The following is a 71,604-nucleotide window of genomic DNA, read 5'->3' on the forward strand; positions in this document are numbered from 1 at the left end:
ATTATGAACATTACAAATATGAAAAAAAAAATGGAAAAAACACCTAGTTTTAGGCCTCTACTGCCTTTTAAAGTTTTAAATATTCTAGTTTGTTTTCCTAAAAATTAGTCGACATATTTTTTTTATTATAATTATTTTTACGGGCATTTGTAAATAAAAACACAAAAATAATGATTTCAGTAGTTTATTAAATCGAAAAAAAAACATACATTTTATGAGTTTCAGCACAAATGGAACTGACTTTTGTGATTAAATTGAGGCTGATTGTGATTAAATTATCCTCAAAGTTATCATTATCAACATATTGTAATTTCCTTTTAAATCCTCTCTGTCGCGTAGAATTTATAACAATACTGCTTGCAGAAACTTGTCTTAAATACTCTTCATTTTGTCTTTCCTGTCTTTTCTGAATTTTTAAAGTCGCATCCAAATCAATTTTTCCAATAATCATTTTTCTTTGTTGCCGTGGGTCTGATAAAAAAATTCTTCCAGGAACTGGTACTTTTCGTATTTTCACACAAGTACAGAAATCATATTATGTACGACATTTGCACGCTGCAACGTCGAATAACTTATTTGAAGTTGCCATGAAAGTTTGCAATTTAAGGTCATAATTATTATTCTTTTTACTTGTAGGAAACCTTTTTAATGTTATGTACTTACTTTTCAAAATAACATTTTATTAGCTGTATGATGCGGTCTTTACTCACCGTAGGAATCGAAGCCTGAACCCAAAATTGCTCGATTTCGAAGGCAACACTGGTAAATATCTCAGAATTAGAAGGATCTTTCCCATTATTTTTCAGCTTCAAATCACTTTTTTTTACATAAAATCCGTTTTATGACGGCTTTTGTGATAGGTAATTGCTTACTGTTGAATTGAAAATGACAAAACGATCCGAAGAAAGGGCACGTAGTATTACTTCTTCTGATACTTAAACTCATGATTTCACTCTTTTGCACCGTCAGATACAGTAAAAGATTGATGGAAAAAGTATATTTTAAGCACACATTCACTTTCTCAACGTATCAAATAACAACAATTATGACATTCATCAAAAATTATTAAGTTCTACCCTAAAATAATTAATAAAAAAACTATGTTAAATACGCGGGTACTTCGAAAAAACAAAGTACGGTAGAGGCCTAAAAAAATAAATATAGATTTTTTGTAATATTTTTACCGGAACAAGTACTTATATACGCAAGTTTTTATAACTATTGTGTTTATGGTAAGAAAAAAAATATTTTTCGGGACACTCTAATGGACATGTAACGTAAACAAATGAATTTTAAACATGGGGGCCTCTTTTGGGGGGTAAATGAGAAAGTAAAAAATAAAGTTTTTCAAACTATATGGAGATATACATATCAAACGAAAGGGATAATTTTGAGAATTTCTAATATATTTCTTTTATAATTTTAAAATACATAGGTCAGAACTTATTTAAGAAAAAACCAAAAAAATACCATCCCCCCCTTTATATCCGAAACTACTGTACCTAAAATTTCGAAAAACATACACAAAATATTTCTTTACCTACAGATGACAGGAAAACCTATTAGATGCAGTCAAGCGTGAGTCAGACTTCATGTATGTACGGAACCCTTGTAACGCGAGTCCGACTCGCACTTGGCCGGTTTATACAAAATTTGGGTGTCAGTTTTGTAACGGCCCATACAACATGTAGGTATGTAAAAAGGCGTCAAAAAACCAATTTTTTTAGACACTTTTTTCCATTTTTGGATCGATAGTCCTCGTGAGTAGAAATAAAAGTTGATGGTTTTTCGAAAGAAAGTAAATGGTAGGTACACTTTTTAAGTGAAAATGCCCCTATAAGGTATTTGTAATATAAACCTTGTTTAAATTTTAAATAATAAATAAGACCCAAGAATTAGCCGATGTCTAAACCGCTCCCCTGCAGTCAGATGCAGCAAGAATGCTCGGAATACAAAATGGCCGTTCGCTCGAGCGGCTGAACCATTGTTCTCATTTATAATCCTATTCTGAGATTATCTTGCTTGCTATGAGTATATAAAGATTCAGTAAAACAGAGATTAAATAACAAAATAATAAGGCTTGCATACAGCGAGGAAATGCCGCCATGCAGCATCCTTGGCACAATGCCTCAAGGGCCTATTTTAAATTTAAGCTAGTTATTAATTTCTTTTAGCAATACCACTGTATATATCTTGCTTGTAAATAAATATTATTACCAAAAAAAATAAGGCTTGCTATGAGTTGTACAAACAGCAACACCCCTATATTTAATTACACAAACGGGTCTACCGCGATATAATTTCATTGTTTTACCTTAAATTCCGACGTTTCAGCTGAGTTGCACCAGCTGTGGTCACGGAAAGACAATGAAATTATATCGCGGTAGACCCGTTTGTGTAATTAAATATGTGTACTTACAAAACGCGAGAGTCTAAAGTGTTATACAGCAACACTGCTAACTATACATCGGTGGACCTTATTACAAAAGGCTTAACGTCCACCGATGTACAGTTAACAGTATGAGTGATGGTACCATAAGTGTGGCTTCGACATCTTTCCCTCCTTTTGCCGAGATGGTATCCCTACTGTCCTACTAATGGGTCAAACAGATCACTGTGTTATGTCTTTCCTGTAGACATACACAAGAGTTAAGGGCTATAAAGGTTAATTTTCTTATTTAACCCTTATCCACGTGAAAAGGTCCTCCTTTTATTTAAAGAACTATGATAAAATCATTACTTACATGCCCACAAGCTGTTAACTATTGCCCACAGGAGAGAAAACTAGTGTGTTATCGCGAACAGTACATTTTTCTCTCCTGTGGGCAATAGTTAACAGCTTGTGGGCATGTAAGCAATGATTTTATCATAGTTCTCTAAATAAAAGGAGGACCTTTTCACGTGGATAAGGGTTAAATAAGAAAATTAACCCTTATAGCCCTTAACTCTTGTGTATGTCTACAGGAAAGACATAACACAGTGATCTGTTTGACCCTAATCCCTACTAATATCATAAATGCGAAAGTGTGTCTATCTGTCTGTCGGTTTCCTCTTCACGCACAAAGTTTGTAAAAAAAAATATTATCCCATGGCTTTGATACACAAGCCATGGGAGAATAGTTTTTTTTTTTAATGTGATAGTCAGCAAACGAGCAGACGAGACGATGAGAAGCGGTCATCGTCGCCCATGGAGATAAGCAACATCATAGGAGCCACTTAAGCGTTGCCGACCCTTGAGAACCCTAAATAAGTACCCCCTAGAAACCTGAAGTTTTCAGGTTTCAGTTAAATAGTTATAGTTTTGACAATTTGTAAACGATATATAATTCGTGTAAGTAAGAAAAAAATTCGTCAATGCATTGTCGGCCACTCTGATACGGTTCAATGCGTGTGTACAATGCAATTTTATTGTACCGTAGACAAGGTAAATGGTATTTAGCTAAGTTCAAAATTAAATATTAAATATTTTTTGGGTAAAATTTCAATTTTGGTACAAACTTTTATCGCTGACTCTACCTTTTAGGGTTCCGTACCTCAAAAGGAAAAAGACGGAACCCTTATAGGATCACTCGTGCGTCTGTCTGTCCGTCTGTCACAGCCTATTTTCTCGGAAACTACTGGACCAATTTAGTTAAAATTTGGTACACATATGTAAATTAGTGACCCAAAGATGGAAGTATTTTTTTAATAATTTTAAAATACATAGGTTCGAAGTTATTTAAGAAAATAGCCAAATACTGTGTGGTGTCTGTACACCCCTTTATAGCTAACCTGTAATTCTAAATCCAAATACATCTATGTGTTTTTTAAATAACTTGCATTTTTCAATTTTCAATTTGAACTGGCTTTCTTTTAATTTGTCTAACACTTTGCAAAGAGTATTCATTACATCTGAGATACTTTTTCCTACTATATAAATATTATCAATAAATACTACTATATTAGGGATATTTGCTAATTTAGTATGCATTATGCGCTGGAAAGATCCAGGTCCTGTGCTGACTCCATACGGTAGATACTTATATTTGTAAGTACCCATTTCTGTTACAAAAGTTGTTAATTCCTGTGACTTTTCATCTAAAGGAGCTTGTAAGTATGCTTCCTTCAAATCAAGTTCGCAGAAGTATTCATCTTCTTTTAATTTTTTTTATATAAAGATTTAAAACATTTATTTACATACAATATATATACAGTGGTACTACTAAACGAAATTAATAACTAGCTTAAATCTAAAATAGGCCCTTGAGGCATTGTACCAAGGATGCTGGCGGCATTTCCTCGCTGTATCGCAATGCTGATACGTTGTGCGAGGTAGCCGCCAGCTCTTCGGTCACCAGTTACGTCAACCAGACGCTTCGCGATTTCTGCGAACAACTTATGCGCGCTGGGACCCCATGGACCTAGAGTTTCAACACCAAATGGTACAAAATGGTACTCTCTACCGAGGCTCTTATATTTGTTACGTTTTAGAATTTCGGCGCTTTCCGCCGCTCCGCCCGCTTTTACAGTAGTCCGTTGGAGGTGGGACGGTGCCAGTGTGTCTACGCAGGTAGCATCCCACACCAACATCCGTCCCAAGCTCCAAGGAACTAAGGACACTCCATCAGGCCTCTTGCCATCATCTCTGATAATGCCAGTCGGCTCAAGAAGAGCAGGCACATTGATGGTGGCAAGAGACCGACGGACTATGTCATTAAGCGACGCATGTCTCGAAAAACGGCCTGCACTTTTTTGACAAGATAATCCGTGGTGTCCCAGTCGGTCCACGTCCGTGCCACAAGAGCATATGTGTGGCGTACACACCGAAACCCCGAGTCGCAAACCAGTCGCCAGTCTAAGGGAGGCCGGATCCAAGAAAGTACCAGTATTGGGCGAAGGATGGGCATGTAGCCAGTAACCGGCTTCCCGGGCTCCGACCGCCAAAAGCCTCGCGCGGTCTGGACCTGTACAGTTGTTTAGGAGAGTATTGTAAGTTAAATCACAGTAAACATTATCCCAACTCCTTTGTGAATTTGGGTTGTCTGGAAATTGTTTGCCTGGGCAAGCAATTTTAAAAGCATTTTTGGCGTCCTCAAAGCCCGCAATCTCACAGTTTGTGGGCAAAGCCCTTAAGATATTTCATATGAGACCAGACGTGCTATGAGTGGACGCCAAAAAGGCTGGGGAAGCCACACTGGAAATTTTGCGAATTCCTAAACCTCCAAACCGAATGGGGAGGGACGCTTGAGACCAGGAAGGCTCACTTAGCTGAATGTTTAGAATCGTCTCTAAACTAATTTTGATGAAATCATCTATGGGCGACAATAAATTTTGATGTTTCCAGAAAGGACAACAGCGGAGCACATACGTAAATTTAGGGACAAAAAGGCAGAATTTAAGAATCACAAGAGCATAATGAGGGCTAATTTCGAGTAAGCGATCCGTGTGACTTTTGAATTTAGTTATGGAGTTAGAAATATAATCGGGAAAAGATTCTTCGAATATAGGAGAACCCAGGAGGCAAAGAGAATACTTGTCTACTGATTTGATATTGGGAGTCAGATCGTCAAATTTGGGTTGTAAGTTGGTCAAAGTACAAGAAGATTTTTGAATAAAGAGTTCGCATTTGCTGAAATTCAGTTCTAAACCAATATTTTCGAAACTACTCTTAATAAAAGACAAATCAGAGAGTACAGTATTCACGTCACCTCCTAGGGTTCCGTCATCTAAGTACCACACATTGAATTTTGATTTTAAATTTTTGATAATTGGATTTATAGCCAAACTAAAAATTGCTGGCCCGAGAGGGTCACCCTGCTGACAGCCAACCTCGGAAGATAATTCATGTGACTTGTACATTAATTTAGATGAGTCTGAATAGCAAAAGAAAAGGTAATTGTATAGTTCCGGAATTTTGTCCTTAACTTCTGTCAGCAAGGTGTCTCTACTAACCGAATTAAAAGCATTTTTAACGTCAATTTTGACAACAATTTCGCAATCATCGAGTGAAAGGTAGGTCCTTAGGGCATGGACGGCTGCCTCGCACCCACCTTTCGTGCCGAAACCTAGCTGTATTGGTTCAAAAAGGGATTGTAATTTTGATCTAATGTGTCTAACCGCAATTTTTGAAGCCAGACGTCGTAAAGTTGACCCCACCGCAATGGGTCTCACCCCTCCGCCCTTTTTGGTTAGGGCGATCAGGTTTGCCCCGTATAGAATCGGGACGATATTAGTGTTAATTTTGCCTGAAAACATAAAATTTATTAATTTAGTAAGGGAACAGACAAGCTGCTCACCTGCGTCGCCCACGGAATGAGAAATAAGATCTTTCAAATGTTGGGGCGAGATCCCATCCAGGCCGGCCGCCGAACCGGCTTTGAAAGAAAATATGGCGTCAATAACGTCTTTGCCTTCGATTTGGAGGCAGGCCTGGTCAGCTGTAGGTGGGGCAAACGAGTATGGTACTGAAGGAGCCGGGGGATGTTTAGATCGTAAGGCCGAGAGGGTATCGGGAGTATCTGGCGATAGCACGTCGTTTGTGAAAAGAAGACGAGCGGCACCTTTAAGATCGCCGTCGCTAATTTTGCTTTCAATTAATTTAGTTCTATTGAAAGTGGATGAGCTACATCCAGAAGGTCGAGAAATGTGTGGAGTTGTATTCGAAACGCAATTGTTTTTGATTTTTTGTGTTAAAGAAATTGTCTTATCCTTCTTGGCATGAAGGGTTTTGAATGAGAAAAGGAAAAGATTATGCCAATCATCAATTTGATTATTTTCCACACATTTTGTAAGTAGGCCTGAAAGGTGTTTAGCGACTGTGATCCTGGCGCCGCGCGGAACTCTTTTAATATGTCTAACATATCATCAAGGTGTGGCAGTGGAAAATGGTCAACTTCTAAATGAGGATTTAATGTGACTTTGTAATCACCACAAAGTCGTACTGAGCCATCAGGTTTAATGACTGGAACTACAGGTGTTGCCCACTCGCTGTGTTCCACTGGTGCTATACGATTATTTTTGAGTAATCTCTCTATTTCTAGTTTTACCTTTTCCTTCAGAGCGAAGGGCACTCTTCTAGCTGGAAGGCACTTAGGTTGAGCCCCTTGCTTTAATTTTAATGTAATTGAGTCACCATTGCTGTTGCCCCAATCTGCTGCGAATACTTCTGCGTACTTCTCTTTTACAAAACATTCTGCCTCTGAAACAGTAGTACAGTTATAATTAATGTTGTGATATAACATCAAATCTGCAATTAATCTATTTCTTTTTGATTATCGTAATATGCCTCATAGTACTACGGGGGTTACTCCTGCTAAACTACTTTATCAAAGGGAACTCAGGTCTAGGTTTTCATTGCTTAGGCCACAGTCTATTGCTGAAAAGTCATTGGAGATGTTAGAAAAACAAGCAAGGCTGGCATCGGGTAGTAGATTAGTTAAATTTACAGTAGGGGAGAAGGTAATGTTGAGAGATTATATGAAAGATCATAAACCTTGGATTCAAGGAGTAATTGTAGAAGAATCCATTCCGGACACCACTTACATCATTGATGTTGATGGTGTCATGTGGAAAAGGCATGTAAACCAAATGATTAAGTGTAGTGATAGTTTGTTAGAATAAGTAGGTACCTATCTAAGTTTTGGGTTATGATATTTACTCTGTAGTTTTAAGTACCTAAGTTAACAATTACTTGTGATTTTGTTAATTTTTGAACTGTTTGAGTTCTGGTGGGGAGAGTGTGGTGTCTGTACACCCCTTTATGTTTACTGTCTCTATGGCAGCTTGTCTATGCTATGAATGGCGTCCGTGTTCATGGAGTTATAGTGTCTCATCAATAAATAAACTCTATTAAGAGACATTTCTAACAACCCCAAACACAATGAGTTTGCGTTGTTTTATCACAGAGTTCCCAACTCCACCTCCTTTCATCATCATCAGATGAGCGTTTCTTTTATTTTTTGCCATTTTTAGGGTTCCGTACCTCAAAAGGAAAAAACGGAACCCTTATAGGATCACTCGTGCGTCTGTCTGTCTGTCTGTCTGTCTGTCTGTCTGTCCGTCTGTCACAGCCGATTTTCTCCGGAACTACTGGACCAATCAAGTTGAAATTTGGTACACATATGTAAGTTTGTGACCCGAATACGGACATGTAACGTAAACACATGAATTTTAAACATGGGGGCCACTTTTGGGGGGTAAATGAAAAAATGAAAAAAAAAAAATTTTTCAAACTATATCATGTTACATATCAAATGAAAGAGCTTATTGTAAGGATTTCAAATATTTTTTTTATAATTTTCGAATCAACAGTTTAGAAGTTATTCAAGAAAATAGGCAAAAAATTACCATTCCCCCCCCTTATCTCCGAAACTACTAGGTCTAAAATTTTGAAAAAAATACATAAAATAGGTCTATACCTATAGATGACAGGAAAACCTATTAGAAATGTACAGTCAAGCGTGAGTCGGACTTAATTACAGTTTTTAATACGACCCCTACGGAGTTTTTAAAGAGATTTCACTCACGTTTCACATAAAAAATACATTGTTAACAGTGCCGGATTACTTAGAGTAGTAGTTTTCTTAGAGTAATTGGTGATAATTTTCTGATAAGATAATCATTTTAAATATTTAACGGTCTTACCTACTTACGAGTAATTGTAAGGTCAAATTAAAAATAATGTTTAAAAAAAATGTTAAATTGAGAGCTAGCTTTTTGTACTCGTCGACTTTAATGGTTGAATTAATAAAGACTTTGTAACCAATAAGCAAAACAAGCACGTGCTTAGGGCACCACGTTCAGGAGGGGCACCAAAATGCCAGGTTGAAAAAGGTGAACAAATTTTAAAATTAGGGACAGACACATCGTTTTTACCACACGATTTTTTTTAGCTGTCCAAAAGCTAATTTGCAAAAATAATGGCGCGTAATTCTTTGGGAAACAATCGGTAGCAGTAGAAGAGTCGTGATTACATGCATAGATTCGATTTCAACCCACTCTTTTGCGGTTCGGCGTTAGGTCTTATGCTAGGCCTTCTGCCTTAATTACACTTGGGCGTGGATCCAAATCCAAGCTTTCCTCTTTCGCAGCTAGGCCTACTGCCTTTCTCACACTTCGCCAATTCAATTCCAAGCTCTGCTTTCTTGCATATTTTATGCATGAAAACAACCTCGAATATCGAAGCCTAAGATATATCGAGCAATATGCGAAGCTAGGCTGATAGAAAACTGTCCCATCCCTTCTCTGTATGAAATCCTGGATTCGCGCCTGGTTGGGACTAAAAGTAAAATTGCGTTTGTATATCGAAAAATTTTCGCGCTCGCTTCACTCGCGTTTTCAATAACTTTATAAGGTATGATAAAGGTGACATTCGGGTGGCGACTGCAGCAACATTACTCTGTTGCAACGTTACTGCTGCAGTACTGTCAACTTCCGTGATAAAATGATGTGACTGATTTCCATACTAAAAGTAAAAATTTACAACTGTACTTTTATATTGCGTTTTTATATCGAAATTTTTTCCGCGCTCGCTTCGCTCGCGTTTCTATTACTTTCTAAGCTATGATAAAGGTGACATTCGGGTGGCGACTGCAACAGCATTAGGTACTCTGTTGCAACATTACTGCTGCGGCACTGTCAATTTTCGTGATAAAATGATGTGACTGATTTCCATTCTCAGCTGTAACGCGGCAATGAACTTCTCTCAATTTACCAAAAAATCAATGTAATCTTGATGACCCGAGGGAGAGGGGGCACCTAGAAATCCTTAGGGCATCAACATATCTTAATCCGGCACTGATTGTTAAAAATTGTGTAATATACGGAACCCTTGGAACGCGAGTCCGACTCGCACTTGGCCGGTTTTTATATATTGTGACCTTCTTTGCCACTTTTGTGTTATTTCTAGTCAGGATCGCGACTAGAAAGGAGGAAAAAAGTGTCCTAAAATTTCCATACATTTTTCAAACTTTCCGTTTTGTTACCGCCATACAAAGTATATGAGGAAATGGTAACATAATAGGAAAAAACTCAGGGGCATTTTTTTATCCCATTAGGATCGAAAGAGCTCGTGATTCTGAGTAGAAATAACACAAAAGTGGCAAAAAAGGTCACAATATATAAAAATGGCAAAAAAAAAGAAACGCTCAGACCAGCTGCTGACATCATAATACATATTGCATTCTCATCTAAAGTGTATGCAATTACCTCAATCGGAAATTGGGAAGTGGGTCAACTAAACTCAAACAAGCTTCCAAGATTTGACCCACACTAACATACTTAGGTACTAACAGGGCAAGTCACATAAAGACTTGTAATAAAAACTTGTAAAATGAATACTTTACAATTTACATTAATATCATAGAAATCAGACTAAAGGGGCCCACTGATTCCCAGTCCGCCGGACGATATCGGCCTGTCAGTTAAGTTTTTTTAACTGTAATTTTATTATTTTTTTATTTGTAGTATTTTAATTTAATTTAACATTTATATTGTAATGGCGATGTATGATTATTATTGTGATTCGTAATGTTATGTATATTTATCAATGTATGGATCATAGTTATCTGAAATAAATAAAATTTAGGTTAAGATTTTTGTGATTTTGTAATTTTAAGTTAGTTATAAATTTAGTTGGGATTTATTATGTATTATATCATTGTTCTGTATTTATTAATAATATTGTATTGTATCTAATTTAATTAAATAAAGTATCATTAGAAGTATTGAATTCAGAATTTTTTTTACATGGATGTCAATTAATATTGATTAAAGTATGCGACTTTCAGTCTCTGAAATAAATGTATTTTGTTTTTTTTTTTAAGCAAAATTTGACAGCTCCGAACAACTGACAGGCTGATATCGTCCGGCGAACGGGTAATCTGCGGGCCCCTTAAATAAATTAAATAATCCGGTTACATTACATGGATGATAATGTAATTCTCGAGGCGTAAGCCGCGACCGCGGCAGACGCTGCTCATTTTAATATCCACATTGTCTTCTTGATTTTCTAATGGATATCCTTTAACTTGCTATTTCTGTGCATAAAGTAGGTGCATTATTCTTAAACCAAATTTCATATTAGATATTTACGATATTACGATACAAGTGCAATTTACCTATTCGCACGTGTATCGTACAACGTTTTACAGTACATATGGCCCTTTAAATTTCCGACGTAGTTACGTATAATGTGCTTATTACGTAACTACGAGTACGTCGCACAGGGTGTCGTGGAGCACTGTATGACTGTACTTTATTTATTTATTTATATTATGTATGACAATTGACACCGTAAAGTGCGTAAAATTGTGTACCCGTTAATTTACAATCCAACGTAGTAGTTGGCAGTAGCTCAGGTTAGGTTATTGTATTTAATTACATAAACGGGTCTACCGCGATATAATTACACTGTTTTTACCTTAAATTCCGACGTTTCAGCTGAGTTGCACCAGCATTAAAAATGTGTACAAAACGGGAGAGTTTAAAGTGTTATAGGTTAGGTTAGTTTGTAATCTTCCTACCGTTAGTTTATAATTTAACTAGCGAGATTGTAAACTGACGAGTGTTTACATATGTTTACGATAACATACATAATTATAGGTACCTAATATAAATTACGTCGTTGATGTCTTTTGTACCGATAATCCTTATAAATCTAATATTACAAAGAAGTTACCGTTCTTAAAGTTTTACAAACATTTACTTCACTTAATTAAAATGTTACTAATGTACCTATTAGGGAGAGGACTTCTGATGCTCGCGCGGGTTCGTACCTGGTGCAAAGGCTGGCCATCGCTAACCAACGTGGTAACGCGGCAAGTGTGATGGGCACCTTTGCACCCGGTACAACTCGCGGAGGTCTTTTAGATTAAAATATTTTAATATTTAGATATATTTAAGTTATTTTTGTATGATTTTTTATATACAAAAACTAAGTATATTAGGTATATACTCACCTAGGTGAGTAACATTTCATATTTTGCAATCCATTTTCAATTTTCATGGTAAACCTAGTTCGGTAAAAATCCTCATTTTTTGGGATCATTAATTTAATTGTAATGTATAGATGGTCAAGCAAATCTTGTCAGTAGAAAAAGGCACGAAATTCAAATGTTCTATAAGACGATATCCCTTCGCGCCTACATTTTTCAAATTTGCCGCCTTTTTCTACTGACAAGATCTGCTTGACCAACTTTAAATGATAATATTTTAAATTTATTTCAATGTGACATGATTTAATTTTAATGTATTTTGGTTGTACGTTTTTGATTTATTGAGATCATTAATTTAATTGTAATTTAAATGATATTTTAAATTTATTTATTTTAAAATTATTAATTTTAATGTAATTTAGTTATAAGTTTATGTGTGATACTGATAACTATGGATTTTTATTGTACGAAATAAACTATTTCCATACCATACCAAGGTTCAACAGTTTAAGTGTGAAAATGTAAGAGACAGACAGAGTTAAATATTATTAAGTCGAAGAAGTAGGTGAGTCGTTGGTCCGTGAAGAGGATCCTCCAAAATGGGATCGAAACCTGTCGGGCTATTCATCGTAATAATACGTGAGTGACCCGTTTAAAATATTTTTAATAATATTATAAACATATTATACTTGTCGGGGCGTGACTCCAGAAGTACGTATTGCAGCGTGACAGTTCATAGTTTTAGACGCCTGTATACAATTGATTAGCAATGTTTGGCTACTAGCAATGTTTGCTGTTTGGAAGTTGTAACGAAATTCATAACGTGGTGAGTAACGCCATCTATTGGCGTGTTGTTGAACTAAGATGACAGGTAGAAGGCTTTGGAACGTCAAGAGGTTTCTCTTAATCATTACTATCTCGCACTATAATGAACCACATGGAGGCAAATAACCTTTTGACGGACTCTCAGTATGCATAATATATAGAAAAGGAAGATCAACTACCTCAGCAGCATTGCAGCTTACAAATGAAGTCATACGAACACTAGACAAGAGACAAAAAGTAGCCGCAATATTTTTAGATCTGTCAAAGGCCTTCGACAGTATTGATCATGAATTGTTATCACTAAAATTAAAAATGTATGGCATAAATGGATCTGACTTGCAACTCATAGAGTCATTCTTAAATAACAGAGAACAGACCGTGGAAATTGAAATAGAGGGAAAGAAAATAAAATCAAAACCAAGAACTGTTCCAAATGCAGGAGTACCTCAAGGGTCAGCGCTAGGCAATACCCTATTTTTGCTGTTCATGAATGATCTTGCAGAACTAGACATAGATGGTAAGTTTATAATATATGCAGATGACACTACTATAGTCGTAAAAGGTAACACCAATGAAATGATTATAGGAAAAATAAAATTAATAATGGATATTCTACATACGTGGTTTAACGATAATGGCCTTACTTTAAACTCGGACAAGACCCATGTTATGTTCTTTAACGGAAAGACTCCTATCAGTGATGAAGTAAAAATAGATCTCTCAAATGGTTCCTGCTTAAAAAGTTCGACTATGGTTAAAATGTTAGGCTTTACCATTGATCCTGCTATGACATGGAAGACTCATATAGATAATGTATGTGCTAAAATGGCAACTGGCGTTTACGCCCTTAAACAACTTCGCACAATTATTTCACGTAAGTGTCTCATTCAATCATATTACGCTTATGTACACTCTATTATGACATATGGTATAATACTGTGGGGAAACTCATCGGACCATGAGAGAGTACTGAAAATGCAAAAGCAGGCTATAAGAGTGATCATGAATGCTGGATACAAAGACACATGCCGAGAGTTTTTCAAAACCCTGAAAATCATGACATCAGTGGCCCAATACATATATGAAACTATTATGTTTGTCAGGGAGAATATACACACGTTCAGAAAGAAAGGAGAATCGGAGCGCCCAAATCGTTATCCAAATGACCTCTGTATGAGCCCCCATAAAATCGCAATGGCAAAAAAAATGCCAGTAGTTATTGGTCGTAATTTATATAATAAATTACCCGAACATATCAAAAAGGAATCAAGATTGACAGTGTTTCGTGCTCAAGTGAAAGACCTATTATTAAAAAATACTCTGTATAACTTAAATGAATTTAATGAAATGTGAATGTTACAAATTATGACATGCATGCATCTTAGTTTAATATTTCCTGACTAGTCGCACTTGTTAGTAGTATAGATATTGTGTACACGGTGTATATCTTTAATGTACCTATTACCATGTGTGATGAATAAACTATTATCTATCTATCTATCTTGGGTGAACGTAGGCACGAGTTGGCATTTTTGTCGTTATGTTGGTAGACTGGTCAAGCAGGTTGACCAACTTGACGTTGAGGCGGGAGCACTGGAGCAGCGAGGCTCCGCCGCTGGTGTTGCCTTCTTGGTCGGACCGCGCTAGAGATCGGACGTACTCGTTAGCCAACCTCGTGCCTAACTCGCCACGTTCCTGAAGGCTTATACCTGAAGGATTATTCTGAAAGCTTATAGAATTCAACGTTCTTTTTATCATTTAGTACTGAAATATAGTAGGCGCTAGTATGGTTAACGAGTTCGAATGCTTATTTCATGCACTAGTAGCATACTAATTTAGCTGTGAAGTAATACATTGAGGTACTATGCCCACTGTCGTCGCCCGTGCGTCCGTCATATTCGAATCTTACGGGAGCATTGTTGTTAAAAGAGTTAAGTATAATTAAATATTTTCGCATTTATAACTGCAACATTGAGGGTTCCGAGTAGGCTGGTGGCATTACCGCGCTGTATAAATAAATCGATCTTACAACGTTTTACAGTACATGGCCTTTTCAATTTTCGACATAGGCACGTAAAGTACTAATTACCGCACTAGTGCGTAAAATAGCACTTTTCGTGCGTATGTCAAAAGTTTAAAGGGCCATATGTACTGTAAAACGTTGTACGATACACGTGCGAATAGGTAATTCGCAACTCGTGTCGATTTAAAACACTCCCTTCGGTCGTGTTTTAATTTATCGCCAATCGTTTCTAATTTCCTCTTTTCCGCACTTGTATCGTAAATAACTATTTTAATACCAGAGGGGGCCGATTTTTGAATTTCGATCGCTCGATTTCGTCACTCGAAAATCTGTGGGAAACGGCGAAATGCTAATTTTTAAAATACGAGCGATAGAAATTGGGAATCTAGTGGTATTGACCACTCGTTTTCAATTCTATTAGTAGAATCTAAATTAGTGTCCGACCGAAACATGTTTTTTTGCCGAAACCGAAACCGAAACCGAATGTTCGGCTTGGCTCTAATTTCGGCCGAAACCGAAACCGAAACCGAACCTTTTGTAGACTTGTTAAAATCGTTGAAAAAATGTCATAAAACCGCTTTTACACACATATTATGGGGCTGTCAACACCCAATGTCCTTGAAATTGATGTTACTTAAGCAGTTTTTTAAGAAAATTACTAGAGTTAGACCAAGATAATTCTGCAACGATTTTGATAACACACGCAGTGGAAGTGTTATTTTAAACGTCAAAACTTCTGTGAAATTGTGACGTATAGATAACATTTGCACTAGTTGCACTGCATATGCTATCAAAATAATTGTAGAACTTTCTTGGTCTAACTCTATTCATTCACCAGTCAAGCCAACATGTAGATACAGGGTCAACCAAAAACGCGAGCGCAGCGAGCGCGAATTTTTTGTTGACAATATCGCAAGGCCGGATTCTTCACCTGGAACCTTCAAGATCTTCACCTGGGCCTAAACGTCCGAAGTGCCCCAGTGAGGCGAACTTTCATGCGAAGTCAAAGCCGTGCTTCAGGCTGCAGGATAAGTAGTTGAGCACAGACTCCAACCAATGTCAAATTCCGGGATTACGCGAGGAAGATGATGAGTTTTCTTATCATTCTTTTCCCCAGACCCAGTAACATACGACAGTGCTATCTCATTTACTCCAATACAATTGTATCTGAGTAGATGAGTGTCTAATTAGACAGTGTGCGCGTTATAGGTATTAACAGCCTCTTAAGACTGCATCGACCGTCTATATAGTGGCGCCCTCATTAGTGGAATTGTGTTTTATAATAAACCAATTCATTACTGTACCTATACATGAATCAGTATATGTAGGTACATATTAATATTGTTGTCCTACTTATTCCCCAACTTTTGGTCTTTGTCACATAGTTTAGTTTCATAGTACGAAGTACCATTTCGTAAGTTTCGGCCCGGCCGAAAGGTTCGGCCGTTTTTTGGCCGAAACCGAAACTACAGCCGAAACATGATTTTTTGGCCGAACCTGGCCGAAACCGAAACCGAACCTTCGGTCGGACACTAATCTAAATGCCTAGTAGTGGAGATATTATTGAACGAAATACACGAAATCGAGCGGTGGAAATTCAAAAATTTGTTGTTAATATTTAAAAAAATAGTATCTGGTAGATCAAGTAGAGATTTATTTATTTATATAAAAAATTATATAGGTAATAATAATAACGTGTGTTATTTTTTTATTTTATTTTTTATTTATCAGATCAGCTTGATAAGATGGTAAGTAAAAGATACTACCTACTACTGCCATCTACCGTCGAGTAGCGGTTAGTAACATTTTGGCATAATTTATAATAATATACTACGCTATGTATAAAATTATTACTGACTAGCACCTCCTTCATTTTATGTGTTGATTAATAAAAAACATTACGTAATAAAATACATTTTGGCAATTTAATTAAGTAAACGATTCTTTTGATAATCATTTTGAATATTTTGATTACTGGTGCTGCCATCTATTGCAGGGTGTGTTACACGTGGTTGCACTATCTAGCCTTTCTTTGTGGCTGAGTGAGCTCTCACTTGTAACTTGGAAGTGCCAATGTCTATGAAGTTCAACGGCATGTGTACAGATGGCGTGGTAATAAAAAAAGTGCGAGTCGGACTCGCGTTTCAAGGGTTCCGTACATTAAGTCCGACTCACGCTTGACTGCACATTTTTAATAGGTTTTCCTGTCAACTATAGGTAAAGAACAATTTTTTGCAAAATTTTAGACCCAGTAGATAAAGGGGAGCGGGGAATGGTTTTTTTTTTGCTATTTTCTTAAATAACTTCTAACCTATGTATTTTAAAATTATAAAAAACAGACGCACGAGTGATCCTATAAGGGTTCCGTTTTTTCCTTTTGAGGTACGGAACCCTAATACAAAAATCTCGTTTATAGAATATCCCTATTACCACAATGTTCTGCCGCCAGAGTGCAGCACTAGTGCACCCAGTAAACCATAGAGTAACTTATACATACTAGGCCTTAAACAGTTTTTTGACAAGTTTTCACTAGGTACCTATGCCATTTATGCATCAAAGCGGTTTGTTTATAGGTGGCCTACCGCGAAACGCGAAAATCGAAAGTTCGTTATTCGCCTCTCTATCGATCGAATAAGAGAGGCAGAAACCGAATTGTATACGGCCAATAGGTCCTAAGCCATTGTAATATTGGCCTCCTATAACTATCGTAAAAAACCGGTAGTCTATAGGTATCTCTTGCGCGAAATATTTAATTTTAATTTAATTTATTTATTTAAAGACAACAATGGCCCAAAATGGTTAGTAACAATTATGATTAAAAACTACAAGTGTTAGTGGAACAAAATTATAAATCGACAAACACACAGACAGCAATAACAATAATATTCATTTATATAGTAGCGGTTAAAACACGCTCAAAATGCCGCATTATAGGTGAGTCGTATCGGCCCGCTACAGTAGCCAGCATGGGGTTGGAGCTGGCCCATATTCTGCAGAGCAACGAGGCAGTTCTCTTGCGTATTATGGCATAGTAGTCATCCGTGCGAGCTTGTGCGAACATGCCCGATGCGCTGCAGAAACGGGACAGTCCCAACAACATCCTGAAGCCATTATTATATTGGACGCGCAGGGAAGTGATAGTCTTCTGCGTATAACTGGTCCAGTGGCTGCACGTGTAGAAAATCTGGCAATAGGCTTTAAATAACTATACTACCCTTCGGGTAGGTACGTTTCAAGTTTTAAAGTCTGGATCTGATTTGATCAAGATTTGAGGATTTCCCTCAATTCCATATGTAACCCATCATCAGAACTGGACATTGACACAAATGTTACAATAAAATGTAGAATTTTTAGAGATTATAGCAATTTTATCCGAAATTGTAGCAAATCGTAGTATCAACTATATAAATTTACTACAATGTCTACAATCTATGCTATCTTCTTCTTCTTCCTCGGTCCCTCATTGCTGAGGATCGCGAGTCGCGATTCGCGACCATGTATGCTACGTGTCCACAGTGTGCGATCATAGGCAATATGGGTCACGCACTGCATGTTGCCGCCAACCACCCTCTTCACGACATCAGACTCAGGGTGCTCGTGGGTGCTTTTCCTCGCGCTCGCTTGCCCTCTATTTGGCCCAAGATAATCTGCCTTTCTAGGTCGTGCTTTTTAGACCGCATGATGTGACCAAAGAAGCTGAGTGTGCGTTCTTGACATATTGTAGACAGCCGTGTAGTGATTTTACATCTATAGTTTATTTATTTAAACTTTATTGCACAATAAATGAAGAGTACAAATGGCGGACTTAATGCCTGAAGGCATTCTCTACCAGTCAACCATGGGCTAAACCGAAAGATCTAGTTGGTGCAGGCTCAGAATACTGTTACAGTAAATTGGAAAGAAATTAAAAAAACACTAAACTATAATATATGACATTATATATGCATCATAAGTAATATTATACATAAATAAATAAATATACATACGTAAATATATACACATATATAAATATATATATACATATATATACCCACTGTAAACATCATGAGGACGACTTATGAACCTGGTCAGACAGATGCTTGCGCAACATGCGCTTGAAAGAGAATTTGGTTTGGGCCTGTCTAATAGAGAGAGGAAGATCGTTCCACAGCCGGATTGCCTGGATGGTGAAGGAATTCGACATGAAACCTGTACGATGACGGGGCACAATAAGCTGAAGGCTACGGGAGGTTCGGAGATCTGTGCCGGGGCGCGGAGTCACAAATTTGAATTTGGAACGAAGGTAATCAGGGGTTGAAGGATCGAATAGAATTGAAAACAAAGTACAGAGAATACGCAAGGAACGACGTTCACGAATAGGGAGCCAGTTCAGTTTTTTGCGATAAGCGGAGATATGGTCGTATTTTCGTAGTCCAAAGACAAACCGGATGCAGTTGTTGAGTAACCGATCGAACTTGGTTAGGTAAGCTTGGGTGGGATTGCTATAACACACATCAGCATAATCCAGGATGGGTAGAACGAGGTCTTGGACTAGAAGAGTCTTGGTGCAGGTCGGGAGAAAATATTTAAACCGATAGAGTGCTCTAAGAGTATTAGTCACTCTACGACAAACGCCAGACACCTGAGGATCCCAAGTCAGTCCGCTATCGATGGTCAACCCCAAGTTTTTCACTTGCGGCACAAAAGGTATATCGTATAGTATATGTATACTTATAAAAATGAATCCCTATTTCCCTTGGTCACTGCATCACGCGTGAACGGCGGACTAATTACGCTGATTCTTATTGTGTTGTGTTTGTTATTGTCAGAAGAGTGTTATCCTGACAATATAAAACACAAAAATTAAAAAAGTGTAAATAATAGATAGATATTTCGCCGGGTCATCTAGTTTAGGATAAAATTGCTAATGATTAACAAACAGTTCGATACCCTATTATCATAAACGTAATCACCGCGACATGATAGAATGTAAACAAGTTGAAGTTGTTACAAAAATTCACTCACGCCTTAAACGTACTTTACCCTACATTACTAGCATTCTAAGTGCCTTGCTATTTACTTCTTACACTCAAAATGTAAAGAAACATACGTAAATTACTCACACTTAAGTCCTTTGGGCATTAGGTTCAATAAATAGTATACTACTTTTGCTCTGAGACTGTTTTCATCCAAAATGACTTAAGTTGACTAGTGCGAAAATAATACTATGTTTACATTCTTAGCTATATCTTTAAAACTACTGAACCGATTTTGATTTTTCTTTCGTTGTTAGAAAGCCAATTAAATAAGGATTAATTTCGTATATTTTTGTTGTAATATGTTTATGGGTTGTTCTTAGAAATAAGAAAATCCCAAAGTAATGCGGAAGAATTTTAAATTTATAAAGAAGGATAAGCCGTTTTGTAGCGAAAAGGATGTCGTGATCTCGTTTAAAAATGGTATACCACTTTTCAAGTATTTTTACAGTAGTTTTAAAAGGTATTATGTTATGGAAATATTTGGTTATTTTGTACATTTTGGATGTAAAGTTTCGTTTTCGAAAGCGGGATACGGCTTTCGTTGCGAAAGGCATGTTTCTCGGTGAAATGTTTTTTGCAATCGCGAATGTGTTTCGAAATGTGAGAAGTTTGGTTTAGTTGGTAATTGGCTCCTTACGGGGTTAAAGAATTTTTCTAAATTTTTCAAATAATTAAGTACCTACTATTTTTAACAGACTCATCGCCCTTTTGTCTATTGCCCCATAAATTTCAAACTGAGTTTTCAAAACGTCCCGCTTGGCGCGCTGTTCATAAATCCCATCACTACACATTATAAAACAAAGTCCCCCGCCGCATCTGTCTGTTTGTGTATTTGTATGTTTGTTCGCCATAAACTCAAAAACTACTGAACGGATTTTCATGCGGTTTTCACCTATCAATAGAGTGATTCTTGAGGAAGGTTTACGTGTATAATTTGTTAACCCGTGCGAAGCCGGGGCGAGCCGCTAGTACAAAATCAGACTTAACGCAAACGCGTACTTCCGTCACACTAACTAATAAAATTTACACTTATACGTTTTACTTATACGTCGTTAATGGCCCCACCATAGTTGTCCAACAACATTGTTATTTATAGAAGATAATATTAAGATAAGTTGTTGAAATGTGTATGATAAATTGATAACAGTTACATGACTGATAATGATAAGCATTGATAAATATAAACTAGTAAGGAATGAGTGGTAACTCCATACATCAGTTTTCTTACCAAAACGCGATTTGTTTCGTAGTCGACATCTATGGTCAAGTTAGTGGAATTATCAGTACAGCTACTTGACACCAGATGTCACAAGTGTGGCTACTGACGAAAAATGTACTGCTAAAACAATTTACAACTAATATTATAAGCAGGAGTTTAAAATAGAGTTCCAGTTAATCCGGTTATAATATTAGCCGAAAATTGTTGAGATTTTTCGTCCGCCGCGACATCTATTATCGGGTTATCCGCAGATGGTCTAGAACGCAAAATGACTAGTGTGTTGTTTTGCCTAAATCGCAATTAGTCTACATCGCAAACGGTCTAAAACGCAAAATGCCCACTTTTTATATCACCACATTTTACATAGGTAGGTTAGGTTAGGTTAGGTTGTTAGGAGCCCTCTCGCGCATAAGAGGAGGCCTGTGCCCAGCAGTGGGACGTATATAGGCTGAATTATTATTATTATTATTAGGTTAGGTTCGTTAGGTATCTTCAAATGGTCGAAGGCCAAACAGCAAAGAATAGGAGCCCCGCGGAAGCGGGGCTCCGTCGACATCGCTATAAAGTTAAGATAAAACGGAAAAAATAATTCGGGCATTTTGCGTTTTAGACTGTTTGCGATGTAGACTAATTCCGATTTAGGCAAAACAATACACTAGTCATTTTGAGTTCTAGACCATCTGCGGATAACCCCTATTATCAACTAGCAGTACAGCAGCAGACTACGAAATAACTCGCGTGTTGGTAAGAAAACTGATGTATGGAGTTACCACTCTTTCTTTACTTATATTTCTCTATGCTGATAAGTGTCATAAACAGAGTAATATATTATTTTAGATTATCTAGACCCCCTACGAAGTAAATATGTTTTGTACTGATTGATTCGAGGTGAAAGAAATGGTGTACAGTTACCATCAGATATATCGGAGTAGGGTTGCCAGTAGAGATGCACCGGATATTCGGTTGCTATCCGGTATCCGGCCTATCCGGCCATTATTTTAATATCCGGCCGGATACTGGATAGTGACCCACTATTCGACCGGATACCGGATAGTAACATTGCTTTATTTCGGAGTAAACAAAATTGGATTTAAGAAGCAGTCACGGTCATAATCGTACTCGTTTATAAGACAATTTAAACATTCCACTGACTTGCACGCGCATTCATTTATAATAACCTAGAAATGAGTCCGCGCGAATGTTCTAGTAGGAAACAGGTCAAATTAAAATTAAAAATAAATTAAATATCAAAACCTGCACAATGCGCACCTGAAATACCGAAATGTAGGTATAGTTCCGCCGGCCGAATATTCCGCGGCCGGATACCGGATATTCGGCCAATAGGCAGGCCGGATATCCGGTATCCGGTATCCGGCCAAACAACTATCCGTTGCATCTCTAGTTGCCAGATCCAAATTTGGGATTTCCTGACAAAATTCCTGATTAGCGAATATTTTTTCTGACGCTCATATCGATGACGGGCGGGGGGGGGGGGGGGGGGGGCTAACCGTAAGCGATATGTATTATGCTTGATACATTGTTTAAATCTGAATAATGTACCTTTTTAGGTACATAATAGAAAAGTCTGTTATTTCACTAAAATTCCTGACATTTTCGTATTCCGGCCGCATTCCTGAGTTCCTGACAAACGGCGAAAATTCCTGACATCTGGTAACCTTATATCGGAGCGGCCAAGGTGCTAACAACTATCTGAACACGCCTCTATTGTCAAGCCGTTAGAGTGCATGGTCAGATATTTATGAGCACCTTGGCCGCTCCGATATATTTGATGGCGACTGTAACTATGTCGAAGGATTCAGGGGATTGACATAAAATAGAATTTCGCCTGGCTCATTAGCAACCTACGCACGAGTACAAACTTATCAATTCGTATTATATTAGAAATATACGACGTACTATACTTAATTTTTTAGCGTTACAAAAAATGTTAACAATCTTGACGTTCACGCATGCTATCAAAATCGTTGCAGACTTATCTTGGTCTAACTTTAACTCGTTTGTCCATATATTAAGGAAATTTAAATTGTTCGTCAAAAAATACTTTAATTTCGTCTGTCTGTCCGACCATTCGCCCCCCCTTTATTTCCGAAACACTTGGGTTAAAAATTTTGAAAAAAGAAACACAAAATAGTTCTTTACCTATATATGACAGGAAAACCTATTAGAAATGTGCAGTCAAGTGTGAGTCGGACTTAATTACTTAGTTTTTGATGCGACCCCTACGGGTTTTTTAAAGACATTTCATTCACGTTCCACATAAAAAAATACATCGTTAAAAATAAGTAATGTACGGAACCCTTGACACGCGAGTCCGACTTGCACTTGACCTTATTTAGGGTTCCGTACCCAAAGGGTAAAACGGGACCCTATTACTAAGACTCCGCTGTCCGTCCGTCCGTCCGTCCGTCCGTCTGTCCGTCCGTCTGTCACCAGGCTGTATCTCACGAACCGTGATAGCTAGACAGTTGAAATTTTCTCAGATGATGTATTTCTGTTGCCGCTATAACAACAAATACTAAAAACAGAATAAAATAAAGATTTAAGTGGGGCTCCCATACAACAAACTTGATTTTTGACCGAAGTTAAGCAACGTCGGGCTGGGTCATCAGTACTTGGATGGGTGACCGTTTTTTTTTGCCGTTTTTTTTTATTATGGTACGAGTCCGACTCGCACTTGCCCGGTTTTTTTTTAAATAACAATTACTAAAAATGTAATATTTGACGTTTTTTAAGTACCTAATCTTGACATCCGCATCCGCGGATGTCAAAAAATCTGCATCCGCAACATCCCTGGTACCTACTTGGTTTCCTTCATAAGAGAGCGTCAGGTTTACTTAAAACTTGTTTTACCTATTCAGGGGTAAACAACCTTAAGGGGTAAAATTTGTCATTGAGTTATGCCCCTACAGCTTAAGTCAATATTATAATAATATCTGGAAGACCGAGCTTTGCTCGGAAAACATATAAAATCTCAAAAATGCGCGGTTTTCCCAGAGGTAAGACGGATAGCTATATGGATTGATCGCCCCCGAAAACCTCCTCATCAAATTTCATCAAAATCGTTAGAGCCGTTTCCGAGATCCCCGAAATATATATATAAATATGTAAATAAAGAAACAAGAATTGCTCGTTTAAAGGTAGGTATTAGATAAATAGTTAGTTAATAACTACCTATATATATATGTAGCTCTACACTCTACACCCACTGGATAAAATTGTATTGATTCTCACATTGTCTAACATCAACATACACATACAACTTATGGCTTATGAATAATAATAATAAAAAACCTTCCATCGACGTATTTTTAATGCTGTGACTCCTTTGATGGTTTAATAGAGTTAGACCACTTTGATAGAGATAGCACACGCAGTGCAAGTGTTATTTTAAACGTAAAACTTCTATGAAATAATGACGCATAAATAACACTTGCATTGCATTGTGTATGCTATCAAAATCGTTGCAGACTTTTCTTGGTCTAACTCTATCAGTTAAATTTACATGCATTTTTTTGCAGCTATATACTATATACCTATAGGAATCGTTTCACTTTCATACGTCACCCTCTAACACAGCGTCGAGAGTTTACAGGCAAATTAAGGCCACTGCTAATCATAGGTATATAATTTTGTTTTTAAACTAAGCCTGAGAATTGATGCCTATTTTTAACAAAATGACTGCCAACTGATTTTCCAACCCAGAGAGAAAACTAGGGATTATGGGACTTATTGGGATTAGTCCGGTTTCGTCAGTTTTTCTTCAGTTTAAACAAACGATTGATTTGTGAATGTTTAAAAATAAATAGGCTTTATTTATTATTATAATATAAATGTTTGTCACCCCTGGCCTAGCTAAACGACTCCTAGATTACCTCGATTGGGGGCGCCGCTGCATGACTCTAAATATCAGAGAAACAAGCTTACACTAAATTGATCTTAACTGGACCTTATCACGTTGCAATAAGATTGACAATCGGTGAGCTGATTTAGGATTATGTTAGTTTACGTTTTTATCGTCAGTAAAAAAACACTGATGGTAGTAAAACGTATAATAAAGTTAGGAGTGGGAAATTTAACTATATTATTTTTGAGAGATTATTTTTATTTTACATATAATAATCGCAGGGCAGCTTGTGGCGAGCTGTTGGGGAGTAAGGACCCCACGGACCCGAGTGCTCCCGAGTGTCAGTCAGGGTCTCCGTCTCCGGCGTGTCTTCGTCGGTCAGAGTGGACCCCAAGGGGACCCGCAGGACTCTCAGCTCTGGCTTGCCTTCATTGGCCGTCTAGAGAGGAGCCGTTAGAGCTGTTATGCTCCAGGGGTGGAAGTGAAAGATGCATAAGACGCGAGTTGGCACAGTGGCTGGTAACAGTTTCAGGGGCCCAAGTTGGTGGCAAGTCACCGCCTGCCTCGATAACGTGTAGAAACGTTGTTTGGCAAGTGTCCGGACCTCTCAGCAATAGCCCAATCTTTAAACCAGCCAAACTTTAACACCATAATCGGTACTCTTCTCCACTGTATTTACAATAGCTCCTATGCCAGCTGGGACCGATTTACGGGTATCTATTTGTACCCGTGAATGGGTTCTAGCTGGTTTATTACATAACATCAAACTTGACTTAAAGGGCCTCTGTGCTGTTGGCTTCGGTCCCACACATGCCTCCCAAAGGTCCGGGACCCCATGGTCCCGAGATATAGAAAGACATACAAATAAATACTACTCCGGTAATGATTTGGCGAAGATTTTCTTTCTAACGTTTCTTGACGTTCAAATCTAAAGTCTTTTGTAGGAATTCTTGTCTTTTCTATGTAGAAGTAGGTAAGAATACTTTGAACACTTACAACAAATTTAAAGATTCTTATTATAATATATATTATATTTTTATGAATCCCTATTTCCCTTGATCACGGCATGGACCAATTTCGCTGCTTCTTTTTGTGTTGTGTTAGTTATTTTCAGGAGAAGGTTCTCACAAAAGAAAAAAATTAAAGTTGCAAAAACATAGATAGATATAGGTAGGTGAAACGAAGTTCGCCGGGTCATCTAGTTATATATAACAGAGTCTGTTTGGAAAGAGCAGAGTCGTGGAATGTATTGGGCCCTATACATTCCATGGCTCTTCTCTTTCCGTACAGACTCTATATTCGTATTACCTATTCTTACATTTTGTATGACCGTCACAAAACTGACTCCCAGTATGAAAAACTGGGGACACCATTTTCTTACTTTTAATCAGTGCAGTGATTCTGAGTCGAAATAACCCAAAATGTATTAGTTTTTCGCAAAAACGCATACGACTTGTGTTTTTACAAACACCGGACTGCGTAAATTGTAACCAGTGATGTCCGGACATTTGTTTGTATACATATATCAAATGGAAATGTTCATTATCAACACATTAAACTATCGCTTACGTCTCATTACTTCTCGTAAACAAACTTACGTAAGGACTGAATTAGAATAGTATTGAATAAACGATGATAAGCTATCACGTTTACAATACAAAATATGTTTACCGTTCGATCGAAAAATATTTATTAGATAAATACATGTATACAGCGAAGCAGTTGGGGCCACCTTTCCACTGCATCGGTGGTTGGTCTGTGGCTATTCGATGTAAAACAAAGCCGCCTACGCAATTGAACCATTTTATGCCAAAAATGCAGTACATCATTTTGGAATAGAGCTGGAACCTACTCTTAAAACTGCTGGATCGATTTTTGTCACACATAGCTAAGAACCACCGCAAGGAAACTCGCTTTCACGTAAAAAAAACTGCATCGAAATCGGTCCATCCGTTTGAGAGCTGCGATGCCACAGACAGATATTCAGACAGACAGACATAGGCGTCAAACATCCCCTCTTTTTGCGTCGGGGGTTAAAAATGAAGAACTGTCATACGGACCATCACTATCAGCCTAAGCTGTCGGTCGCCTTCTCTGCGGCCCCGAAACCTGGCCCCGCTCAAACGGTATCACCAGGCTAGGGGTCGCGGGGTTGGATAACGGCCGGCGGCGAAAAAGCTGGCCCACACTGGACACACAGCCGTCCCCAAAAAGACGTGCGATCGACCGCCCCACAAGGTGGGGCGCGACCAGAGACAGCCTCCGCAGCCGGAAGGCGGAAGAGGCCACTCGCACCCCTTCAAAAAGGGTGTCGAAGGACAACACATCCGGACCATCATCATCTGCTGAATCGAGTGTGCGGCAGTGGCGACAGCATGTTGAGGTATATGGCCGAGCGTCTTGACTGCCCGCTAGTACCTAAACTATCGGGTTTATGTCTCAAGGGTGGTCATGAGGGACAAGTAGCTCTAAAAGTAGTTTTAAGTTACTTCTTTGTTTTTATTTTAATTTTTACATTTTAGCATTGTTTTTCTTTGTGTACCTTTAGACAAAGGCTCGGAACCGGTTTTTTCTTCATACAGAAAATACCGTATTACGTTCTTTTTCGTTTTTTGGTTTATTATTTAATTAATGGGACAATCTAATAATACGTTGTTAACTAAATACATGATTCTGTCCTACGTAAAGAGCATAAAATAATTTAAAATATTGGGCTATTTTGGGTTTTACAAAAAGCCGGTTCCGAGCCACATATCTATGGATTATGTTAGTCTTGGTCCTGAAATAAACATTTTCATCACACTTGCTCGGAAAAGATGTATTTACACGTAGGGCTTGCGGGCGGGAAATTGAATTTTTCGCCCTAGGGCGGAAAAAATCTTTTCCGAGCAAGTGTGATGAAAAACACTTATTTACACGTAGGGCTTGCGGGCGGGAAATTGAAATTTTCGCCCTAGGGCGGAAAAGTGTTTTATACAGAAGTTTGTTTTTATTAATTCTCCTTTTTTTCCTTACAAGTGTGATGAAAAACATTGTGTGTGCCACGGGCGGTAAAGAAATTCCGAACTCGTGAACATTTTAAGCCCTCGCTTCGCGTCGGGCTTAAAATTGACACTCGTTCGTAATTTCTTATTTCCCGCCCTTAATACACAATGTACTATTTGTTTTTATTTGAAGTGAGAGGTACCTATTTATCGATCTCCCCACTCCCCACACTATCTATTAACCACCAGTGTAAATGGCTCGCAACTATGTTGTTTCCTATAATATAAAACGAGTCGTATCCGCTATGACAGTTTAGACCTGACCTACGGCATTTAATGGTTATTCCATACACAACTAGTAGTAGCAGTAATCGTATGTGTTCTATTTGTAAACCTACCTCAAAACCTTTTATATTACGAAAAACTAGAAAATTTTGATTCATGCACATGTTGCGGAACCTTTCCAAAAATTTCACAGGAAACAATGAAAACTTCCATTTTGGAAATGGATAATTTCGATTCCCATACAAAAATATGAGAGGTTTCCAAATTTTTTACCATGTAGAAGGAAGAGAGGCAATAGAGAGTACTCTCTCCAGGCGGGTGTTATGCCTGGGGACCGAAGTCCATCCACTGAGAATTGGTCGGAAGTTATATATATAGCAACTGACATTTAAAACTCCGTAAGCGCGATGTAGGTCTCTTACTAATTGCGTTCTAGCTCCCTAACGCCATCCGTTAGATTATTATGGCACGACATTGGCAATGACAGCTAGAGGAGACGCCACAACCATATGGAAATTTCGCAAATTTGGAAACTTTTCGGCGGCACATCCCCATTTTACGGTACCTGTTATATACAGCAGCAAGAGCTATCTAAAAAGCTGAAGAGATGTTCAACTTCAAATTGATCTGAACGATGAATATTTTATATAAGTATACCTATATGTGACGTCCCACGGGTAAAGGTACCTTATGGCGGTTGGCGCTTATGCTATTATTAACGCCGCTCCAATATTATTGCGGCGCCATGAGACGTAAGCGCCAGCCGCCATAAGGTATCTTTTACCGTGGAACGTATCTTTATAGTTAACTATGGATAGGTTTTACTCAAACATACTACTGTATGCTGTTATTCAAACAGGAAATAGATGCCAATATTATATGCAGGTATCCGTCTGCAAGAAAAGACATATCAGAATAAAGGATGACTCACGCTAGGCCGGGCCGGAGCTTCCGGCGCATCACTTGATGAAAATGACGTGTCAGATGCCTCGGCCCGGACACGGCCCGGTCTAGCGTGAGTCATCCTTTACTTCTGCCGGAAGAACTACACACACATATAAGGATATTCCATCTACTGTTAGAGTTTTCACATTATCCGATCCGATATCGGATGTATCGATAATTGGGTTTATCGATATAGGAACTCCCTATTTGTCATTAAATTTTGTCCCCTAGAATCCAGAACCCTTAATAGTGTAAATTTTATTCAATTTGGACCATTTAGGACTATTGAGAGTTCATTAGTAGAACGGTCGGTTAGCTTAAATAATTCAATTAAGTATTACTACTTACAGGCCTATTCGAGTTTTAATTATTAGATCAATTTCCGATATGATACTGATCTGTAAACATGAAATATATGTACCTAAATAATATTCCGTTGAGTTACGGTAATTCCACACCTTTTTGTAGGTAACTCAGGGGAAGATGTTTTAGGACATATCGTGAAACTGCGCTTAGAGTCTGTTCGGAAAGAGAAGTGTCGTGGAATATATTGGGCCCCATACATTCCACGACTCTTCTCTTTCCGCACAGACTCTACCTATATTGTACGGAATAGAGAACTCTATCTGTTAAAAATCTAAATCGACGAAAAGAAGAAAACGACAACAGAAAAAAATCGGTCCATAGGTCCTCGTGAAATCAGAGTCAAATTTAAAAAAAGATTCCTATATATTGAGAACCTAATCCTAAGAAATCCTGGATTCACTTTAAAAAAACTCTACATAAATTCTACCGGCTTTAGAGTTAGACCAAGATAAGTCTGCAACGATTTTGATAGCACACGCAGTGCAAGTGATATTTATTCGTTATAATTTCATAGAAGTTTGACGTTTAAAAAACACTTGCACTGCGTTTGCTATCAAAATCAGTGCAGACTTTCCATGGTCTAACTTTAATTTGTACAAGTGTATCAGCCCCTTTTTTGTCCCCTGGCTAACGGGATACAATAACAACAAAAAATACCTCATCTCAATACCTTACCTAAACATGAAACAACATTTTACGTATGTTTAATATAAAAATCGGTGCAGTCTGTTCTTGGTCTAACTCTATTAAATCCAGTTACGCTACGTACGAGTACACACTTGTTTAACTATGATATAAGTCAACAAACATCACACCAAACCCACAGCCCGTGCCCAGCCGGTTCGAGATAAAAAAAAATCAAAACGTCAGTGAGAGCGCGAAAACATTCACTTGATATCCGAACGCGCGCGAAGACAGACATTTTTTGACCCAAGTTTTTATCTTCTTATAGTGCCCGTGCTGTTTTCGTGAAAAGTGGATTTTTAAATTTGAATTAAAAAAAGTGAGTGAATTTAAGTATCATTAAATTAAATAGTTTAAGAATGTATTGAATGATTATTCTAGTACAGAAAAAGTAAATTTGTTTCGATAGCGTGACAAACGTACGCGTTTGCGTTAAATATCATTTTGTATGGGATTTTGGACAGCGCGCCAAGCGGGACCGTTAAGAAGCTCAAAACCCCATACAAAATGACACTTAACGCAAACGCGTACGTCACGTCACGTACAGATTTGGAAGCTGAGCGGTTTTCAAACAACTAGAAAGTTTTGAGGAACTTGTGAGAAATATCACAATCAAATTAAAGTATGCAGTTTAAATTGGATAAATATAAAGGAAACTTTAAAAATGTATCAAGGTGGAAAATTTATGAATTTCAAAACCTTTACACTGGCACAGTGCGTAAGACTATAGCGTATTCCGATTGCAATAACAGGTTATGAATTTGATCTGGATTTGTCATAGATGGATAGTTTGTGAAGAAATGTCACTTTTTAGATCATATCCATAATAAATCCAGATCAACTTCATAACCTGTTTTTGCAATCAGAATACGGCTCTGGGACCAAGCATGAGATAAGTAAAAGTCACCGAGAAATATTTGCATTATTTAAGTATTTCACTTGATTACAGAACGCGCACCAAGGCAGACATTTGTTATGCCAAGGCGTTTCTAAACTTAACTTTTTTGACCAAAACATTTTTCTGAACGTACTTAACTTTTTTATACCAAAGCGTCTCAACGAAACTTTTTTAACAAGGCGTTTCTAAAGTGCCAGTGAAGTTTTCTGTGATTGTGTTTATCTTATTAGTGAAAGTATTAACGCACACTAAAGGTTGGTTTATAAAACGTAAATATTTCACATATTAGTTAACACATTCACTGCCAAGAACACGCTAGACGTGTTAATTTTGTATTGTATATAGGGATACTGGCATTGAAAGTGTTAAGTTGTAATTTCAGGAATCCAAAGCATGTTTCCCTATTTATGTACCTATGCATAATTGCTATTAACTCCGTTATATTATATAGATCAAAGAAAACGATGTACTTGAATACTTATTATAATAAAATTATTAAGTACCTAAAACGTTTCAAAACTAACGGACAAAGTTCCAAAAATATGTATACACGACATGTATTGCCCATATATAATATTAAGGTAGCGCATACATACTTTTGACACTTTTTCCGTATCGATACAGGCACATAGATTGCTAAAATCATAACCGTATTCGACCTTACCATAATCGGGTGAAAAAGATCGGTTTACTAAAATTTACTTCATACTAAAGTTGCACTGCACAGTCCAGGGATGTTGCAGATGCAGATTTTTTGACATCCGCGGATGCGTAGGTATGTAAAGGCTCACATCCGCGGATGCGGATGTCAAGATTACATACTTAAAAAATGTCAAATACTATTACACTTTTAGTAACTTTTATTAAAATAAACGATACCTTTAGTATTTGAGCAAGAATATAGGTGCGTTATATTTAATAAACAGTACCTAACTTGGCCGACTTTTCTGGATCTAGACGATTTCGTTATAGATAATGACGAAATTACCTAGCACTTATACGCCGCCGCTAAGACGTTCCTGTATCGACTTGTTCGACATCCGCATCCGCATAAACTCTGCATCGATTTTATGCGGATGCGGATGCAGATGCGGATGTTGAAAATAATGCGGAAGTTCCGCGGTTGCGGATGCGGATGCGAATGTTCGTAACATACCTGGTAGAGTAGCCATAAGATTATTATATCGGACCGGCCAAGGTGCTTACAAATACCTGAACACGCCTCTTATCTATTGTCAAGGCTCTAGAGTACATGTTCAGATATTATTGGGAACCTCAGCCGCTCCGATATATGTATCTGATGGCGACTGTCGGCACGATTCGAACTTTAAATTAAATTAAATTAAATAATTATTTATTTCAGAAATTAAATTTCCATAATATATTAGTAGCTTATTTTCTTTATTCATCATCCTTCTTAGGCTAGGGTTTTTATAATATGAATATAAAAGTAAAATATAAAAACACTTAAAAAACAATAAAAATACATATAAACACATTATAAAAAACCTAACCTAGGGTGCCGCCAGCAGCGGGGCAGGGCCCAAGCTTTAGTAGCTTATTATTATTACTCTTAACCTATGTTAGTGACTATCTATGTTATGTGCTTTATTTAACTTCTATAAACATGTAGGCTACTCCAGTACTCCCAGAACGCGCCATCTATCCTGTCTGCTACAGTGGCTAGGAGACTGTTGGCGCTGCCGCGTACGCGCCGCACCAGCGACGCCACCCGCTTGCGCATGATGGCGTGGAAGCCGTCGGTGCGCGCCTCCGCGAACATACCGCTAGCGCTGCAATAGCGCGGGAGCCCCAACAGCATCCTAAAAGCGTTATTATATTGGACGCGTAGGGCGCTGTAAGCTTTTTGAGTAAAGTTGATCTATAGGCTGCAGGTGTAAATTGACTGGCAGTTAGCCTTAAAAAGGGTGATTTTAACGTTGCTAGTACACCTTGCGAACCTACGAATCAACATATTACTTCTTACTGCCAGCGCCCTACGCTCCCTTTCCACGTCTACGTCATCTTTTAGCGATGCGGTTACCCAGTGTCCCAAGTACTTAAATTCTCTTACTACTTTAAGAGGAGTGCCATTCAGTCTCACTGGAGGTAACATTTGGTCGTCTAATTGGACTGTTCTTCCCCTGAAAACCAGCAGCTCGCTTTTAGAGACATTGTACTTGAGAACCTGGGCCCCCGCATACCGCTCACAAACACCTACTAGTGTCCTAAGGGCGTCGATCGATGGGCTCAGCAACACCATGTCGTCCGCGTAACTGAGAATAGATATGTCAGTGTCAAATGTGACGTTTCTTTAAACAAAAACGTCACTTTTGACACTGACACATCTAATCCATATCGTTTCTAGATCTATTTATTGACGTATCTTAAAGTTCGAATCGGGCAGTGTATCTGTACTATTTCAGAAAACATCAGTTTACAATACCTACACGATCTAATTATCGTAATAAAATTAATGATTATTGCTATAATGATATCATTAATAGTATTAATAGCTTAATCAAACACTTAACTTCTGCATGTTTCTTTGATATTTGAACTTTAAGTTATTATCATAAATAAAATATAGTTAATGACAAAAAACAACTGATTTCTGACGTGCCATTGGAAACTTAACATAATTGCGAAATGTCCACATAATAAAATTTCCTTTATTTATTTTTAGATTTGGTTTTTAAGTTTTTAGGTTAGTTATTTTACTATGTTTTACTTATGGTATTATTTTGTTTCTAGGTATTAAGTTTGTATGCACTAATATTAAATAAAATTTCCTTCATATATAAGGTGCTACTTTATTAGTTGCAGATATTTTAACACATGATACTTTACTTTAAAACAATTAACTTTAAATAGAAATTAAGAATATTTAATTTTTTTTTTTGTTTTAATTTACCGAACAAAATATTAAATTTCAATATGGTTCAGCGGGAAAACTGTGGCCAGACAGTTAGATTTTAGGTAAAAGAGGTACTAGAATCTGTTCAATGAGTTCACATTTAATAATCACATTAACAGGGTGTTCTTACGTAGCAAATTAGTTTTTCAGTTTTCTCCAAAAAAACATCGTAAAAGCTATAATGTTTCATACTAATTTTCATTTATTTCAGGACTTTAAACACTACGAAAACTTATAAATAAAAAATTTGCCCTAAATCGTGGTCTGTAGGTAGGGTGCCCAGAAGGCTGGCCGCATTGCCCCGCTGGATAGCAATGCTGATCCTTTGGGCAAAATATTGGCCAGCCCTCTGGTCACCGGAGGCCTCTATGAGGCGCTTTGACAGCTCCTCATAGAGGCGACGCGCGCTAGGTCCCCACGGCCCCAGGGTTTCCACTCCAAACGCCGCAAATATGTAGCTACTACCTAGTGTGATAGCAGATGCAGACGCAGATGATTTAGTGATTCTTGTAAACGGGAAATTCCCGGGAACAGTATCGGAAATCATGAATAAAGCACTGAAGCAAGTGGAAAGATGGTGCAACTGTCATCAACTCTCCATAAACCCAGGCAAAACAGTGGTAATACCGTTTACCAGGAAAAAGACCCTTAATGGCATAAAGCAGCTGAAGCTTTATGGAAGGGTACTGGAAATGTCCAATGAAGTGAAATATCTAGGCGTTACACTAGATAAAGAGCTGAACTGGAGAAAGCATGTCGAACTAACAACCACCAAGGCACTTAGAGTGTTTGGAATGTGTAGATCGGCTTATGGCAAAACGTGGGGTCTAAACCCAAAGGTACTAAGATGGATCTATACCATGATGGTAAGACCTATCATCTTGTACGGATGCCTGGCATGGTGGCCAAGGACACTAAAGAGCACATGCAGGGATGCCCTTATGAAAATACAAAGAACGGCATGCATGGCTATTACTGGCGCGTTTAGAACGACGCCAACAGCGGCGATGGAGGTACTGCTAGACCTCTCGCCGCTACACCTAGTGATACAATCTGAGGCGCGGAAATCGCTACACAGGTTGACCCTAACAGGCCTCTGGAGCGATAGCAAGCCAAAGACCAAACACACAAACATGGAATGCGACAATTTCATGAAAAGGATTACGAACATGGGCTGCGATAAGATGCAACCCAAGTTTATGTTCCATAAGAATTTTAACGTTAAAATTCCAACAAGGGCTGAGTGGACCGAAGGTCTTGAAGCACCAATCTCTGATGAAAACGACATTATATGGTACACAGATGGGTCTAAGACAGAATCTGGTACGGGGGCAGGCATTTATGCAAATGACTTTAGTAGTAGTATAAGCATGGGCAATTACGCCACTGTCTTCCAAGCCGAGACATTCGCTATAATTGCCTGTGTGCATGAGAATATAGTTAGGCGAACCCAAGGGAAGAATATCTATATACTCAGCGACAGTCAGGCCGCTCTCAAAGCGCTCGAAGCTCCCAGAGTGGACTCTAGACTGGTATATAATGGCGTCCAAGCTCTGAACCAGCTTGGAAGGCAAAACAGGGTGCAACTGGTATGGATCCCAGGGCACGAGGGATTCATAGGCAATGAAAATGCAGATGAACTCGCCAGAGCCGGATCTGTAAGTAACCTTATAGGTCCGGAACCATTCGTGGGGCTCTCACAGGGAACCATCACAACGGCTATTAAAGACCATACCAAGACCAAACACCAGGAAGAATGGGATAGTCTGACGGGTCTAAAGCATGCAAAGCTCTTTATGCAAGGAATAGACTCCGGCTGGAGCAAAAAGCTTTGGAAACTTAGCAAAAGACAACTCCAAATCATAACGGGGGTGTTTACTGGCCATTACGGGGTCAAAGGATTTCTGGCCAAGATGGGACACTCTGACAACACCGATTGTCGTATGTGTGGCGAAGAGGAAGAGACAGTAAGACACTTAATGTGTGAATGTCACGCCCTCGCCAGACAAAGAATGAAGGACTTTGGAGCAGGATACCTGGAACCAAAGGACTTTAAAACGCTACCCATGAGCTCCATCATCCGACACATGGATATGGTGGGAAAAGCTCTTGAGTAGTTGACGGATCTCTTCTAGGGGGTAACTGCACAAAAGATCCCTATGGGTCGAAGTGTATCCGCAAGGGCCCCCGAAAACAATAAGATAAGATAAGATAAGACCTAGTGTGATAATATTTGCGGCGTTTGAGGCTTTCGGCCGAGGATGCGGCCGCACCAGCGCCAACTTTGGTGCCTGGAATATGGGACGGCGCCAGGGTATCTACGCACGTAGCGTCCCAGACAAGTGGCCGTCCCATACTCCAAGGCACCAGCGTCATTCCGTCAGGCCTCTTGCCATCGACCCTGGCCAGACCGTTGGGCTCGAGGACTGCCGGTATCTTGGCACTGACAAGGGCCCTTCGGATGACGTCGTTGAGGCTGGCGTGGCGGGAGATCCTTCCAGCGCTACGGCTGCATGAGAGGCCGTGGTGGCCCAGATTATCAACCATATCTCCGCATTGGCACCGGTGGGGCATGTTTGTTGGTGCCCCTAGTCTGTTTCATACTTAAATATACTCCAGGAACAAAGTACTATCAGCTGTATGAATATCTGCAACTAATAAGGTAGCACCTTATATACACATATGCACATAATATAACTTCTCATATTCAGGAATCGAAATTTTACAAAAAATAATGTTTCCTTGAATACTTTTTTTTGTATATTTTAGTTAGGTACTTCCATAGCATTATGTCATATGATATTTTACTGTGTCTGTTTGTACTGTCTTTTTAGGGTTCCGTACCCAAAGGGTAAAACGGGACCCTATTACTAAGACTCCGCTGTCCGTCCGTCCGTCCGTCCGTCTGTCACCAGGCTGTATCTCACGAACCGTGATGGCTAGACAGCTGAAATTTTCACAGATGATGTATTTCTATTGCCGCTAAGTATAACAACAAATACTAAAAACAGAATAAAATAAAGATTTAAGTGGGGCAGAGTGGGGCTCCCATACAACAAACGTGATTTTTGACCGAAGTTAAGCAACGTCGGGCGGGGTCAGTACTTGGATGGGTGACCTTTTTTTGCCGTTTTTTGCATTATGGTACGGAACCCTTCGTGCGCGAGTCCGACTCGCACTTGCCCGGTTTTTTAAATTATCCTGAAATTTCCGAGAACTTTTCGAAATTTTTGGTAACTTCACAACTTGCTCATTTGTAGTTCCAAATGTACCTCTAGTGTAAATTTCATACGACAGCGTGACGTGACGTACGCGTTTGCGTTAATTGTCATTTTGTATGGGATTTTGAGTTTCCAAAACGTCCCGCTTGGCGCGCTGTTCAAAATCCCATACAAAAATAGACATAACGCAAACGCTCGTCACGCTATAGAATGAAATTTACACCAGGGGTTCAGAATCTTCTTGGATATTAATGTATTTTGTATTTGTCACTCCCCTACTGTTTATTTATTATAAATAAATAAATAAACAGTAGGGGAGATCTTACACAGATCAACCTAGCCCCAAACTAAGCAAACCTATGGGCACAGCCCGGACACGCCATACATCAAAAATCGTTTGCGTATCTATGTGTGAACGGCACGTCTGTACACGCGTCATTGTGTGAGTAAGTCGCTTAGGGCTGACACGCTCGTGCGGCGCGCGTAAGGCAAAACCGAAGTTTGCCGAGGCCGGCCGAAGTGACACGACGACCCGTAAAGAAACATTTACGTGGAATATTTGTGTAAAGTTGAATGTTGGCTATGTTGTTCTGTAGTGAATTTGTCTTTCCGAGATTTTCGTTTCAATAAAATAAATATTTTTTATTACCTTTGCCGTAAATATTCCGTATATTCACATATGTAAACTTGCCGGTTCTCTCAATATTCTATTAAGAATTGTGATATTATGATGAATTATATTCATGACATGTGACGTATGATGAAGTAGGTACATATATTAAGGAATAACTATAAATCTGTCTATTATAATATTGGTTATTAAGTACCTATATGCGAAATTGTAGCCTTATTTACTTATCAGCTTTCGTCTTTTGGATATCAGAAAACTTTTATTATTTATTTCTAGAAACAGATAATTTACCCGTACATAACACAATACAGCGGCATATTGAACGTTCCGTCTTCGCGTCGCTAACCGAACTGAGCGCTCGGCCATGGTATAATAATATACTCCTCCTGGTACTCCATTCCCGTCTTTTCTAGGTCACCTAACTGACACGGGCCTACGTCATCATGCGACAGCGCTATATGATAATATGCGATAGCGCTATATATAGCGGCCATGTTGTTGTGACGTAGGCCCGTGTCACTCTGGGAATGGAAGACCATGTTTTATTAGACTATGCGCTCGGCAAAAGCTCGTCAATCTGCTGTCGCGGGGCGAGGTAATTCGAGTCGGGGCGGGGCGGTGCGTGTCCGTTCTGTATGATAATACTATTACTTATTCAGTGCTATGGGTGCTAGTCGACGATACATACGTATATAGATAAATACATACTTATATACATAGAAAACACCCATGACTCAGGAACAAATATTTGTGTTCACCACACAAATTTAAAATGCCTTTACCGGGATTCGAACCCAGGACCATCGGCTTCACAGGCAGGGCCACTACCCACTAGGCCAGATCGGTCGTCATATTGTACTTTTCCTTTCTTTTTCATAAAGTGTTATTGACTTACGAAGGTTACAAAGTCGTTAAAAAATATCACGTCTTAAGCAAAGCAAATATGAAATAGAAAAGTTACTAGTTTTACTAGTTTAGATGTAAAAGTTTATACAAATAGCTGCTGGGGGCCGATTTTTTAAATTCGACCGCTCAATTTCGTGTATTTCGTTCAATGATATCTCCACTACTAGGCATTTAAATTCTACTAATAGAATTGAAAACGAGTGGTCGATACCACTAGATTCCCAATTTCTATCGCTCGTATTTCAAAAATTTGCATTTCGCTGTTTTCCACCGATTTTCGAGTGACGAATTCGAACGATCGAAATTCAAAAATCGCCCCCCAGGCATATGTTCTAATACAGATAGGCTGTGACAGACAGACAGACGCATGAGTGATCCTATAAGGGTTCCGTTTTTCTTACTCAATAATAACTTTTCACAATCAAGGTACCTACTTACCTAATAGTTTTTTTTGCGAGCCAGTGCTTTTTAGGGTTCCGCACCCAAAAGGTAAAAACGGAACCCTTGTAGGATTGCAAGTGTTATTTTAAACGTCAAACTTCTACGAAATTATGACGTATACCTAAAATTAAATAACACTTGCACTGCGTATGCTATATAGTTCAACAAGCCATTTACGTCAGTAGAAAATGAAATTTAAAAAATGTAGGCGCGAAGGATTTCCCATATAAAATTTAAATTTCACGCCTTTTTCTACTGACAAAGTGTGTTCAGTGTGTTTGTGTATGTGTATGGATATTTGTAGAGTATAAGCCCAGTGTGACCTAGCGCAACTTGACTGAAATATGGAAAAACTAGTTTTTGTACAGTCGACGACAATAGTACATTGTGCAACGTGGGGGGTAAGTGGAATATTGTACGAGAGTCTATTATATTCAGGACAGCCGCAGGCTGGAGTGAATTAAAGACGCGAGAAACAATATTCTTACCCCCGGAGTTACCTACACACAATGTTTTTCATCACACTTGCGAAAAAAAAACTAAATTGTATGCGAAATCATTCTTAAATACGGTGACATTTCAAACATTCAAACTGTCAAAACGATTTTGCTCCTATGGAATTTATATGAAACACTAGCATGTGACGTCACAATCAAATTACCTATTCTTTATAGTATATACGGGTTTAAAAATATAAATTGTGTTTAAAAATAACTGCTGTCCACGTATTTCCATTAATATTCTGGTGCTTTATTTCATGCATGGTGTTAAATAATTTATTTTAAATACAGTATAATACCCTATTTTAAAATATCTATGACGTCGACTGTACACGATTCCATACTGACATTATATAAGAATGTACTACCTACTTACCTACCTACCTACGTACCTACCTACCTACCTACCTACCTACGCATAGAAACTGTAGAATAACATGCTTATCTTGTTATGTTCTAGTGTTAGATGGATGATAGGAAAGTGCCTAGAAAAATAGAGTAAACATGTTTTGACCAATCTTATAATAGGATGATACTTTGTAAGAAGGGCTGGTGGCCTAGCGGTAAGAGCGTACGACTTTCAATCCGGAGATCGCGGGTTCACACCCCGACTCGTACCAATGAGTTTTTCGGAAGTTATGTACGAAATATCATTTGATATTTACCAGTCGCTTTTCGGTGAAGGAAACCAAACATCGTGAGGAAACCGGACTAATCCCAATAAGGCCTAGTTCACCCTCTGGGTTGGAAGGTCAGATGGCAGTGGCTTTCATAAAAACTAGTGCCTACGCCATTCTCGGGATTAGTTGCCAAGCGGACCCCAGGCTCTCATGAGCCGTGGCAGAATGCCGGGATAACGCGAGGAAGATGGATGGATGGAGAAGGTTCTGCCATCTTGTGGCCTACATCGGAAGCATAAACTTTACATTTACGTCTTGCGCCAAAAATCTGACGGCTCCTTTGTTGCCCCCTATAGTTCATGCACGCTATATAGTTATTTTAGTTTGTTGGTTTAAAATAAGGTAAGAAAATGCCGGTTACAGATGTAGTGCATAATTATTTTCCATCGTATTTTCACGGAAACGTACGAACGTGTCTTGCTATTTCAGTCAGTCTCGGTACAAAAAGTACTGAGGTTGACTGAAGTACCATGACAATACGAACGTTTCTGAGAAAAAACAGTGGAAAACAATAGGGTATTTGACATTTTTTTATGAATGGTATCAATCGATCAGGTTTGTTTTGAGGATCAGATGTCTGTATGGGACCCATTGTCTTGAAGCAATACAAAAGTCACAAATGATGGCCGAAGTCTGGCACCCGCACTTTACTGACGAAACGCTTCTAACAAAATGGCAATACATCGTGACGTCACCATGTAACGTTAGAGGTCGTTTCGATATATGGAAAACAAGGAAATTGCAATTTCGTCGGTGAAATATTGCGTTTATGTATATTGTTGGCATACAATTTGTTTTTTTAATGTAAGGAATGGAATGGTATCATTATTATTTTTTTATTTGGAAGTTGAAATTTTTTTTTTTCTTTTCAACTTTGAGGTCTTGAATATTTTTATTATTCCCATATATTTTTCAAGTTTCTAATCTATTGTGATAAATTGCTCATTTTCTATCTATTTAACTAGATTTCGTTATAAAATTCAACATGTGTCAACAAGCCTATTAGTTATGCACTACGTCTGTAATAATATGGACGGACGATGGCACGTCTTATAACGTCAAGGAGCATAATATTTACAATAATCCGACGAATGAACTATAGGGGAAAGGTTGAATAACATCTCATATTACTTGACTACATTCAAATTCAACCCCTATCTCAAGAGCTTAAAGTCTAAATCAACTTGAAATTATGCTGATCGAAATTTTACTTAAATTTAACCCTTATTCCAAGATCCTTAAAGTTGAAATATGTTTGACATGAATATGAACTGACCTATCAGAATTTTACTGTAAGGAAAGGCCTATGTTGTATAACAAATAAAGGCAGTTACGCCCTTATGGAAATATGTTAAAAGTGCATGCGTTGTTATGACGTGCCATCTTTAGTGATTTAAGTATGACGAAAATTATCATGAACTTACGCGGTGACCGTACCTAAGTGGGTGGTTACATATTACTGATAACCTAATAGGCAATTATTTATATTTTATATTTGATCTTCTGTCATTATTACACTCATATTAAGTTCGATTTTGTGAGAAAATACTTATATTTTCAATGAAAAATTACAATCTTATTCCCAACTAACTTTACTGTTACTGTTTGTCACAATGGTTGACTGTGACTGGTATGAGTATAGTTAGACCAAGAAAAGTCTGCAACCATTTTGATAGCACACGTAGTGCAAGTGTTATTTTAAACGTCAACCTTCTATGAAATTATGACGTATAAATAACACTTGCACTGGGTATGCACCTACTTACTTATAATAAATTTAAAATACATATTTAAAACTGATTAAGAAGAATTAAGAATTTAAGAATTAAATCTGTTTATTTCAAAAAAAATATTAATAGCATTACAATTTCTTAAACCTAGTTACAATCTTTGATATTTAAGATTTTATTTACTAGGTAGTGTGGGGGACTTAATCCCTTCATTCAAGTGCTTATTTCTTCAAAATGTTCAAAAATACATCAAGTCATATTATAGGTTGTCATTGAGTGATATTATAGAATATTAGTCTACCATATTTATGGTACAGACTACAGGGGGCCTACCGAACCACGTTCGACGTGTTGCCTCTCTGTCGCACTTGTAAATTCGTACTTTAAATGTGACAGGGAGGCAACACGTCGAATGTGGTTCGCGGTAGCCCCTCAGTAGATCTGATCATCGCATTTCGCCTTCAATGGTCGTACATGGTCTGGCAAATCCTAATTATTTACGAAAAACTAATAAACCTACAATTGAGTTGAATCCGTGCTCGTGGGAAGCTACGGCACATCTTTTTGTCCAATATTCCGCAGTGTCTCAAGACGAAAGTCTTCGACCAATGTGTGTTGCCAGTGATGACATATGGAACTGAAACGTGGCCGCTTACTGTGTGCCTCATAAGAAGGCTCAAAGTCACCCAAAGGGCAATGGAGAGGGCTATGCTTGGAGTCTCTCTGCGTGATCGCATCAGAAATGAGGCCATCCGCAGCAGAACCAAAGTAACCGATGTAGCCCTCCGAATCGCTAAACTTAAGTGGCAGTGGGCGGGGCACATTGCCCGTAGAACCGATGGCCGTTGGGGCGGAAAGGTTCTCGAGTGGCGACCACGTACATACCGGAAGGCGCAGCGTGGGTAGACCCCCACAAAGTGGACTAACGATCTGGTAAAGGTCGCGGGAGACCGCTGGATGCGGGTGGCGAAAGACCGGTCATAGTGGCACTCTTTGGGGGAGGCCTATGTCCAGCAGTGGACGTCCTCTGGCTGATATGATGATGATGATGAATAAACCTACTTACCTATTAACCTTTATATTGTTCCAGAGTAGTTTAACATAACATGGACGTGGAGAACGCGAATTGCAAGATGAGGGTGTCACAATGCACTGACATGGAAGTGCTGCCCATCGAGAGACCCATCAAAATTGACCAGTAAGTACTTTTCTTATTAGTGTAACCTGTACGCTTAAAAAACCGCAAACGATGTATAGTTTAGCCGTATGGCACACGTATATACTACAGGTCAAAACCAAATTGTGATCCGCAGTTCCTAAAAAAATTCCCTTAAGAGGGGGAAGCTGAGAAATTGCTTTTTTTGTATGGGGGAATTTTTTTTTTCAGAAACCTATCGTGTGTTGTGTCATATTAAAGGGCTTTTTGAGGCGATTCTAAAAATTAAACATTACATTTCAGCCATTTTTTTAAATTAAAACAAAAATATTTTTTAAAACATACCAAGTTTGGGCTCCTCCAGATACGATATGGCTGATTTCTTTTTGTACAATATACCACAAATGATACGTGATATCCTCATATCTAACCCCAATAAAGCTATTTGAACTTGTCTCTGAATGATGAATTTACTAGTGACTTTTGTTTACATTGTTAGCATGTTCCATAGAATGACACTTTATGTAGGTATTTGTTGTGTTGTAACCGATGGCCGATGGGTCAGAAAGGTTCTCGAATGGCGACCACGTATTACCGGAAGACGCAGCGTGGGAAGGCCCCAGACTAGATGGACCGACGATCTGGTTAAAGTCGCGGGAAACCGTTGGTTGAGGGCAGCGAATGACCGTTCGCTGTGGAGATCCTTGGGGGAGGCCTTTGTGGACGTGTTTCGGCTGAGATGAATGAATGAATTTATTTTATTTTATTATTGTTCTTCACAGCGAGATCACAGGGCTGGAGAAGCTGGTTGAGGAGCTGCACGCCATCTTCTCCCGCGACCACGTCAACGTCCAGGATGTCCAGAAGCTTATGCTGGGCTACAAGAGCAATCCCAAGGACTGGAAGAAGTATGCCAAATTTGACCGCTTTCGGTAAGTTATTCAGCTATTCAGTAATATAAGATGATTATTTATCCGGTGGTTATCCATATAACTTCGTCTTACTATTCAGCTGTCGTCAATATAATAGACTCTCGTACAATACTTAGGGGGTAAGTTGCACAATGTACTATTATAGATTCAGATTTAGTATTTTTACAAGCTGTTGCTGCTGTCTGTACACGGTATGTTTGTAAGTGTCAAATTTTGCATGTTAAACCCACTTCCCAACTTACAATGAAGCTCAAAATTTGCATACATATGTAAGTCGGGTGACAATGCAATATTATGGTACCATCGAGCTGATCTGATGATGGAGACACGAGGAAACTATAGGAACTCTGTGATAAAACAACGTACACTCATTGTGTTTGGGTTTTTAGGGTTCCGTACCTCAAAAGGAAAAAACGGAACCCTTATAGGATCACTCGTGCGTCTGTCTGTCTGTCTGTCTGTCTGTCTGTCTGTCTGTCCGTCTGTCACAGCCGATTTTCTCCGGAACTACTGGACCAATCAAGTTGAAATTTGGTACACATATGTAAGTTTGTGACCCGAATACGGACATGTAACGTAAACAAATGAATTTTAAACATGGGGGCCACTTTTGGGGGATAAATGAAAAAATAAAAAAAAACATTTTTCAAACTATATCATGTTACATATCAAATGAAAGAGCTTATTGTAAGGATTTCAAATATTTTTTTTTTTATAATTTTCGAATCAACAGTTTAGAAGTTATTCAAGAAAATAGGCAAAAAATGACCATTCCCCCCCCCTTATCTCCGAAACTACTAGGTCTAAAATTTTGAAAAAAATACATAAAATAGGTCTATACCTATAGATGACAGGAAAACCTATTAGAAATGTACAGTCAAGCGTGAGTCGGACTTAATTACAATTTTTAATCCGACCCCTACGGATTTTTTAAAGAGATTTCACTCACGTTTCACATAAAAAATACATTGTTAACAGTGCCGGATTACTTAGAGTAGTAGTTTTCTTAGAGTAATTGGTGATAATTTTCTGATAAGATAATCATTTTAAATATTTAACGGTCTTACCTACTTACGAGTAATTGTAAGGTCAAATTAAAAATAATGTTTAAAAAAAATGTTAAATTGAGAGCTAGCTTAAAGTTTTTTGTACTCGTCGACTTTAATGGTTGAATTAATAAAGACTTTGTAACCAATAAGCAAAACAAGCACGTGCTTACGGCACCACGTTCAGGGAGGGCACCAAAATGGCAGGTTGAAAAAGGTGAACAAATTTTAAAATTAGGGACAGACACATCGTTTTTACCACACGATTTTTTTAGCTGTCCAAAAGCTAATTTGCAAAAATAATGGCGCGTAATTCTTTGGGAAACAATCGGTAGCAGTAGAAGAGTCGTGATTACATGCATAGATTCGATTTCAACCCACTCTTTTGCGGTTCGGCGTTAGGTCTTATGCGAGGCCTTCTGCCTTACGGCAAAGTTGATCTTCTGCCTTAATTACACTTGGGCGTGGATCCAAATCCAAGCTTTCCTCTTTCGCAGCTGGGCCTACTGCCTTTCTCACACTTCGCCAATTCAATTCCAAGCTCTCTGCTTTCTTGCATATTTTATGCATGAAAACAACCTCGCTGAGACCCTTAAATATCGAGCCCTATGCGAAGCTAGGCTGGTAGAAAACTGTCCCATCCCTTCTCTATATGAAATCCTGGATTCGCGCCTGGTTGGGACTAAAACTAAAATTGCGTTTTTATATCGAATAATTTTCGCGCTCGCTTCGCTCGCGTTTTCAATTACTTTATAAGGTATGATAAAGGTGACATTCGGGTGGCGACTGCAGCAACATTACTCTGTTGCAACGTTACTGCTGCAGTACTGTCAACTTCCGTGATAAAATGATGTGACTGATTTCCATACTAAAAGTCAAAATGTACAACTGTCTATCATATTGCGTTTTTATATCTAAACATTTCCGCGCTCGCTTCGCTCGCGTTTTTATTACTTTCTACGCTATGATAAAGGTGACATTCGGGTGGCGACTGCAACAGCATTAGGTACTCTGTTGCAACATTACTGCTGCGGCACTGTCAATTTTCGTGATAAAATGATGTGACTGATTTCCATTCTCAGCTGTAATGCGGCAATGAACTTCTCTCAATTTACCAAAAAATCAATGTAATCTTGATGACCCTAGGGAGAGGGGGCACCTAGAAATGCTTAGGGCATCAAAATATCTTAATCCGGCACTGATTGTTAAAAATTGTGTAATATACGGAACCCTTGGAACGCGAGTCCGACTCGCACTTGGCCGGTTTTTTTAGAATTGTCTCGATGAGTATTAGTTGCCTGTGGAAAGAATAATACAGTCAGCGATAAAATCTTGTACCACAAATGAAATTTTTGCCAGAAACTTATTTCTTCCCTTCCCAGTCATTCAAATGCGAAAAATATGTTTTCAATAGCGTGACATAATCTTATCTTTAGGTGGAATTTCCTAACCTTCTAATGCTAGATCAAAATACTTCAATATTGCTACCTATTTTAAATAATGCGATAAGCTTTGGCAAAAACAGGAATTATGTTTATCAATCAGTCATTGTCATTTGCGAAAACAACTGTTACTAAGGTCTTCGTCTAGCGAGGATAGGTAAATGAAGTGATCCTATTGGTTCAACAAACACATCCGTCGCTACGCATCTTCGCACATCTCTGGTGGAAACGCAGCCTTAATCTGAACTGAACGAATCCAATAAGTGGAAGCACGTGGAAGCCAGCCAATTTGATACTTAGTTATTATTGTATATCTATAGGTTAACGCGTGCTTCGCACGGGTTATAAAAAACCTTAACTTATACACCTAAACCTTCGTCAAGAATCACTCGAATTGATAGGTGAAAACCACATGAAAATCCGTTCAGTAGTTTTCGAGTTTATCGCCAACATACACACAAACAGACAGACGCGGCGGGGGATTTGTTTTATAAGGTGTAGTGATTATCAACTAATCGCGAAATGGCAAGGCATATGGGGCATTATCTATGAAAAGGGACCTTACTGTCGATGGCGCTTTATTACGCCGAACAGCGTCGCGCGGCATTGTATTTATATCGAAGCATCGTTAATAATGGCGTAAGCGTCATCGACAATAAGGTCCTTTTTCATAGATAACGTCACATATGTCCTGGGCATTTTTGTATGGGAACGAAAACGGTATTTTTTCGTTTTTATATGATTTCATTTCTAATTGGGCAACATAATAATGCGAAGTCGTTACCTAAATACACAACCGACTCCTACATTTCGAGCATAAATAATTCGAAAAATATGGTTACTTCGAAGTTTTTGCAAAAAACCGGTTACTATCCCTGACTAGGTGACAACCAAAACTTACTAATTACCACCACGCGTTCGTACAGCCGTATTCCAACAATGAGATACGTCAAATACTAGATATTGAAACGATATGGATCGGATATGTCAGTGTCAAACAAGTGTCAAAATTGACATTTCTTCAAACAAAAACGTCACTATTGACACTTGTTTGACACTGACATATCCAATCCATATCGTTTCAATATCTAATATTTGACGTATCTCATTGCTGGAATATGGCTGATAGCCATATAGTGAACCCTATTAGTAGAACCGCAGTAGCATAGTCTAATAAAACATGGTCTTCCATTCCCAGAGTGACACGGGGCTACGTCACAACAACATGGCCGCTATATATAGCGCTATCGCATATTATCATATAGCGCTGTCGCATGATGACGTAAGCCCGTGTCAGTTAGGTGACCTAGAAAAGACGGGAATGGAGTACCAGGCAGAGTATATTATTATACCATGCGCAGTAGTAGTAAGTTGATTCTTGTTTATTTTTTATTAATAAGTGAGTTTTGGTTGTCACCTGACGATTTAAAAACTAACAGGAGTATTCTAATTTTAGTTATTCGATCTGTTTCCGATATGATACTGATCTGTCAGTGCCAAAAGTGACGTTTTTATTTGAAAAAAATGTGAGTGATTCTGAGAGGAAAAAGTATAAAATATGACAATTTAAATTAAACGTCTTGAGGCTTAGAGGCCAACCAAACGGAGTAGCCATTAACAGGCGTTTCCCTCTGTTGAAAATAGGCGGCCAATGGTACTACGTTTATTTGACATGGCTATTTTTACGTTACGTATATGTACAATTGTACATTTGACGTGCCCCTCTCCCGCAAAAATCGGCAGACTGTTTTGTACCGGAAATTACAGACAAGGCGTCTCCATTTGGTTATATCCTCTAAGTCTTGAGGACACTTTAAACAAAATAGCCACTTAATAATAACATTATCCGCTTCGTTTCCACGTGTCAAATAATAATAATTTTATCACAAGATTACTGTAACTGTGGCATATGATGTTATTATTTTTAATAATTATCTTATCAAGTATTTGGTCAAAACAAAACTGTATGAATCGAACCATGTATGAAAATCACTTATCTTATAGAGGCATGACTGTATGAGCGTGTTAATAGCACGATAAAGACAAAGACGATACACTCGTCTCTTTCTGACATTGATGAAAATCATGAGCAATGAGCTTGTTTTCCTCTCGCCAGAATAATAAATGTCAGAAAAAACTACTATTGTATAGAAAAATATACTAACTTTACATTTCATTTCCCCAGTTATACGAGGAACCTGGTAGACGCCGGTAACGGAGCATTCAACATCATGATCCTCTGTTGGGGGGCAGGTCACGCCTCTCCCATACACGACCATGCTGACTCACACTGCTTCATGAAGATACTATCAGGGAACCTTGAGGAAGTCAGGTAAGACTTGTTAATCAACCCTAACACCGGTAAAACCTTTCTCCTATACATTAATCAGAAGGTTTGAGTGAATATCTCTCACTCTTTCATGAAGATATCGTCCGGAAAATGTGAAGAACTTTAGCAGACTTCTTTTGGACCTCTATTACTCGTAAGTAACCTTTCTACTGTACACAACCAATCAAATTCTCACGGTTTTATGAAGACACTGGGAACCTTGAAGAAGTCAGGTATGTTTTCAATATCCAACACCCACCCATAGTTACCCATAGACAACATGTACACCCTTCTTCTTCTTCTTCCTCCTCGCGTTATCCCGGCAATAAAACATTCCATACTTGCAGAACTCAGTCAGTCTCGGTACAAAAAGTACTGTGACTGACTGAAGTAGCATGACAAATACGAACGTATCCGAGAAAATACGATGGAAAACATGGAAACCATTTATGCACACCTACATTTGTAATTTTGTGGATAGATTACAACTTGAATGGCCAACTTCATTATCTACCTAAAGTGTCCTAATCGGGACTGAACCGGTTGGCAGGTCAAACAGTTCGTTGTTTATGGTTCATTATGTCGGTTGAAAGGTTATCGTCCGTCTGTCTTCTATTGTTCTCCTATCTCTTAAGGAAGATTCTGGTACTGTCTGGTAGGAAAACTAGGGAATTAGGTACATACACAGAGGTTTATTATTTACAAGCTTGGCAGTCATTTTGTTAAAATCTATTCCCGACGCCAATTCATGGGATTAGTTGTCAAGCGGACCCGTTTCCCATGAGCCGTGGCAAAATGCCAGGATAACGCGAGGAAGAAGAAGAGTCATTTCATCCTGTGTTGGCAGGGCCGTCTTAAACTATGCTGGGCTCATGGCCACATAAGAATTTGGGGCCCTTTTGGAAAGTAAAGAAAACAAATTAGAATTATTATGGTAATCAAATTGGAAGAGTAAAAACACCAGAGCACCACTTATAACAATATTTATTAGGGAATCAAAAACACGAGAGTATAGGTCTGATAATAATATCTGACGCCGTTCTTGCGTAAAACCAATCTACAAGATGGACGACACCACTCCGGTGTGTCATTGCCGGTTATCGTAGTGATGTGAGACACCGATGAATGAGGATTCCGTCGTTTAAAATATACTATTACTGTCTGGCCTTCGGGCCCCCTGAGGATGGGGGCCCTGGGCACGGGCCCCGTGTGCCCTTATGGTAAACACGGTACTGTGTTGGCCCTCCTTGAACCATTTGACGGCCCTGGCAACTATCTAAGAATAAGCGAGAGATAAGTAGTTTTCCATTTCGCAAACATACGATAATACGAGATAGTGACACGGTCAATGTTCGTTTTGCTGCTAATGATCGGAACTTTTGTGATTAATTTAAAAGGTCAATCGTTTCATCATCATCATCATCATTCTAGCCTTCAGTCGCCCACTGCTGAGCATAGGCCTCTCTTCGTGTACGCCACTTATCCCGGTCCTGGGCTAGTCTCATCCAAAAGTTCCCCGTGATTTTCCGAATGTTTTCAATCGTTTAAAGTTTTAAAGAAAACCAAGAACCTACTTCTAGAAATTAGTTTCAAGTTCCACATTTAAGTAGTTTTTTCTCAATGGTGGGTATTACTGCAATGTTCTGCCGCCAGAGTGCAGCACTAAGCTAGCTAGTAAACCATCGAGTAACTTATACATACTGTGCCTTAAACTGTTTTATGACAAGTTTTCACAGACAAGAAAATATGACATTGATGCATCAAGGCGGTTTGTTAACAAGGGCCTTCCGGGAAACGCGAAAATCGAAATTTGGTTATCTGCGTCTTTATCGCTCGAATATGCAAGAGTGATAGAGAGGTTATATACATACCGAAATGTCGATTTTCTTGTTTCGCGGTAGACCCCCAGATTGTGATGGATCGTGGTAGTGGCGCCCCCTACGCAGAGTTTTGCGTAATAATCCCTATTACGAGTTTTAGGTCGAAAGGCGGGTTTGTTAAACAAAAAAACTCAAATTACTGGAAAACCAATGAGTTACCTCTAGTAAAGTTGACTGGACTTAAATAATTCCAAAATCTTAAATTTTGAAGTCGGTTAAGGTTATAAGAAAATCGACCATTCGCCGTTTTTAAATTGTCGAACTGCTTTTCCCTTCGCTTTTAGGTACCTGTAATGTAACGTTTGCTAGAAAGTTTAGAGTTAGACCAAGAAAAGTCTGCAACGATTTTGATACTATACGCAATGCAAGTATTACCTACTTATACGTCATAATTTATTGATGTTGCTTATGTCCATGGGCGACGATGACCGCTTCCCATCAGGCGGTTCGTCTGCTCGTTTGCTGACTATCACATAAAAACATTTAAAAAAACAGAAGTTTGACGTTTAAAATAACACGTGCACTGCGTGTGCTATCAAAATCATTGCAGACTTTTCTTGGTCTAACTTTAATTAAGCAAGTGTATCAGCACCTTTATTGTCCCTTGGCTAACGGGATAGAATAACAACAAAAAATATCTGTTCATCTCAATACTTCACCTATAGTCTGTCAAGCAAAGTATGTCAGTAGCAATGTACAGCAAAGTGAAGTAAACTCAAAGAGCAGTATTGCGCTAAGAAAAGCAGCCATGTACATCGAACCAAAATATGTAATTATCATAACCTCCAAATTTACAAATATTTACGATCAACGAGCATGATTGTACATTGTAGGCACTCTTATTTTATATATGGTAGGTATTTAATGGTGACAGCAGAAATTTCTCTTGAAATAGCAACGATTCGATTGTAAACAAACAAGATGGCTGTCATTCACGATCCACATTCCACAGATAAAACACACATGACACGCGATTTTAGAATTATACTTGGTCAAGCAAATCTTGTCAGTAAAAAAAGGCGGCAAATTTAAAAAATGTAGGCACGAAGAGTTATCGTCCCTTAGAAAAATTGAATTTCGCGCCTTTTTCTACTGACAAGATTTGCTTGACCAAGTATATTCGAAAACAATGTTGCTAACTCGCGATTTTTCAAATTTGCCGCCTTTTGCTACTGACGAGTTGCTTGACCAAGTATAGAAATGACACAACATTTTACAGATACGACTGGCCGGAACACGTGCAGCCCGAAGTCCTAAGGAAGCTCAAGAACAAGAGTTGCTGCGACAAAATGGCGGACCAAGATGGCTGCCGGTGTGAGGAGGATGGCGGATATGATGCGGGCGACATGAAAGAGATAGGGAGAGCCCGGCTAGAGTTGAATGATGTGTGTTATATCAACGGTGAGTTATAGTCTTTCTTTTAATTTTTGAAGTCGGTTAAGGCGAACTGATATCCTCCTACTTCGAATTTTTGAAGTCGGTTAAGACAAACTGATACCCTCCTCGAATTTTTGAAGTCGGTTAAGACGAACTGATATCCTCCTACTTCGAATTTTTGAAGTCGGTTAAGACGAACTGATACCCTCCTCGAATTTTTGAAGTCGGTTAAGACGAACTGATATCCTCCTGCTTCGAAAAGTCGGTTAAGACGAACTGATATCCTCCTACTTCGAATTTTCGAAGTCGGTTAAGACGAACTGATATCCTCCTACTTCGAATTTTCGAAGTCGGTTAAGACGAACTGATACCCTCCTAATTCGAATATTTGAAGTCGGTTAAGACGAACTGATATCCTTCGAATTTTTGAAGTTAGTTAAGACGAACTGATATCCTCCTGCTTCGAATATTTGAAGTCTATTCATGAAAAATTGTATATTTCCAGATGCCCTAGGCCTCCACCGGGTAGAGAACCCCTCGCACGCCGACAGCGCCGTGTCCCTCCACCTGTACTGCCCCCCCTTCGACAGCTGTCGCGTGTTCGACTCCCGGACCGGGAAACCCACCACCGTCACCACCACCTTCTGGTCTATTAATGGGAAGAAAGTGAAACGGGTAAGTCTATCTATCCCTCTCTCTTCGCCTCTACGGCCCCCCCCTTCGACAGATGTCGCGTGTTCGACTTTCGGACCGGGAAACCCACCACCGTCACCACCACCTTCTGGTCTATTAATGGGAAGAAAGTGAAACGGGTAAGCTTTTCTATCTCTCTCTTCGCCTGGGCAGTACAGCTCATGGGTTCAATTCCCGGACTGAACCCACAACCGACACCACCAGGTTCTAGTCTATTAATCGGAAGAAAGTGAGTAAGTACATATATCTGTCATTCTCTCACATCCTGTCTTATCCTCTCTCTCTCTCTCTCTCTCTCTCTCTCTCTCTCTCTCTCTATCATTGGTAAAAAAACTAAGGCAACCGCCATTGGTAAAACGAGTGCCAAATGATGTGTAAAAATACTATTAGAACAAATTATAAACTGAAATAAATGTCATATACTAAGAAAAAGTGACCAAGGCCTCCAGTGCCCCAGGCTGGAATCGAACCAGCGTCCTCTGCTACCGCGGCAGGTGCCTGTAAAACAAACATACGCGCGCGATTGGTGCGCGATAGCAGAGGACGCTGGTTCGATTCCAGCCTGGGGCCTTGGTCACTTTTTCTTATATATATTTCAGTTTATGATGTGTAAAAATGACGTGGTATCAAAATGTCCTTTGTAAACTTCACCTTACTGTTATTTTACAACTTCGCATCGTACCTAAACCATAGAGAAAAAATACATAGAGTGCTCACTCCATACATCAGTTTTAGTACCAAAACGACTAGAGTCGGACCAAGAAAAGTCTGCATCGGATTTGATAGCCCACGCAGTGCAAGTGTTATTTATACGTCATAATTTCATAAGCCCGCTCCACACTCGTGCGCGAATCGCGGCGCGAAGCCGCAAACGCGAGTGTGGAGTCGAATTCGCGGATGTGGAGGCGGCTATAGAAGTTTGATGTTTAAAATAACACTTGCACTGCGTGGGCTATCAAATCCGCTGCAATCTTTTCTTGGTCTGACTCTATTATTTTCGTAGTCGACATCTAGCATCAGTAGCGGAATTATCAGTACTGCTACTTGACAATAGATATTCCGACGACCGAAAAGTCTAATGCTCAACAATAATCAGCTAATATTATAACCGGAAATCGGAACTCTATTTTCAACTCCTTCTGCTTTTAATATTACAATAGTTGTAAATTGTTGTTCAATACAATTTTCGCGATTCGCGACACTAGAGAATATTAAAATCAAGTAGCGGTACTGATAATTCCGCTACTCGATGCTTGATGTCGACTGGGAAAATAATAGTCGTTTTGGTACCAAAACTGATGTATGGAGTGAGCACTCTATTCTTACTATATTTCTCTTATAGCCTAAACATAGGTTTGCAGACCGCTTTCACAGGCACATAAGTACATACAATGAAAATACAATAAAAGCATATTTAGGCGTGACATTTTATTTGATAGTGCCATCTAGTGAGCCATCTAAGAAGGTTTAAAATGTTAAAATTAGTTTCTTGATTAATTTACTACTCTTTCCTAATCCAAGTATACTTTTTTAGGTGATGGAGGCCAACGAATGTGCAGACAGCCAGAACTGAGAAAAAAAATGTATCTATAATACATTAATTGGAACAAAGAATAAAATGGGACCAAAAACTATGTAATTTTTTTTATACTATAATAATAAATTATATTGATTAGCTAAGTAAGTATAGTTGGTCAAGCAGATCTTGTCAGTAGAAAAAGGTGGCAAATTTGAAAAATGTAGGCGCGAAGGGATATCGGCTCATAGAAAATTTGAATTTCGCGCCTTTTTCTACTGACAAGATTTGCTTGACCATCTATATTCTAAAGCAGTTATGATATGTGCCAATGGACCAAAAGTCGGTATTGGATTTATCCTTATATGATTCATGATTTGACTAGTGGACAATGCCGTTTCGAATGAAGTCCGCCATTTTGAATATTTTTTCTTGTTTTTATACATTAATGTATAAATGTAAATAATGTTAAAACAGCTAACAATCATAACATTAATAATACAATACAATATAAATGCTGTTCCAAAATGTGTAACAAATCATTCCATTTGTATACTAAGAAACCATACATATCTAATTGTTGTAATTTTACATATAAATACAAAGAACGTAATATTAGATAATACCTAAAGTACAAACGATATAACTTTTGTACTCAATTTTATAGGTTATAAGTCAAAATAATAATTATTATTGTAAATAGGTAAGTACTTGTTAATATAAAGACAAGTTTAAATAGGTTTGGTAATCAATTTAAAGAATTTCCTTCTAAATATTTTTTTATTTTGTAATAAGTGTTAATATGAAAAACTATCAAATAAATTATCGTATTAAATTGGACAAAAATTATGGTGCTATTTATGAAAATTATAAATTATGAATAAAAAAAATATAATTTACATCGTGTTTTTATTTATGAAAAACTCTTCATGATTCCGATTTAGATGTTATCATTTTGGTCCTGTTTTGACACGACCATGAAATCGCTGTCGGTGATTGGTACATGACCAAATAGGGGCCGTGCGCGTTGGGGGGTTTGCCATCTTGTGGCCTGAATCGGAAACATATGTGCACATGGACATTGCCAAAGCAAGTGCTACCATCTACCTTTCTCGTCGGTACGTTTCCTTGTGCATAGCAGGTTCTGCCATCTTGTGGGCTACATCGGAAGCATAAACGATACATTTACGCCTCGGCAGGCGTGGCTCACTCCGCGATTTCGTCGCTTTGCTAACCACCAATTTTGGTGGCTAGCCATAAGTCGCGCGTGACGCTGTCGCCACCTAGCGGCCATATCTGTCCTGCCGGCCTAGCCAAGGTGACAATCGCTATCGCTTCAACAACGAAACGCTTTGTGTCTCTCTATCACTCTTTCATATTAGTGCGACAGTGACAGTTGCGTTTCGATCGGTACGAAGCGTAAGCGATTGGCATGTTGGCTACGCAGCCTGTACGTCTACCATCAGTTTTGACATTGACATATACGCTCACGTCTACGTAATTTACTTTCTATGCATCTCGCTCGTACTCGCATATGCGAGCAATAGTGCAAGCGAGATGTACAGAAAGTAAATTACGTAGACGTGAGCGTTATGTCAATGTTAAAACTGATGGTAGAGGCTCTGATCGTAAGTATCGTAACAGACGCGTTTTGTTAGAGAGTGAGTCTTCTGTAGAGTCAAACCGTGAAAAGTCTGCAGCGATTTTGATAGCCCACGCAGTGCAAGTGTCATTTTTAACGTCAAACTTCTATGAAATTATGACGTATAAATAACACTTACACTGCGTGGGCTATCAAATCCGCTGCAGACTTTTCTTGGTGCGACTCTACCTAGTACTATTATTTAAACTGTGGCCTCGCGCCAAAAATCTGACGGCTCCTATGCTGCCCCCTATAGTTCATGCACGGAGCCTATTATACACCGTGTTTTTATTGAATTCCGTTAACTTCGGGGTATAGTTAAGTACGTTTATAAGAACTAAATGGAATAGTTAATTTTCAAAAAAAAAATTTTTTTTTGTTTTCTTTTTTGTTTTTTTTTTTTGTTTAAAAAGTAATTAAATGTAGCATATAGCGTTGTTGTAACACGGGCATTACATTTAACTCAACCAAACAATTGAAATCTGTGACATATCAATGTCATTTCGTACATCAATAGACCGAGATTGTACTTAAGTTTAGTAGCAAATGTATGAACTCATTCTAAACACTAATCAATATGTAAGCCGGCCCTAAGGCAAGTGTACACGCTTGTAGAGGCCTTATAGGAAAAAAAAAATTATGGATTATCTCCGAAATGGACTTAATTAGAACATCGGTGTCTTTGAGAAAGTTACTTGATTTAAGCTCAGGAATGCACCCTTGAAATTAACGGAAATCAAAAAAAACACGGTGTATACCTAAATGTCGTGCGATACGATCTTCGAGCAACACCGGCTTCCGACACATGATACGATCGTCCGTCGTATCTCGTATCAAACCCAGCTCAAAACTATAACAAATCATTAAATTTGAATCGAAAATCTCTCTCTCACACTGGGCAGGGTAAATAATAATAATTAGAGTTAGACCAAAACAAGTCTGCAACGATTTTGATAGCACACGCAGTGCAAGTGTTATTTTAAACGACCAACTTATATGAAATTATGACGTATAAATAACACTTGCACTGCGTATGCTGTCAAAAATGTCAAAATCGTTGCTTGGTCTCTCTATTTATGTATGTCTCTCGCAGGTAATATTCTCAAAGCCTCTCCGGCTACAAACTGCTAGATCGCGTGCCTAGTTGAGGCGTCGAATGCTTGGCTAGCTGGACCGAGTCAAAATTTTCCGTCTCGACCGAAGATACAAAGGGCCTGGGATAACATAGCTTCAGTCTCTACTCTAAACTCACTTCTGGACACCACGACAGGCAGGGATCGAGCGAGGCTTCTGGCTTCATCTAGGCCAGAGTCGGGTCAGTGGCTACACGCGTACCCCTCGCCTAACACCGGCACCTTTATAGACCCAGGGACGCTACGCATAGCCGCTGGTCTCCGGCTAGGTGTTGCTGTCTGTGCCGACCACAACTGCGCTTCATGTGGATCTGAAGTGGATAGCCTCGGTCACCACGGGCTCGCCTGCTCTTCGGGTGCCGGCCGCCTGTCTCGCCATTCCGCCCTCAATGACATCCTGAGAAGGGCGCTCGTCAGTGCCGGCGTTCCCGCCGCCCTGGAGTCCCAAATAGTGCGGAACGACGGTAAGCGCCCTGACGGGATGTCATTGATTCCCTGGAAGATGGGTCGTGCGTTGGTATGGGACGCCACTTGCGCTGACACGGTAGCGGCGTCCTACGTCCCATCGACCAGCAGGCGTGCTGGCGCGGCGGCGGACACTCGGGAGCGTCAAAAGGTAGCTAAATACAGCTGTCTCGGCGCTCAATACGAATTCGTCGCATTTGGCGTCGAGACGCTTGGTTCGTGGGGCAGAGGTGCACAGATGCTCCATAAGGCGCTCGGGAAACGGATGAGGGAGGCAACGGGCGACCCCCGCGCGGGCAGCTTTCTCGCGCAGAGAATTGCCATCGCAATCCAGCGCGGGAACGCTGCCTGCGTGTTGGGCACCCTCCCGAGGGCACCAAATTTTGATAGGTATTTTTAATTTTTAGTTTTAGTTAATTTAATTGTAGTTAGTTTTAGTTTTATATTCGTGTTTATGTCTTTTAGTAATTTATATTAATAAATTCTTCTATTTATTTGTGATAACTAGTGATAAAAAATAAATGATAGATAACCCCCCCCCCCCCTTATTCATAAACGCGCTACAAACCTCAATTAGCTAATAATCGTTTGTCTTTATCTGTCATTTTGACTTATGTATTTGTAAGCAAGGGATAAAACATAATTTAACTCAATCAGGCCCGTAAAGTTTTATGAATAAGGGGGTTACACATTGACACATTGCACTTATGTAGGTGGGCCATTTTATTTAAAGCTATCCCACTTCTTTTTTTTTAAATTGGGTTTTTTATGTTATTTCTACTCAGAATCATGAGCTCTTTTGATCCTAATAGGAGAAAAAAAGTGTCCCAAGATTTCCATACATTTATCCATCTTTCCATTCCGAAACCGCCAAACAAAGTCTATGAAAAAATGGAAACGGAATGGGAAAAAAACCTTGGGGGACTTTTTTTCTCCTATTAGGATAAAAAGAGCTCGTGATTCCGAGTAGAAATAACATAAAAAATTCACAGATTTCGTGCCTCACACGACTATCGAGCACATTGGAAATGAATCTACGGAATTCGAAAAAATATTGTCGCTGAGCGACGAGAAAGTCTGGATAAGGAAAAAGTTACAAAATAAAACTACAACGTTGAATGATAATTATTTTATTCTTAGATTAACACAAGTATCCTGGACATAACGCATGTGAACAAACAAATTGCAAAATTTCCACACGCGTATCGAAGTTTGAATAATTGTCGCCGTGGCGCATAAGTATAGGTACATATTTCATTTTTCGATTAATAAGCAGGACATATTAATGTTCAAAGTACAAGAAAATTATTACACGGCAAATCCGTAGTCAACTCGAGAAGTGGTAGCCACATCGCCGTTATCGTCACTCGAGTCTTGATCGGCAGCGGCCCATTTGCTGCAAGATATGAAATTTTTTTGACAGCAGTTTGACGCGACGAGAGATGACCATAACAGCGTTTGTCTATGTTGCACCAAACCTGAGTTCCAATAGGTACTACCAGGGTTCAGCATCAGCTATCTTGGGTAATGCTCTACCATGTGATCATCATGACGAATCTGATGTCCAAAACAGCGCGTGCCTATGTTGCACCAAACCTGAGTTCCGCGAGGTACAACCAGGGTTCAGCATCAGCTCTATCTTGGGTACTACTTTCCTAAGTGCTCATCAAGACGAGTCGGATGACCAACACAGCGTGTGCCTATGTTGCAACAAACCTGAGTTCCTTTAGGTACAGCCAGGGTTCAGCATCAGCTCTATTTTGGGTACTACTCTCCTAAGTGCTCATCGAGACGAGTCCGATGACTAAAACAGCGTGTTTTGTATTAAACCCGAGCTCCACTAGGTACTGCCAGAGTTCAGCATCAGCTATCTGCTAGCAGCCGCCAGCAACATGCTCTACCTCTATTTCTACCTCTACCTCTACCTCTATCTCTATTTCTATTTCCACCACCACAAGAATGCATAGATTGTCGAATAGTGCGTTCTGACTTTTTGACTATTTTAAGGTTAGGCTACAGGGCAAACCCTTAACCCGATGGTCTTTGTTTTAGGCTCAAATTGTAGCTGACTAAATTGTCCAGAGCAGTTTTTCTCAAATTTTTGATATCATTCTTCGTTTCCAAATTATCGAGCACCAATCTCAAAAATTCGGAAAAAATTGAATTTTATTTTCACTATTTCGACCATAACTTTTTTATTTTTTGACTTTCTCGAATAATTATTTTTGCACCTTATAGCTCTTGTGATTATGCGTCTTTTGAGGCTAATTTTTAATATCACATTTTTTACAACTTTCCGAGATATAAGGGGATCGCACTTTTTCGTAAAATCGGACCCTATACTGGAGCGAACGAAAAGGCATTTCCAATGTCAAAAAAGTGTAGGGGACAACTTTAAATAAAATGGCCCAGAGGGCCGATTTGTGAATTTCGACCGCTCGATTTTGTGTACTTCGTTCAATAATATCTCCACTACTAGGCATTTAAATTCTATTAATAGAATTGAAAACTAGTAGTCAATACCACTCTATTCGATATTTATATTGCTCGTATTTCAAAAATTCGCATTTCACCGTTTTTCACCGATTTTCGAGTGCCGAAATCGAACGATCGAAATTCAAAAATCGCCCCCCAGGTTGGCTAGTTAAATTGCGTTCGGACATAAGTACTTAAAAATTTTTGACAATACGCCTCTATAAGTACTAAATTCTCTTTGGTTATAGACATAGTCATACGTTAATTAGAGTGTTAATCCTCAGATCTAATCTAATCATATTAATCCAATGCTTCCGCAGATACAGTAGCTTTGATCGATAGTCCTATTTTCCTAATGTCCACTGACCTTGGAGGATATAACCAAACGGAGACGCCTTGTCTGTAATTTTCTGTACAAAACAGTCTGCTGATTTTTGCGGGGGAGGGCACGTCAAATGTATACGTAACGTAAAAATAGCCATGTCAGATAAACGTCAGTCCATACAATGTGTATGACCATTGGCCGCCTATTTTCGACAGAGGGGAACGCCTGTTATTGGCTACTCCGTTTGGTTATATCTATATCCTCTAAGCCTGACACTGCGACATTTAAACGCGATTTAATCTTTAATTGATAAGAAAATTCGCGGAAGCAGTTGTATAATAGATATGTAACAAAAAAAAAACTGCCCAAGTGCGAGTCGGACTCGCACACGAAGGGTTTGTACCATTATCTATAAAAACGGTCACCCATCCAAGTAGGTACTGACCCCGCCCGACGTTGCTTAACTTCGGTCAAAAATCACGTTTGTTGTATGGGAGCCCCACTTAAATCTTTATTTTATTCTGTTTTTTTTTAGTATTTGTTGTTATAGCGGCAACAGAAATACATCATCTGTGAAACTTTCAACTGTCTAGCTATCACGTTTCGTGAGATACAGCCTGGTGACAGACGGACGGACGGACAGCGGAGTCTTAGTAATAGGGTCCCGTTTTACCATTTGGGTACGGAACCCTAAAAACCGGCCAAGTGCGTGTCGGACTCGCGTTCCAAGGGTTCCGTACATTACCCAATTTTTAACAATGTATTTTTTATATGTGAAACGCGAGTGAATTGCCTTTTAAAAATCTGTAGGGGTCGGATCAAGAACTAAGTAATTATATAGTCCGACTCACGCTTGACTGCATATTTCTAATAGGTTTTCCTGTCATCTATAAGTAAAGAACTATATTTTATATTTTTTTTTAAATATTAGACCCAGTAGTTTCGGAGATAAAGGGGGGATGGTAATTTATAGGCTAATTTCTTAAATAACTTCTAAACTATTTATTTTCAAATTACAAAAAATATATATTTGAGATTCTCAAAATGAGCTTTTTCATTTGTTGGGGTGTCTGGCGACCTACGAGCAGGGTCATATTTTGCCCATAGGCTGAGCTTAACCATACAGCGGGGAAATGCGGCCAGTGTCCCTGGGCTGCCGTCCTAGTCTAAAAGGCAGTTTTACGACAAAAGCTAGTTTCGAGATAATCGCAAAAAAAATATTTTTTGAATTTCTACGAAACGGAAAATTTTTACCATTATTTCTTTTTGTATGTGGTAGGTATAGGTATGTACTTATTTTAGGCATTTATAGTATGTTTCTAAACAGCTTAGTATTTATTTTATTTTATAAAAAACACTTTAGATTAGTATTAAGCTTAAAAATGTGTAAGTCGTACTAGTCAAGAAGGCGGTAAACATGCGTTATGCGGCGTTCTAACTTAGGATATTCTCGATACGAAGTAGAAACTAGGTAAAAACGCCGTATATGTCACATGCCGCCTTTTTGCTTAGCAACAATGAGTAATTCTCACTTGAGATCAAAGAATATAATACTCACTAGGAGCTTGAGATCCTAAGTTAAAAGACCTTATAGCAGCTATTCGGCCTTTTTGGTTAGTATACTAGGAAAAATTAAGATTTTGCCTAGATTTTCGAGTAGCGTGCTATTGTAAAAGTACGTATACCACCAATAACACCGAATATACGGCTTTATAGATTAGTATTTATGAAAGAAATGGGAATAAAAAACATTGAGGTAGTTTAAATGTTTATATATTATACGCGTGACCAAAAAACGCCATCCTACTAGGCTATTATTAAAAAAATGATTGGATTATAATCTTAATTACCATACAAAATTAACACATAAATTGGGTTATTCCCACTAGTTACCATCAAGCTATTACCAGTGGTAACTACTGGGATTTGTTTTCCAGTAGTTATCACTGGTAAACGGTGGGATATTTTTCCCAGTAGTTACACTAGTTACCACTGAAACTTAGTTAGAGCCTCTATATTTATAGTATTCTATTTATACTGTTGTTATTTGAACTGTACTTAACAAAATGTTGGTGGTACTGAGTTCCGGTTAATCCGGTTACAATATTAGCTGAAAATTGTTGAGCATTAGACTTTTCGTTCGTCACAATGTTAACTAGTAGTACTGATAATTTTTTTCCGTTTTCGGTTCCGATTCCGTTTCTGCGGGCTCAGCACGGTTCCATTTTTATCCACTATCACTATGCGCGTCCCTTTCGCACTTACATACTTGTTAGAACGTGACAGGCATGGTGACAAGGGATAAAAACGCGACCGTGCTAAGCCGCCTGGTTCGAATAAATTAAATTTAAAACATCTGGTTCCGCTTTCGATTCCGATAAATGAAATGAAATGAAATTAAAATGAAATGAAAATATTTATTTTCAGGCAACTATTGGCCCATAGATAAATACCTTAAAACTAGCATACATATTATTACAAAATATATCTTAAAACTAAAAACACACAATATATTGTATGTAAATAAATGATTTGTATGGAAAACACACAATTATGGCTGCGATGCAGTTCGCAACCCCGCAGTGTCAGGGAGCCGGCCGCGGAACCGCCGGAACTTGACACCCTTCGGCCAAAACTCCTCCTTGGTGAAGGTCGCTTGATGTTCAGTCGGAACGCTCAGCACAAAAGAATTAAAATTAACACTGTGTCGAGATTCCAACTTCACGACCCTCAGGATGAATCCGGACTCGACTCGTACATACTTTACGATCTCCTCGACCTTCGTAAGGTAGTGTAATCGGGACACATACAGCAGCGTAAAACCACATCCCTCTCTATCATAGGCTACGTATACCTAGGTACTTTCAGCTAAAGATTTACAGGATTAAAACTTGTTTGTAACATCGATATAAATACCTATCCACAAATTCTACAAGCCATTAATCTTATCAATCTTGTATCAAAAAGAATTATAACTATATAATAAGAAATTACGTGATAAAATATTCAGTTTAGACAGTTTAGTTCTTATTGAAAGACACCCAAGTGTTCCGTAAGAACTGAAGTTTCTTTTTAAATCTGTTGCGTCCCATCTGACGCCAAAATGATAGGTAAGTTTAATAAATAGTTATTTATTTCCAAAATTGAACGAAGCGAGTGGCTCGAAAAATGGAATCTTGAGTTCTTGAGCGTTCCGATGGTTTCAAGGCACGAGGATTAAACAAATTTTGCCACCGATTGAAACACAACATTTTTCACCACACCAACACAAGGAAAATGCTATCTGTAAAATATCAAATAAAATTTCACAATCTTAAGTTTCAAGATGACATGTACTGGGACCGCGTCAAGCACCAGGACCACCACCTTCAGTCATTAAATTTTTTCCAGGTAAAATCCTAATTCTCGCCACGGTCGCCGTGGCCAACGCCAGATACGTTATAGAGGAAGTAGAGGGGGCTTCAACGACAAGCGATCTTTGTCCCGCGCAGGGCCATCATCTTCTTCCCCACGAGTGGGACTGCACGAAGTTCTACTACTGCGAGTATGGGCAGAAGTGGGTAACGCCGAGGGACTGTGCGCCGGGGACCGAGTTCTCATATGAAATTCAGGTACAATTCCTTCAGTACGGACAATTTCGGATATGATGGTCCTTCTTGTCTAAGTGACAATGTGATAAAACGGTATCTTTCACTTTCAATCGCGCTGTTAAAAAGTGACGGATATTTTGTCACGGAGATAAAGCCATCCATAATAGGCATGCAGGGTCCTATAAAGGATGACTCACATTTAAACGGCCCGGGTCTGGGCCGAGGCATCCGATACTTCGTTTTCTATAGAAAGCATCACGTGAAGGTGATCACCGGTCACCTGTCAATCTGATTTCTGATTTCTAATATGACAATACCTCGAAAAGGAAACAGAGTCTGCGTTTCCTCCAGGGGTCCACTATCCAAGTGCCAAATGTAGAAAATAAAGAGTTTTCCCGAGGGTCAACTCTACAGTATGGGGATCTTCAAAAAAGGAGTGTACTTACCTACAGATTTTTAAAAGGTCGGCAACGCGCATATGTAGCACTGGAGTTGCAGGCGTCCATAGACCACGGTGAATGCTTACCATCAGGCTGGCCGTATGCTTGTTTGCCACCGATGTGGTATTAATAAAAGTTATTACACAAATTTACCTTACCAAAAAAGAAATACATAATTTACCTTATCTTAAATTTACCTTATCGTGTTCTCTTACAGACTTGTGTACACCCGGATAATGCAAACTGCCAACTGCCAAGAGTTCCTCCTTCTTCCGAAGAGAGCGAGGAGTCAGCGGAGACCGAAGCCCCAACTGAGGTCCCAAGCACTGAGGCAGCTACTGTAGGACCCGTCATAACCACTGAGGCCGCCACTGAACCAGAAACTGAGGCAACAACCACTGAGGCCGCCACTGAACCAGAAACTGAGGCAACAACCACTGAGGCCGCCACTGAACCAGAAACTGAGGCAACAACCACTGAGGCCCCAATCCAAAGCACAGAGGCAGCTACTGTAGGACCCGTCATAACCACTGAGGCCGCCACTGAACCAGAAACTGAGGCAACAACCACTGAGGCCCCAATCCAAAGCACAGAGGCAGCTACTGTAGGACCCGTCATAACCACTGAGGCCGCCACTGAACCAGAAACTGAGGCAACAACCACTGAGGCCCCAATCCAAAGCACAGAGGCAGCTACTGTAGGACCCGTCATAACCACTGAGGCCGCCACTGAGGCAACAACTGAGGCCGCAACAGAGGCCCCTGAATTAGAACTGCTTCCCAATGGTTGCCCAGTAGACTTTGACGTCCACCAACTGCTGCCGCATGAGACCCGTTGCGACAAGTTCTACTACTGTGTGTTTGGGGAAAAGCTAGTCAGGGATTGCCCACCTAACACTGCTTTCAATCCTGCTATACAGGTATGTTAACTTAGAATTAGAACGTAGAATTTTAAATGAAACAGTTAAGACCTACACCTTATAAAATAAAGTCCCCCGCCGCGTTTGTCTGTCTGTGTCATCATCATCATCATATCAGCCAGCTGTCCTCTAGAGGACGTCCACTAGACATAGGCCTCCCCCAAAGAGTGCCACAATGACCGGTCTTGCGCCACCCGCACCCAGCGGTCTGTCCGTATGTTCGCGGATTTTCATGGGGTTTTCACCTATCAATAGAGTGATTCTTGGGGAAGGTTTATGTGTATAATTTGTTATTAAGGTTTTGTGTAACCTGTGCCAAGCCTAGGTCGCTAGTGAAAAATAAAACTAGTAGCTCTGTGAGCTGTAGACCTCGCGAGCATATCTTATTGGGCACGATGAAAATATAGTAAATAAAAAAAAAACAATACGAATAGTGTAAAAAAAATACAAAAAGTTATATCCCAGCATATAATTACTGGGGATCGAACCCAGACCTTCTGTGCAAACAAAAAAAGCGAACATTTGCAAAATACGCCATGATGGTTCTTACTTAAGGTGACGAAATTTAGCTACTGATTCTCAAGTAAAAAGTAAACATCTTAATACCTCCAAAACCAGCGAAATAAAATTTCTGAATTTTTGGCCATTTAATCTGTAAACATGTCTCGAAAAGAATACACTCTTATGATACCGATACGACCATTTGTTTAAGCGCGAGCTATCACAACTCTTCCATTTTGAAAAACATCCGGACATACAAAAGCAAAATGCCCGAGTCAAAACGTAGACCTACGCTACGCTTCGGTCAATAAAGATAATCTGATTAATTGGATTAAATAGTTCCTTTGTATTCAGTTATCAGTTTCATACGGTATAATCCCTATAAGCTGGTCGAATAATGCAAAAAAGTAGACTTAATCAAAACCTTATCAGACGGTCATATGAAGTTGGAACACCAGTGTCTTAGAGGGATTAAATTGTATTTACCTGCCCTTAGTTATATTGGAGGGAATCTAAGAAAATTTCTATTATATGTGCATACAGGCATAGTTGCATAGTACAGGATGGCCAAATAACAGGTTAGCTTTTGTAATGTTATATTCTATGAAAAATATTAAGTATACCTATTATTTAGGGCCGGCAATTAAATATAGAAAATAACGTAGCCTGTAGCAGCATGGCAGATGTGAACCCTTTCCATCGCATTTTTCATCACATTTCCTGCGTTATCTCAGTGACTGTGTCTCGAATATTATACGAGCAGATAATCGAAAAAGAATAGGTACCCAACTAACCAATAACTTTTTCCAGGTCTGCGACGATCCAGCGAACGTTGACTGCGTTAACGCCTCCGGATCCTCAGAGACTTCAGACGAAGCCTCAGGATCCTTAGAGACTTCAGATGAATCCTCAGGAGATCTCGAAGGCAGCGGAGAGATTGACATAGAAGTTGAGGAGCTCCTCCCCAACGGATGCCCTGCGGACTTCGATGTCCACAAGCTCCTGCCTCATGAGAGTGATTGCAGCAAGTTCTATTACTGTGTCTTTGGGGAGACTGTTGAGAGAGAATGCGGGCCGGAGACACTGTTCAATGCTGAGTTGGAGGTAGGTTTTGATTAAACGAGTAAGGTCAAAGGCCTAAGGGAGAAGGTGACCCTCGCGCAGGCAGCTTTCTCGCGCAAAGATTGGCCATAGCAATCCAGCGCGGGAACGCTGCCTGCGTGATGGGAACCCTACCAAGGGCACAAAATTTTGATAGGTATTCATTCACTCGATGTGGCGATAATATTGCTTAAATAGGTGGAGTTAGACCAAGATAAGTCTGCAAAGATTTTGATATCACACGCAGTGAAACTGTTATTTTAATTGTCAAGCTTCTATGAAATTATGACATACAAATAACACATGCACTTGCAATCAAAATCGTTGCAGACTTCTCTTGGTCTAATTCTATCTACAATCTTCACTTTTTCCGCGCCTCTTTGTTCGATATGGATACGATAGGTGCAAATTAGTGCCTACGTCAAATCATGGGATTAGTTGTCAAGCGGACCCCAGGCTCCCATGAGGCGTGGCAAAAATGCCGGGATAACGCGAGTAAGAAGAGAAGATATAGAGGTGCAAAACGAATAATTTTTCTGGTTATTCGTAGGTATATAAAAGACAAAAACAACACATTTCAACCGATTAAGTTATCGTTCATTAATTGGATTAGCCGCAAGATTAGTAGATTGTTAATAATAGAATATTAAATACAGATACTAATACTACATATCCTGATTGCTGTCGCTACACGTGTTAAGGAAATAATACCTAAAATTAAAATACTCAATATACGACGATGAAATATTCACAGTAGGTACAGTCAACTGTAAAAATATGGGTGTAGCCAACTTATTCAAAAATATGTCCCATAGTTCTTAATTCGCTGACATAAGAGCTATGGGAGATATTTTTGAGATGATTTGTGCACCCATATTTTTACAGTTGACTACCTAATCCGATATTCCATATCAAAAACAATACCTAGAGTTAGAACAAGATAAATCTGCAACGATTTTGATAGCATACGCAGTACAAGTTTTATTTATACGTCATAATTTCATAGAAGTTCGACGTTTAAAATAACACTGGGGGCCGATTTTTGAGTTTCGACCACGATTTCGTGTATTTCGTTCAATAATATCTCCACTACTAGGCATTTAAATTCTACTAATAAAATTGAAAACGAGTGGTCAATGCCACTAGATTTCCAATTTCTATCGCTTGTATTTCAAAAATTAGCATTTAACCGTTTTCCACCGATTTTCGAGTGTCGAAATTGAACGATAGAAATTCAAAAATCGCCCTGGCATTGCGCAGACTTTTCATGATCTAACTCTAAATATTTTCCTTAAAAAACTATACGAAATAAACTGTTCTTCATCAAGCCTATACTTAAACTTATATTGAACTTTTAGGTATTTATGAGATAGTTTACAAAATGACTACACAAGAATTTAAAAGAGTGGGTAAAGCATTTTATTAAATGCAGTAAAGCAGCAGTTGTTTTATACAACCTTCTTCTATTCTATTTTTATGTAAAATTTCGACCTGACGTAGTCTAACGCAGCTGACATGCTGCCGTATTCGAACTTCAAGATATTCACAAGAGACGACACGTACTAGATCCATTCTAGATACGTTATAGTTTAGATATCAACTAGTTCTCTTTAGCAGCGCAATTCGGGCAACCAATGTCACTTTTACGTTACATAGAGTAAGATATACAGGATGACCTTAGCCATTGGACAAACCCTGAAATCCCACGTAGGGTTACTTCTCAGAAATGCTCTAACGGTAATATTTTTTTAATTAGAACAAAAGATAAAAAAATAAATTATCAAACAAAAGTTATTTCCAATAATCGACAACAAAAAGAAACATACTGTATTAATCATTGGCAGTGCTTTTGAAAATTTGTTTGAAAATGTGCGGCAATGATGACATTTGTCAAAAGTCAGAATCTTATTAATGTCATAAATAAAAAAGATAATCAAAACGGTCGAAGGAGGTTTCATACTATTTATTACCTCAGGAGCTACTAACACATACAGGTTGCTCCAAAGTAAAAAACCGGGCAAGTGCGAGTCGGACTCGCGCACGAAGGGTTCCGTACCATAATGCAAAAAAAAAAAAACAAAAAAAAGCAAAAAAAAATACGGTCACCCATCCAAATACTGACCACTCCCGACGTTGCTTAACTTTGGTCAAAAATCACGTTTGTTGTATGGGAGCCCCATTTAAATCTTTATTTTATTCTGTTTTTAGTATTTGTTGTTATAGCGGCAACAGAAATACATCATCTGGGAAAATTCAACTGTCTAGCTATCACGGTTCGTGAGATACAGCCTGGTGACAGACGGACGGACGGACGGACGGACGGACAGCGAAGTCTTAGTAATAGGGTCCCGTTTTACCCTTTGGGTACGGAACCCTAAAAAATCGTAATTTTTTAATTTCTTCGTAACCGCTACACCGATTGTTATGATACTTTGTATACTGGTTCTAAATACCCTAATGCATATGTACATTTCGGCTTTGTCCAATGGCTAGGGACACCCTGTATATTAGATGTGAATTGGATCTCTAAGTCATATCCTGAGGAAATCGTTCAAGAGTATCTCCAGAATCGCGCAAATGTCAAATTTGACAGGTAAGATCTTTACCCTTAATCAAATAACGGGAAATTATTTCCCACTTCATTCTAATTTACGAAATATTTTTTATCTGTTTAATGGTAGCACTTAGAGATACCAACCATACAGATTTAAAATCTTAGTAAAATTTTGAATTTGAAAAATGGCAACACTTTTCTAATGGCCGCCATTTGTGACCATAAGTCTAAGTCAATGTCAGTTCTCGTGATTTTTTTTGCAATAACAACAGTTTTTTTAGTGTTTTGAGGTTAAGTGCGAAAAAAAATCTGGTAAGTGTATACGCTGAATACTATCATAAACTAGACTTATTTTCCCTGTGTTTTGCTTGAAAATAATTGTGATAACGATATGATTTAGCCAAGATTTTAAGGTTTTAGTAAGTGGGAAATTATTTCCCATTGTTTGTTCCTGAACTTACGATTTACAAAAAAATTGGTAGGTTTTATCAAGTGGGAAATTATTTCCCAGTGTCTGTTCACCACCTAAATTTTAATTTGTTTCCATATATAAAAATATATGCCCGTTTCTCTGTTACACAAAAAAACTGTGCGTTCTTTTTGTCTTCTTTTTTCTTTTATTTATTTCTTTGACTTTTGAAGATAACGTTAAAAAATCATACTTGAATTCCAAGCAAAGCCGGGGGGAGCTACTAACTAGTAAAAAGTTCTTAACCGTATCGGACAATGGGGAATTATTTCCCACTTCATTCAAAGTTTTGCTATTCCGTAACGGATAACGGGAAATTATTTCCCACTGCAAAACCCCCCTTTCCTCCCCACTTAAATTTTTAAATCCGAATCGGGTCCTTCGAGCCGGATTCTAAGAAGCACGAAATTTTTTTGCGAAAGCTGCATCCGGCTCGAAGGACCATGTTAAAGGCGTAACTTGGGCCTTGGGGTCCAAATAAGTAAATTAATAGAATTAAAATACAGAATGTACGTACGAAACGAAAGATATATTTTCCAAGAAGCCAGTTGACAATATTGACATAAACTTTTTAATGTTGGGATAAAAAACTCCATTCTGCAACACCAATACCTCCGTTGTTTACAAGCATTTATAAACTAATTAATGTGATTAACTGTCTAACGCGATTAAATTTTATTATTGTTCCTTTTCTCCGACGTTTCAGCCAGGTCAAAGACATATGTAACTCCGTATAAGATGAAAAAAGTCTTAGAAAAAAACGTGCCTCGGAAATCAAGAAAAAGTAATTCTCGGATAGATGGCGCACACACCTTTGGCCTATGGTCGGCTAGATGGCGTTGACGACACCGTTTTATATTTAACAATTTTAACACATAGGTATCAGTGAATGAACATGGGTCAAAATGATATAAAACTAATAAAATCATTTATCCATAAATATAATTTTTTTCGATAGTTTTATACGTTTTCATTTTGAGTTTTAGTCGTGTGTCGATAGATGGCAGTAAATTTACTGTGACTACAAAATTTACTATGACAGGACCCCTCTATACTATCTATTCTCTTTGGCCAGGTTGCACTAGCTGTGGTCACGGAAGACTGATGTCCCACGTCGTGACTGACACCCGTTCCGTGACCACAGCTAGTGCAGCTAGTTTATAAATGCTAGTAATAACAACGGAGGTATTGGTAAACGAGCTTTTTTTATCTGGGCTTTTGTCTAGAATACCATGTCGGCTACGTTAGACTATGTGTCAGTTCGAAAGTTTACATAAAAATAGATAGATTAGAAGGTTGTATAAAACAACTGCCGCTTTACTGCCTCAAAGGGGCCCACTGATTAACAGTCCGCCGGACGGTATCGCCTGTCAGTTGTTCGGAACTGTCAAAATTTTGTTCTAACTGACAGGCCGATACCGTCCGGCGGACTGTTAATCAGTGGGCCCCTTTACTAAAATGCCCACTCTTTTATATTCTTGCGTAGCAATTTAAATTATAATTATCACAATAATTCCTAAAAGTTTCATAAAGCATATGTATAGGCTTGAAGACAGTATATTTCATATA

The 71,604-nt window shown here is 38.8% G+C and overlaps 2 protein-coding genes across 7 annotated transcripts in view; both read left to right on the forward strand.

The window, feature by feature from the left end:
* The first annotated feature begins 30,295 nt into the window (after positions 1 to 30,295).
* LOC134802690 (cysteine dioxygenase type 1) lies at positions 30,296 to 55,266 on the forward strand. 6 transcript variants are annotated; one of them, XM_063775326.1, is made up of 8 exons: positions 30,303 to 30,445; positions 32,658 to 32,882; positions 43,141 to 43,248; positions 43,989 to 44,138; positions 48,812 to 48,958; positions 52,055 to 52,236; positions 52,718 to 52,887; positions 54,440 to 55,266. In XM_063775326.1, the coding sequence occupies exons 3-8, from the start codon at positions 43,157 to 43,159 to the stop codon at positions 54,476 to 54,478; spliced, it is 780 nt and encodes a 259-aa protein (XP_063631396.1). In that variant the 5' UTR covers positions 30,303 to 30,445; positions 32,658 to 32,882; positions 43,141 to 43,156; the 3' UTR covers positions 54,479 to 55,266. The 6 variants fall into 6 exon arrangements, with proteins under 6 accessions (XP_063631395.1, XP_063631396.1, XP_063631394.1 ...); XM_063775325.1 differs by lacking the exon at positions 32,658 to 32,882 and having other exon boundaries at positions 30,296 to 30,445; XM_063775324.1 differs by lacking the exon at positions 32,658 to 32,882 and having other exon boundaries at positions 30,304 to 30,449; positions 43,146 to 43,248.
* An 8,229-nt stretch (positions 55,267 to 63,495) lies between these two features.
* LOC134802592 (mucin-5AC-like) overlaps positions 63,496 to 71,604 on the forward strand; it is a 13,912-nt gene continuing 5,803 nt past the window's right edge. The window contains exons 1-4 of the mRNA XM_063775229.1: positions 63,496 to 63,571; positions 63,852 to 64,072; positions 64,709 to 65,410; positions 66,722 to 67,015. Of these exons, the coding sequence (XP_063631299.1) occupies positions 63,565 to 63,571; positions 63,852 to 64,072; positions 64,709 to 65,410; positions 66,722 to 67,015 (1,224 nt within the window). The 5' untranslated portion in view covers positions 63,496 to 63,564. The remainder of the gene's footprint in view (positions 63,572 to 63,851; positions 64,073 to 64,708; positions 65,411 to 66,721; positions 67,016 to 71,604) is intronic.

The sequence above is a fragment of the Cydia splendana genome, chromosome 25, assembly GCF_910591565.1.
Source record: "Cydia splendana chromosome 25, ilCydSple1.2, whole genome shotgun sequence".
Classification (NCBI taxonomy): domain Eukaryota; kingdom Metazoa; phylum Arthropoda; class Insecta; order Lepidoptera; family Tortricidae; genus Cydia; species Cydia splendana.

Excerpts from the sequence above, each read along its gene's own strand:
- LOC134802690 (XM_063775325.1), top strand. The coding sequence starts at position 43,157 with ATGGACGTGGAGAACGCGAATTGCAAGATGAGGGTGTCACAATGCACT. Across the intron at positions 43,249-43,988 it reads AGACCCATCAAAATTGACCA|CGAGATCACAGGGCTGGAGA; the intron begins GTAAGTACTTTT and ends TGTTCTTCACAG. Across the intron at positions 44,139-48,811 it reads GCCAAATTTGACCGCTTTCG|TTATACGAGGAACCTGGTAG; the intron begins GTAAGTTATTCA and ends TCATTTCCCCAG.